The 72,089-nt window shown below is 37.4% G+C and overlaps 2 protein-coding genes across 3 annotated transcripts; both read right to left on the bottom strand.

Moving 5' to 3' along the window:
- Window positions 1–19,456: 19,456 nt before the first annotated feature.
- On the bottom strand, window positions 19,457–22,736 carry LOC149786887 (uncharacterized). Its single transcript, XM_089978283.1, has 2 exons — window positions 22,634–22,736; window positions 19,457–22,066 (listed from the first exon to the last, which is right to left on the bottom strand). Exon 2 carries the CDS (start codon window positions 22,058–22,060, stop codon window positions 20,126–20,128), a length of 1,935 nt encoding a protein of 644 aa, XP_089834409.1. The 5' UTR covers window positions 22,061–22,066; window positions 22,634–22,736; the 3' UTR covers window positions 19,457–20,125.
- Window positions 22,737–50,385: 27,649 nt separating this feature from the next.
- On the bottom strand, window positions 50,386–55,786 carry LOC149786886 (uncharacterized). Of its 2 annotated transcripts, none has more exons than XM_089977404.1 (2): window positions 55,251–55,786; window positions 50,386–53,056 (listed from the first exon to the last, which is right to left on the bottom strand). In XM_089977404.1, the coding sequence occupies exons 1-2, from the start codon at window positions 55,510–55,512 to the stop codon at window positions 50,529–50,531; spliced, it is 2,790 nt and encodes a 929-aa protein (XP_089833530.1). In that variant the 5' UTR covers window positions 55,513–55,786; the 3' UTR covers window positions 50,386–50,528. The 2 variants fall into 2 exon arrangements, with proteins under 2 accessions (XP_089833530.1, XP_089833531.1); XM_089977405.1 differs by having other exon boundaries at window positions 55,246–55,358.
- Between the last annotated feature and the right edge of the window lie 16,303 nt (window positions 55,787–72,089).

The following is a 72,089-nucleotide window of genomic DNA, read 5'->3' as shown; positions in this document are numbered from 1 at the left end:
ACACAATTCACCTTTGAAAATCTCATCGGGGTAAGATCATTTATGTTAGGTCTATCATTTAGCTGATAGATTCCATAAATGACCGCTGTGACAGGATACGCTCGAGCGTAATACGGTTTATCAATCACAGTTAACATTCCTGGTTTGGAATCTTTACTTAACAGAGCGGTTTTTCCATTAGCAAGGACAGGGTCACGTTTGTCACGGATAATCCACGTATCGGAATCCGCCTGTACAATAAACTTTATTCTAAAATGATATTTCTGATTCAGGTAATCGATGATTGTTTTCGCTCGTGCATCACTCATTGTAGCGTCCTTGACATCGTCGTCGTGTATAATTTTGAATGTAGACCACACGTGAGATGCTCCATCATTACGAAATTCTTCTTTGGCATCTGTGATAATATCAAACAGACCAGTCAGGGCTTGCCTCCGCGAATCAGGGGTTAGTTTGTCAAGATCAAATCTAGAAGCTTTCCGGGGCTTCATTGCAGATAATCTCTCAATCTCCTCCATATTATATTTAAGACAAACATTTAAATAAGAAATTATATATATATATATATATATATATATATATATATATATATATATATATATATATATATATATATATATATATATATATATATATATATATATATATATATATATATATATATATATATATATATATATATATATATATATATATATATATATATATATATATATATATAATGCCTCAAACCAATCAGTGCAGGTGGTTTAAAGTGGGATCTGTAACTCCTTGTAACAAATCCTGCAGAAAAGAATTCTGCGGGGAACATTACCAAAGCATTCGAAGGGAGAATTTGGGACCAATACCGTGTCTGCAACGTGGTATTGGAGTCAGGGGTAAAACACAGTTATGCGCAAGTTGCGGGTGGAAAAAATATCGTGAACTTAAGCGATATTATAACAACAACAAAAATAACAATGATGCGCTGAAATGTGAGCGCGATTATATAACTAGGTTTCAGACAAATTATACATTAGACAAATGACATTATTATTGTATAATGAATCAAGAATTTGTCCGACACCCTGTCATCAAGTATTATGAAGCGTCTCGTGATGGAATAGTTAGGCATTGTAGGCTGAAAAAAGTTGGTATTGTTAATAATACTGGTTATTCAATGTTTGGTGCCGGGAAGAAAAAATATCTCTGTCATCGTTTCGTGTACGAGTGTTTCTCTGGAGAAATCAAAGATGGTTTTGTGATCGATCATATTGACGGAAATAAACTCAATAATAAATTGTCTAACCTGCAAGCTATTACACAACGCCAAAATGTTGCACGTGGGTGTGCTGGGGGGGGGGGAAGAGAGAGCCTAGGGCAGTTAAATCTTTCAATAGAGAGGCCGGCGAAGAGATAGTTTTTCAGTCAATGGGCGCGGCTGGCAAACATTTCGATATTAACACCGATGCGGTACGATATGTTGCAGAAAATATAACCAAATCGACTTTTTCATGCTCGCATAATGCCTGGATTTCGTTCTCTTATATTCAATTGGTGTTAGATACAGATAACGGAGATAACTCCACAGCGATTGTGTAAAAGTCAATGATGGAATTACCTCCTCTTGATTTCATCAAGGTGATTTCATCATAGCTACTGTTTATCTTTTGGTTTTTTTCCTTTTAAATATATAATTATATAAATAATGAATTACGAAAATATCAATGATGTAATTGTTGCTATTACAAAATTAGAAGAAAACGAAATTAATATATCTGATGAATTAAATCCTAAAAATATCATGTCTGATTATGAAACACTATATGAGGCTAAATTGGAAGGTCGGTATATTTTACCTGCTCAGTATAAATTTATAAAGAAAATCCCTAGTTACAATAGAAGAACAGCAACTGGATGAATTTGTCCCTCTCTGCCGTGCAATCGAAAAAATTAGATCGGCATTATCTGAAGAATACGAAGCCAGGAAGGTAATTCATACTCGTGCAAGACAGTTGAAAAAAATTATATCAGATCGTGAAGCGATCGAGAGTTAGATCCCTTGATAAAATCAAAGATTCCATCAAGGTGATTACTGGGAAATGAAATTAAAAGTAGAATGTCAGTCTAGTTGCACTGACAGTAAAAAAAATTTTTTTACCTGCATCTATCTGATTTTTTTCTACCTACATCAATCAATCTGACCTGCATCAATCTGATTTTTTTCTACCTACATCAATCAATCTGACCTGCATCAATCTGATTTCTTTTACCTACATCAATCAATCTGACCTGCATCTGATGAGTTATTGTCATTTGTATCAATCTGACCTGCATCTGATGAGTTAAATAATATTTCCTTAAGTCGATCAAATTTAATGCAGGAATGCGCGTAATTTAAAATGTGATCTCTGTCACATGTGATCACACAAATACGTTTTTGCCGCAGTTCATCTAACTGTCCCTGCGTTAATAAAAAGTCTTCATTACCGAATACTTCAATAACCAAATCAACTGTGCTGACCGGGGACTGCATAAACACCTCTTTGATGTAGTTTTCAAGTGCTTGCTTGTCGTGTATAAAAACCTTCACGTGCTGGTACATTATATAATACTCGTTTGATTAATTAGAAATCAGGGTCTGTCAGGAAAAATAAATTTCTTATTCTGAGAAACAGTAAAAGAAATATCCACGCTGACTGTCAGGATTATTTTTGAATGAGATTTTTAGGATAGAAATCCTTAGGATTTCACAAGTAGATTAATATGTAGCGTTTTATGTCTTAAATCCAGAAGGTGGCCAGATTGGTCTGTTAGTTTGAAATTTATTCTGGATAACAGTGGATTATAACACCTTAAATAAACCGGATTGATCGGTTCTTGCACAATCAGATATCCAGGTGGTATATCTTTCGAGGTGAATGAATAAAGAACAAATCCTTGCTGGGCTTGATTTGATACTGTCGTGTCCGTGCTGTAGCTGCCATCGATTACATCACACACAAGACTGACCGCGACCACAGGGGTTATATTTACGATTTCCGGGGATACATGTCGACCTTTTCCTTCCGAGTCATTGTTGTGCCGGAGAATAGTTGCTGGTGGCAGTGTTTTTTTGTACTGTGCGAGTATGTCGGGAAAATATTCATCAATGACATCATTGACTGACTTATTGAGTTCGTTTGGTGGAATATACCCTGGAAATTTAAATGTTGAAATATCATCTACGTGTATTTTATACCTATTTGCAAACCCTACTCTGACAGAACCATCTTTGGCATTTAATACACTTTGAATAAGTCGTAGGTTAAACAATTCCATGTCATGTGCAATTTGATTTAATATTTCTATGCGTTTGATAACTGAGGTTTTTAACGATTAATCAAAAATATGTTCTTGAAAACTCTGCCGTAATTCATTTAACATGTCCTTATATCCTTTATTATCTGGTCGGTTATTTTTGGCAAACACAAACGAATTATTCGCTGGTAATCCGCCAAATGATTTTGATCTGATATTGGGCCAACTGTGATATACTCATAATTGTGCTAGTGCGATTTCTTTTACGGGAATTGCAGTTGGAAAATTAATGCTAAATTCAGGGTTAGTCGAAATTACGGTTATCATCGAAGTTCTTTGAGGGTTTGTATTTTCGACTATCTGTTGAAGTAATTCCGTCAGTATCTATCTTTGTTGTTTTAAAATGGCGGGTGCAGTCTTCGCATATCTTAACCATTAGCGCGAATTCGGAATCTGATATTGTTTCGTCGTCGATGCTTGATGATATTAGCGACGATAATTTTGAGTATGCGGCTGTTGCTGTGTTTAGTTGTTTGATATAATCGTGCAATTTTGTGCTCGTGCATGATGATATTTTTTTCGCGATTATATTAAAAATCCCTGCGATGGCAGTTGATGAAGAGACGCATATTGTTACTGCGATTGTTACTGGTGTTAGTGCTGATAATACTACTCCGGTGGATGCAACTAACGCAATACTGAATATACTAACGCATCCAGGATGACTGCTCGTCGTTTATATTTTTTTACTTTTAGGTTGTATTTGTCGATGAGGGTTTTTAACTCTGATTGCCATTCGCGCACTTGATCATATCTATATTGTTGCGCATCTAATGTTGTTGTTGATGCTGTCAGGGTCATTTATTATCTTACGCAGTAACCAATTGAGGTGTTACAGCTACAAATTCCAAACACCAATAAGATGTTGCGTTTAATGTCTTATCGGCTGCTTCCAGTATAAACTCTTCTTCGGTTCCGCTATTTATTATTACAGTCACAACCCCGGAAAACCTGTCGGTGGAATGTCGCCAGGGATCTGTTGTGAAAATCTCAAATTTTGCAGCACTGAACACAGAAAACCTGTACACGCCAGTGGCTGTTGCGGTGTATTTGATAGTATTATTTTGTTTAGACCATGTTGCGAACCCAGATGATACCGTGTACACTACGTTGGTAAAATGCCCGTGGGTAACTCCAAGTGGAATTTTAATCAAACTGGTTTTGTTATCGATCTCAGGAATCCCACTTACGATATCTTGTTGTGTTTGTTTGATCGTGTCAATGTTGGTTTTGATATCAGAAAGATTTATGTCAACGGTGTGCGGAGCGCCGAAGAATTCTTCTGCGGTTTCATTAATTTTTTGAAAGTTTCTACGAAGCCTTGAAAACGCGTTTACGTAAATGTGATACTCGGCCCGCAGCCTGGATAATTTACTGTTTACGGTGTCGACGTATAATTTGTTTGCGGGGTCGTTGTCAAATTTTGGAGTTGTTACACTACTATTTTGTTCCTGTTCATGTTGAGTTCACCTGTCATTGTGTCACCAGTGTTTTTTTTAAACGATTTGATAATAACGCTTCTAGGGTTGCGAAATGCGCGTCAACATATTATTTGTTTGAGGCATCTTCCAGAGATGTTGGATTTCTTAACACTGTTATCTTGTTTCCGTTCATGCTGAGTTCACCTGTCATTGTGTCACCGGTATTTTTTAAGCGATTCGCTACAACTTTTTTCATCTCGTCTCTGATGGTTGTAAACGATATACTTGAATCCCTGATTTTTCCGCTGTCAGTAAACACAGGAATGTTGTCCGGAACAGCTCCAAGAACCCTGAGAACTATGTCATTCAATTTGATATTGCTGGTTTTTAGCTTGCCATGTCGGTCTTGAAAAACAACAACCTCATCTGGGTCTATCCTGGATAACGATAAAAGATTGTAGATTTCATCTTTGGTCGCATATTTTGATAAATCTACATGACCGCGTTTTTTAATCTTTGCTTCGATGAGAGATCTTCCGTAAATATCTGCCATTATTCTTTAAGGATTGTTTAAAACGTTAAATCGGCCCGCGGTATACTCGTGCACGACTTTGTGAGGAGGTTTGGTTGATTTTGATATCGCGTCAAGAACATTAATTACTTCACGGCCACCTATTGGTGGATCAGTTAGCGTTTGTGTTGGTAGCGTTGAATACCAGACTGGAATGGGAATTGGAGTACTTCGTGCGTACTTGAGGAATTCAACTGGCGGTGCTAACCCATACGAATCGAAATAGATAGTTCCACGTGGATCGATCTCGTAAGCAACCCAATGAGTTCCAGGGCGTTCGCTGTTATCGAGATTAATAATTCCAGTTTCTGGATTATTCGGTTGTCTCGGTAACTGATCTCGCATAAAAACACCTCTGAAATTTTTTATTTTAAATTGTTTAGAAGCATCAAGCAAATCAAAATTTGACATCGGTGTTTAAACCGATGTCAGGTACCATGAAGGTGGAGTTCCTGGAAGTCTTAGACCCGCTCCTTTTTTATATCCTTTTCTAGTTGCTTTCTTTAATGCCATTCCAACAGCTGTCCCACCAGCTCCTAACGCGGCTGCTTTTGAGACCGCTGGGGCAGCAGCAGCTATCAGCGCTGGTATTGCTGCGAGGAGTGGAAATATTCAACCATATCCTTGATAGCTTTTGGAGCGAAATCAAGTTGAACTCCGGTTTTTGCTTGTTTTGCTTTATTGAAATGTTTTAGTTGGGGTTTAGTCAACGATAACTTATTTGGGCCACCATTAGCGATTTGATCATTTTTTAGTGTTATCGTTGCCCCACACACACCCGCGTTCTTTGATTGTAATTTCTTTACCTGACCAGAAGTCAAAGTAACATTAGCGTGACTATATGACATTTTATAATAATCGCGATTGATCTAATTGTCTACATGTTTTCTACTGGTGCATCAACGACTCTCATTCGGCCACCAACATCTTCAAGTAACATTGTCTTGTCGCTGAGTATAACAGCAATTGCTCTAGCGCCTCCAGGAACTTCCGGTGGACCAACTACTTTTACTAATACTCGAGCCCGAACGGTTATATCAACGACAGATTTTCTGAATAAATCCAAATGCTCCAACGAAAAGTAATAGATCGGACACAACGTTGTAAAATCACGCTGAGATATTTGCAACCCAGTGTCAACGTTTTGATCACGCCCATCATAAGACATCAATCGATAATATGCACGCACAACATCATTGTGTTCAAAATCCAGATTTATATCTTCAGCGGGCTCTTGATATCCGTTTACTCTTAAAGAAACCCCAGAAACCCCAAATTGGTCAAATGTCATTGGACTTTCATCTTGGTTATTTATTATATGATTTGCCTGAAACGCGATAAATATATGTCGTGGCGCTGACACCCCCTGTTGTGATCCTATTTGCCACGTAAACAACCCAGGAGCGTTAACAGAAGTGCTATCTGTTGTCATTGTAAGCCATGACAATATTGATTTTCCACCCTGATTCATAAAAGAAAGTAGCCGTTGTTCTTCAGTGACCGATGGAGTCATTGTAGCATCCACAGAGATAGTTTTCATAACACTACCTTACCAGGATCAACTCCATCAGCTCGCCATATTGCATCATTGTCAGAGTTTTTTTCTGACGAGTACTACTGTATGCTTAGCACCAAATATAACCTTTCGGACATCTCTACAAAATCCAAAAATATGAGATAGTGGAATCCCGCATGAAAATTCTTCATTGTCGTTTAACATCATTCGACGCACGGCAAAACCCAAGTTGAAATCTTCATTCATTGATGCAACTGCATCCACAGCCGCATTCATCCTTACATTTCTGTGTTCTGGATGATTAGATGTGTCTTTTGCAAACATCATCGTTGGACCAGCCGATTTTGTATAATCATCGGAATATCTTGCAAGACCAAGTATCGTCGTGACAACGTCGACGTTTTCCAAACACGATTCAATATCTTTTCCATCAATCGAGTATGTGGCTCTGCTAAATAGCGCCATTATGCCGTTATTAACAAAACCAATACGATCACCTAGTCCATATCCAGCATCATTCGCTTTTACGATTTTACCTACGACTTCAATATAAGCTTCACAGGGCAGAAAATATCTACTTGTATCATAAACTTGAAATTCAATTCTCCCCTGCGCGTTAGGTGTTTTTGCATCATAGGAATATTATTGATCATCGCGCTAGGATTCATCTTTTCTAACTGGTTTATCCATATCGAATGCTACGTTGGATACACGTTGAAACATCTTATTGTAATTGTGTTGATTTAAATCATCGTCTAAAAGAAGACCACTTCCTGCTATTAAACTCGAAGTTATATTTTTTTCTGTTTCTTTGGAGAAAGGCACACCAACCTGTTGATTTATCAGCGCTGCTAGTTTTTGATTTACAGCCTGATTTATTACTTTACTTACATCCGCAGGCATAGCCTCTGTGGTTTGTAATTTTACTGGTTGCTGCTGAACCATTTTTCGCCGTCGTAACAATTGCATTATTCTGTCTTTGATTCACGAAAACGCCTTACCAGCAACATCACTGATCGCGCCAGGAGCTTTTTCGCGAATAATATCAATATCTTTTGCCGATAACTGTTTTGCAATTGGCCCTGCCTTTGGAGCTATTCATGTAAACAATCCTTGAATAACATTTCCATGTCCATCTCCGTAATACGCACTGTAGACAGGATATCGCGAATTTACCACCCTAACTCGTTGGGGCATGTGATGAGAGTCATGTATGATCATCTTATCTAATTATTATCTATCTAATCGCTGTAATCGTCAACAAGCTTATCAATAAATTCTCGGTAAATATCAACCTCAATGATACCGCCTTGAAATAATCGTTGACAGATATCAACCGCTTCATTAATGATTTCCGGAGAATTATTTCCAGCTCGTTTACCTCCTATGAGAATCTCCAGTCGTTCTACGTCAGAAAGAACACTGTTAGGACAGGAAATAAAACCACTTACTGAAAACCCATCACCGGATTTTTCATCCGAGTCGGGCAATGCTTTTCGTCTCCGTGACCGAAGTTTCCCCGCTGGCAGTGTTTCAGCCCTCTTTAGTCGATTAACTTGACGAATAAAATCATCATATTCCTCCTTATATTCTTTACCGATCCGTGAAATACCTTTAGACTCACGAAATACTCTTGCGTTCCACTCGTGTTCTGGAGTATTACGAAATTGTGGTTTCAGTAACTGACTTTTTGGTTGATATCTCGTCGCCGCAAACCTAACAGGATCCTTTGATATTTCCTCGTAACCTTCCTGAGTAAAATATATTGTTTTTATTTCTGGTTTAGGTAGTTTATCGACAATATTTTTAACATCATCGATTTCGGCGCGTGTTTGATTAGCAGTCTCTACAGCTTCAGCAATTTGGGTCGGCAGGGTTTTTATAACATCTTGCGACGCCGCCGTAGCCTCTGCGGTCTTTTTTTGATAATTGAAGAATATTCTCTTTGCCAGCCTCGATATCCCCTACGATACCCCTCACAATTTTACTAGTATCTTTTGTAATGGGTTTAAATAAATGTTCTGCACCTTCTGCAAATTCAACTTGCGCTTCTTGTCTTGCTGGAAGTTTTTCTTTGACAGCATCTCTTAACGGTATATATTTTTTAATTGCTTCTAGCCGCTCTCGAGCTAATCCAATATTGGCCATTATTTGTTATAACAATAATTTTAATTCATAGCAGCAGAGAGAGCGACGCTCTCAACGCGTCACTGACAATCGCGCATTTTTTCTTAAGTTGCATCGAAGAAAAAAAAATACCAGCGATTCAGCGTAAGCCAATTTGTCATCGACGGAGTTGTTTTACGCCGAATATCGCATTTTTTTAACGATTTTTGCTATCCCCAGGAAGTCGTATTGTGGCGAAATATAGGTGAACCAATTAGAGCTTGTTCGCCCTACCTGCTGCTGTTGGATAATTTTCCTGTTGGGGTGGATTGTTTTGTGGATCGAAACTTGTGCGGCATATCTTAATATGCTTTCGTTTCTTCTTAGGTGCAGTAGTAGTTCTCCTGTCAGTATTTGGAGCTCTTCTAGGGAGGTTGAGTTTAGCGCTCCAGTGTAAATTATTAGTGCCTTGTGTTGTATGGAATCTAGTTTATTAAGTGCTGTTTGGTTAGCTGATGCATATACTTGGCATCCGTAATTATGTTTGCTCTTATAAGTGCTTTATATAGTGCTAAAATTGTTCTTTGGTTGGCCTCCCATGTAGTTCCTTTGAGGTTTCTTAATAGACTTAGATCAGCTTTACATTTTTGGGTGAGCTCTTTAATGTGGTGTTTCCATGTTAGCTTTTCGTCAAGGTACATTCCTAGGAGTTTGGCTATTTTGACAAATTTTATTATTTTCCATAGTATGTGCAGTTTAGGGTATTCTATGGTATTTCTATTGTGTGGCGAGAACATAATGGCTTCTGTTTTAGTATTGGATATTTTCAAACCCCATTTATCTGCCCACCGACCTATCTGGTTAAGACTATCTTGCATTTCCCTATGACTGTTTTGCTGTTTGGATTGCCTGGTTTCCAGATCCAACTGTCGTCAGCAAATGTGGATAGATCTGCCTTATTTTTTGTTATTTATAGTGTCAAGGTCGTTTACCATGATGTTGAATAAAGTGGGACTAAGCACGCTACCTTGTGGCGTTCCGTTTTCTCGGTTATATATATATATATATATATATATATATATATATATATATATATATATATATATATATATATATATATATATATATATATATATATATGAATATATATATGTGCATATATATATATATATATATATATATATATATATATATATATATATATATATATATATATATATATATATATATATATATATATATATATATGTATGTATGTATGTATGTATGTATGTATGTATATAGATACCCTACTTTTGTCAGTATCTTCCGATCTGTTAGGAAGCCTGCTATCCAGTTATGTATGCGGCAGGTTATTTCGTATAGATTAAGTTTCACAATAAGACCTTTTATCCAGACCAAATCGAATGCTTTTTCTAGATCGAGAAATACTGCGATTAGATGTCTATTGCATTTGCGTTTTGCATTAAATGCTAGCTTGATGCTTGCTTCGAGTCTGAACAATTGGTCCAGGGTGGATCTTTTGTTGCGAAAGCCGTTTTATGTTTCTGCAATGTACTGTTTGCTTTCTAGATAGTATTTTAGTCTGTATTTGATCATTGTTTCCATTATTTTGCTTATGTTATCAGTTAGTGATATGGGTCTATATGCACTGATGTCATTTGGGGTTTTGCCAGGTTTGGGCCTTGGAATGACGATAGCTTTTCTCCAACGTTTGTGTAGCTGGCCCTTCCGCCAGCTATTATTAAGTAGATCTAGTATGATTTCGGTTATGTTTTCCGGGATGTGTTTGTATATTTCATAGCCAAGTTGGTTTTCTCCGGGTGAGGTTTCCTTTTTCTTAGCAAGTGCAGCTATCCATTCTGCTATTGTGAAGTCCTCATTTAATTTAGATTGTTTGGGTCCTACGTCGGAAAAGAGGTTTGGATACTTTTGTTCTACATTTTGGCGGTGCTCTTGGAATTTTTAGGTATGGGTGGAGTTGCTGCTCATGCTTGCAAAGTGTTATGCCAAGCAGTTTGCCTTTTATTTGTTGGTTAGATTTCCAGTTGGTTGCTTGCTTTTCCCTTTTATTGCTTTTATCTTGTCCCATACCTGTTTTGCGTTGGTTTTGAAGTTTATGTTAAAGCAGAAGGCTTGCCAGGAATTTTTCTTTTGCATTTTGGATTATTGTTTTCATTTCTTTTTCCCTATTTTTGTAAATCCTAAAGTCATTGGACTTCTCTGTGTGTTTAAATCGATTAAGGGCTTTTTTTTAAAGTTTCTTTGAGCTACTTTACATTCTTCGTTCCACCATGGGACAGTGGGTTTAATTTGTTGTCATCCTGCTCTGGGTATACTTATTTTAGCTGCCTCAGTTCATTACATTTAGATTGTATTGATCGATGTTATCATTATACAGATCTGCTATAGTTATTGTAGAGAGGGCGATTTTAAATTTATCCCAATCGGCTTTGTCACGCCTTCACCTTGGTATGTTGTTAGTTGAGTGTGTTTGTGTCAATATATTGAGGGTGAGTAGGATAGGGAAGTGATCGCTTCCAATGCTGCTGCTTTTATCAACTTCCTATTCTGAGATTTGGGTCAATTTAGGAGTGGCTATGGTGATGTCGATTGCTGATAGTGCACCTTTGATGGGGTCTAATCTTGTTCCTGCTCCATTGTTAAGGATAACTAGATTGGATTCGGTTGTCCATTTTGCAAGTAGTTTTCCCCTTAGGTTTTGCGTTATTCCTCCCCATCTTACGTTATGGGCGTTAATAGCCCCGCATATGATAAGATTTTCCTCTTTGTCAGTGGACATTTTCGTATAGTGAATGATTGCTATTGGATTATCTCCCCCTGGGTCATATTTGTTTTGCAGTTTTATAGTTTGATGGCCAGTGTTAATCATGCTGGTTTGAATTTCTATTTGTTCAGGTGCGTCTTGGTTTTGATCTGGGATAACTTATGAAGTTATTGAAGTGAGTCAGTAATATAAGTTGATTGCCCCCTTTTAATTTACCGTTTGTTCTAGTTTAAGTGTATACAGTTGAGTATCCTGGAATTTTTTTTTATTTTTTTTTTTTGGGGGGGGGTCTTAAAGGCCTAAGTTAGATGGGTTTCTTGTAAGCAGACAATGTCAGGTTTAGCTTTGTTGGAGTTTATTTTTTGGATTAGCTCTGGGATATTCTTAATGATCCCGCGGCAGTTCCACTGCCACAGTATCAAGCATTTACGTTGAGTGGGATACATATTGATTATTGATATTTACTATTGTTATGATTTTTTTAATGGTTTACTATGATCTCGAATTTTGGTTGGGAAAGAATTTGATTAATTTGATTAGCACTTGATGAGTCATGTCGATTTGGACACGATCATTTTTTCTATTTTGTACAATGCTAATAGCAAATTCACTAATGAACCGGAGGACAACATTTGTAGAGTGCCTATTTGATTTGGTGGCGTGATTATTATTTTCTTCTGGTGTGCTAGTGGATTTGGGTAATTGGTTTGTTTGATATCTGGGTGCCTGGTTATTATTGTAATGCCTAATAGACTTTATTGTAGGGTGTGTGTTTGGTTTGGGTGGTGCTGTTTTGCTTAGGTTAGTTTTCCTGGTTTCTTTATCCTCATTTTGGCTAGTGATTTTTTGGGGGTTAGGTGGGGTGGGGGTCTGTTTTGTTCGATTGTTGGTAATGTTTATTTCTGAATTTGTGTTTTTTGGGGTGGGGTGGGATTTTCGGATCTTGAATGATGTTTAGTCTTGCTTCTTTATATGATGTGTTGTTCGAATCCATGTGCTGTACTATGACTTCATTTCTTGCGATATGCAGCTTATATACCTATCAAAGAACATGCAAATAAGTTGCATATAATTCAGAAAAGCCAAAGAAAGTAACGAGAGAACCTATAAAATGTAGACTTTAAGCCGTTAATATAATGGTACAATAAATAAATAAATACAATATAACACTGTTAAGACCACAATCCAGATGATATGACAGAACTACCACTTGAGAATGTCTTGTTTATTTTATACAGTAGCAAACCAAAAACAGGAAAAGAACCAAACAAAAGAAGCAGAAACCGAAATAAATGAACATACAATCTAGAGAAAATACACAAAAACAACATAAAACAAACATACAAAAAGCAAGAAAAAGCCCTTAAACGTTTCACCCCTATTACGATCAATCAATATTGTTCGTTTTTAATCACATCCCCTCATGAACATCTTGTCTTTATTCTTGTTCGAGGTGCCAGCCCTCGATTCATGCTTGCCTATTCAAATTGTTCAGCACCTCCGTATTATGCATGCTCCTTGTTGTAATACAAGGTACCGCACATTGTGATCTAACATACTTCAAGGCATAATTCAAATCTTATCAAATGCAGGGTGACACAGTCTGCGCTTCTTTCTGCGTCTCATTTAATTGTAAGTTATTTAAAGGAATATACGCGCGAAATATTGTAAATTAATTGTGTTTTTGAAACTGAACATGGTCCTCTACCTCTTCATCATCATGTTATTATTATTATTATTATTATTATGATCACTCTTCTTCTTCGATTATTAATATGACATAAAATTGGTCTAAACTACCATGGTCATGCATACTTTTAGAGTTTGTTGTTTTGCGTCTCATCGTGTATTCATCTTTACATGCTGATCTTCCAATGTGACTCCTGAAAGGCCGCATTTTATCTTCTTTTTTTGTGCAACGTGGTGGTAATGTTTGACAGTCACTGCAATACTGGGATACAGAATTTGAGCGGCAACCATTAGCAGCATTTGAACCTGTCTCTATGGATTTCGTACGTACAATCCTGATGAAGTGTGCACCAAAGTCATGTGAACTTGATCCAATTCCAACATCACTGCTGCTTGAGTGCTTAGATCCAGTATTGCCTTCACTAACTGATGTTATTAATACCTCTCTCTCATCTGGGAAATTCCCATCATTTTCAAAACTGCCATTGTAAAGCCTCTGCTGAAGAAACTAACACTAGACCATAACGATTTAAAGAACTACCGCCCAGTTTCTAATCTCTCATTCATATCAATAATCTACGAAAAGATTGTTCTATTCCAGCTTGTATTCATCTGAATTCAAACAGTCTTTTTAGCCATGTACAATCTGCAATTCGCCCTTGCCACAGTATTGAAAGTACTCTTTTAAAAGTAGTAAATGACATTCTCTCAGCTTTGGAAAGCGGAAAGATTACAGTCCTCACCCTCCTTGATTTGTCTGCAGCATTTGACACAATAGACCATGCTATATTACTTTACCGTCTCCAGTATGTATGTGGCATTCATGATACAGTCTTACTGTGGTTCAAGTCCTACTTGGTCAACAGGACACAAATAGTATCTGCAAATGGAATACACTCCAGCCCAGTGGTGTTCCAGAGGGGTTTGTTCTTGGACCTGTTCTCTTCATTCTGTACACTCAGTCGCTCTCAAGTGTCATAGATCATCATCCAATGTCTCATCAATTTTACGCTGATGACACCCAAATATACAAATCTAGCCACCCAGTTGAAGTTGATACTACCATCCAAGGTGTAGAGAGGTGCATTTCTGATGTGAAATCATGGATGACATGTAAAAAGCTGCAGATGAATGATGATAAAGCTGAGGCCATTCTGATCACAACACAAAGACTTTATCATTCACATTCTTTACCTCAAAAATAAATATCAGCAACGCCAACATTAAATTCACACAATCAATACGAAACCTAGGTGTTACTCTGGACAGTACTCTCACATTGCACCAACATGTCATGAACACATGCAAGGCTGCATATCTTGAGCTAAGACGCATCAACTCAATTCGCAAATATCTTTCAGTTGATGCCACTAAAACAATTGTGTGTTAATTAGTACTTTCAAGACTGGACTATTGTGACTCAATTCTGTCTGGTTCATTTCAATATCTACTCCAGAAACTTCAAAAAGTTCAAAACACAGCTGCTTGGATCATACTTAGAGTACCACGATCAGAGCACACCTCCCCGCTGCTCTGTACCCTACACTGGCATCCATTCGATCTAGAATCAAACACAAAATTTGTTCTCTGTGCTACCTTTCACTGTCGGACTTTAGTCCAACATACCTATCCGACCTCACCCATGCGTAGACACCAGCAAGATACTTACACTCCTCTTCTAAAAATCGTATACTCATTATTCCCACTATGAAAACCAAGTCATATGGACAGCGTTCTTTTGCATACCTGGGCCCAGCAACGTGGAATGAATTGCCCACTGAACTTAGACATAAAGACACAGTGATCACATTCAAGAGGGCTTTCAAAACTCACTTATTTCGACTGCAAGAACAAACTTAAAGACCTAATAATGTTTCCTACCTGAAATATTTTTTCATTTTTTAATGTTTTTCTAATTTCATGGTGTTTGTTTTTGTAATAATATTATTATATGTTTATTATGTTATAGGTGTTGTCTAATGTTGTAAAGCGCTTAGAGCTTCTAAAGATTAGGCGCTATACAAAGTCATCATTATTTTTATTTTTATTATTATTATTATTATTATTATTATTATTTATCTCGACCTGTGTTTCTGAGGTTGTAGCTTGTGTTTTTGATATTGCATGATTTGGTTTTCTAGTGACCTGGCCCTCTAGTGGACCCGGCACTGTTTTTAGTGCCTTTACGGTAGCAGTATCTAACGTTTGCACTGCTTCCGCATACATCTTATGGGCTGTCTGATGTTGACAATCCCTTGTTAAATGTCCCGTCGCCCCGCATCTACGACACTTCCCGTGATACTGGTGTGCTTTGTACCATGATTTAATCATAAATCCCATATAGTAAAAGAAAGGTGCACTTTTCTTTGCGTCCTCCTCTGTCACACTGAGGATTCTCACCCCAGTGTATACAGTGGGGAAAGCACAGTATGTTGCCATTTGATTCTTTACAATTTTTACTCCATATTTTCTCTCCACCTTGATAATTAATTCACTTGTCAGAACTTCTAGTGGAAGGTCGGAGAAGTGTATTTCCTTGAGTTTTTCTCCCAGCGCTTTGACATAAGGATGAGGAGGTCAGTTTTGATGCAGTCATCGCACCTCTGCTACATGAACCGATGGCAGATGTTCTTAAGTTTTGTTTGCATTAGCTACTGCTTTAATCTTGGAAATGAAATTGTTTCTAATAACCGGATGATTGGCTCTTACATGTAGATGAGTATGAAATATTACTAGTCAACAGGCACAATCACCTATTAAATTTATTTCAGCTGATATATATGTTATGTGCATGTCTCTGACCTGCGATTTTATCTCAAGCGAGTATAAACTTATGAGAGATCATAAGTGGAGTGGCGTAAAACGGACTAGGGAGAAGTTAAACCAGACGTATCCGCGTGCAATGGCTGTCTGTCATCTTCTTAATGCGATAAACCACTAAAAGGAGGAAACAACAATTTTAACTCATGCTGATGGAACCATTACTCAGTTCTAAGGAACAGTTTCATGAAACAGAACGATTGACCAAACGCTTGAAAAATTAAAGTATCAAGTTAAAAACAATCAGATGCTACATCATCTGTGTCAATATGGCAGACGGGTTTCACAAATCAGAAGATACCTTAGCGACTTAACCTATAGCATATAGCGAGACCGATAACAAATGTTGATAGATTTAAACCTTTCAGATTGGTAATAAGACCAACCAGTCAGACGCAGGACAAACTTGTACTACGATTTGATGTAACACATATTGAAAGTGGGTGTTTGTAATTTGGATTTTAACGTAGCTTTAACAATTTTTCAGTCATATCACTACGATGTCTGCAGTGTGGCAGTTTATAGTGACGTTAGCACTGAGGAATCACGCCGCAGACATGTAGCATGATGTCCCGCCCAGTCACGTTATCCTGACACCAGTCCAACCAGTCCTAACACTAAACTCTAAATAGTGTGTGCCTAACGAGGCAGCTGTTTGTACCAGATTAGATTCTGAGTGACCAAGGATATTAGAGTATTAGAGTCTAAGTGGCCAAGGAGATGAGAGTCTGAGTGGCTGAGCTGATTAGAATCTGAGTGGCCAAGCAGATTAGAGTCTGAATGGCGATGAAGATTAGAGTCTGGATGGCTTAATGTTTTGCGCCTAACGAGGCAGCTGTTTGTACTAGATTAGAGTCTGAGTGACAAAGGATATTAGAGTCTGAGTGGCTAAGGAGATTAGAGTCTGAGTGGTCAAGGAAATTAGAGTCTGAGTGGCCAAGGATATTAGAGTCTGGGTGGATAAGGAGATTAGAACCTTATTGGCCTAGGAGATTAGAGTCTGAGTGGCCAAGGAGATTTGTGTCTGAGTGGCCAAGGAAACTATAGTCAGAGTGGCCATAGAGATTTGAGTTTGAGTGGCTAAGGTGGCGCTCTACAGTTTCATATTTTGCATAGGTTAGGATTTTAAAGAAAAAGACTTTCCCCGGCTTTCCTCACTGGTTATACTGGCTATTTAAAAAAGACCTGCATATCTTAGGTATAATTCAAAGAATCTTTAATTCCCTTTATTTTGGTGTATGATTGATGGGTGTAATATGGGTTATAGAGTATACAGCTTGGCCTTAGTCCAGATGTGCACCTTTCAAAAAAGTGCTAGCTCCACTTCGTCATTTTCACCTCCTGAACTTCAGAGGTAAATTGTATAAGAAAGAGCCGATAACTTTTTTGACATTTTATATATTTGGTAATTCATTCATTGCACTATCAGAAGCTGGTATTGTCTAGTCTGGCAAAATTCTTTTTCCTTATTTTAATAGCTGCTATGGATAGTGTACTTTAGACTAATTCAGGCTTATTTTCAAACACAAGGAAGCATTCATTTTAGTTAACTGTGTGTTTAAATCATATACAATTTCCAAAAGTACAATATCCAAAGAAATATCATCCACATTACATTAATGTAGCATAGATGTATGCTACCATTCTCTCCATTGTGCATATTTGAAATTCAAACAACTTCACCTTACATACGTCACTCTCTCAAAAGTACATAATAACTGGTGAGCGCCCCCAAATGAGATCAGAGTCTGAGTGGCTAAGCAGATTAGAATCTGCGTGGCCAAGGCGATTAGAATCTGAGTGGCCAAGGAGATTAGAGTATGAGTGGCCAAGGAGATTATAGTCTGAGTGGCTAAGGAGATTAGAGTCTGAGTGGCCAATGAAATTAGAGTCTGATTGGCCAAGGAGATTAGAGTCTGAGTGGCCAAGGAGATCTCAGTTTGAGTGGCCGAGGTGATAAGAGTCTTAGTGGGCAAGGAAATTAGAGTCTAGGTGGCCAAGTAGATTATTACTGTATGTGAATTAAATTAAATTAAAGTAGTTCAAAAAGTACCCCTGTCAGTTCCTTCAGCTCTGAACACGCATGTAACAAATGGTAACAAACTGAATTTGTATAACTTATTGTCATATCCGACGATGCTACCAGTGCCATTAGTTAACTAAATGAGACCATCACCACCAAACGATTGTCCGATTTAAAGTTTGAGTCCATTATATATTGCTGTAAGTTTACCAAACTGGTTCACCTGTATCGGGGCTTTGTTATATTTGATTTTCTGACTCCGATAGCTGGTTGACACCGTCTGATCACATTGCAACAAATTAAAAAAAATTATGTTCTTTTTTCAACCTGTGTATCCTTATCGGGTGTTGATCTCGGTACCCCTTTCCAACATTATAATCACTCTACAGACTGAGCTGGTTGGAAATAACATCATAATATCATAATATATATTAAAATTGCATTTTGAAAAATGTTCAAAAGATATGAATTGTAATGTAAAGTTCAGTCGGGTACCCCGTGAACTATCTGTAAAATAAAGGAATTTGAAAGTTCGGAATAATGTTTCCAATTGGACAATCATAATTTGCACTGATTTCTGTAACTTGAATTTATGCCAGCTATTTTACAATTTGATGAAGTGTAATGAATTGGTAGCTGATTCGTGTGCAAATTATACAGAAACATATTAAGTCCTCTTCAAACAGCTGACTTCAGGGAACATGCGTTGAAAGTGACCTTGTAATTTCTTAATTTGAGTCCGAAATGACGTACAGTCCAATCGCTACGAATATACTTACCCACAAAGCCTTCTTCGGGAACGGATGACTCGCGACTGATGAAATTAGACAAGAGAGAGAGAGAGAGAGAGAGAGACAGACAGACAGACAGACAGAGATAGATAGCTTTTATTTTCTTAATTTGAGACTCTAGCTACCAAAGAAAAGGACCGCTCCGGTGGCCTAGTAGTTAGAGCGTCCGCCTCGAATGCGAAAGTTCGTGGGTTCGAACCCTAGCCGAGTCATAACAAAGACTTATAAAAATGGTACTAACAGCTGCCGCGCTTGGCGTTCAGCATTAATAGATTAGTGTGAGGACTGGAGATATGCTATTTGTATTGAGAAAAGTCATTCAATGGCGTTGCATGCATCTGAATATACGATGGTGCTATTAAAGTATAATATCGACACTTTTCTTTTCTTTTGCGTTAAATTTTATTTACAACTAGATATAGCGTCAAATCAAAGCATAGCGAAATAAAACTACTCTATAACGTATGGGTGTTGCTCCTGTGCTATCAAACTTTGTATATATATTTTTTTATTGGAGGTGCGTTACTTGCGTTAAGTACACTCACTTTACCTCTCGTTTATACATGTGCGTCTCAACTTGAGCACGTATTTATCTCAAACTTCGACTCATATTTTTATCAAGTCCATTGAATGTTCATTACATCAGTTTTAAGAACCAAATAATCAATTTTTTTAACTCAAAGACGTTTTAACGTTAGGCTATTAAGGCTTACACAAATTAGCATGCTAAAATTGAGTTGATTTGTATCGGTGCATTGAACATATCAGAAGCATTCGTTTGTAAACATGGCTTATTGCAGTGCATTGCAAAGTTGTTTTGTATTCTTCTGTTTAATACGAAAAATTATAGCATTCAACGCCGAGCTTCATACATTAGTGACTTTTTCGAAACGCGCATTCCAGTGCTACGATGTTATGGTTGTAATCTGGAAATGTTATACTTCCGATAATTAGGAAATATAATATTTGCAGATTTTAAAAAAGAAATACAAAATGGTCCTAACAATCTGAACAATTGCAAACACTTCATAATGAAAGGTATGGTAGCTTAGAAAGTGTCACTAGCCGCTCTGGTGTTTCAGAATATCTTCAATAAAGCCTGACTGCGTCCGAAGGTCGCTGGGTTTGTTTATCCTGTCAAGAGCCTTTTGTACTCGTTCTTCTCTGCTGACACAGCGAGCTGGATGATACTTGTGAACGACAAGGTTGTCCATATTTAGATCGATCTTGTGTGACACGCGCCTGCCATAAGGTTTGAAAAGCCCTTTATGCACGACCATGTCGATATAAAATAGTCGTCCTTCCCTCAAGTCCTCGAGAGCAACGACGATTCCTTTATCAGACCCATACTCGACTACATCCCCTAGGTTGATCTCATCAATAAGGTGCACATCAGCTTCTCCTATAGAAAGGGAACTTGGAATGAGAGAAGAAAAATTTCCAGTCTCTTCATCGGTTGACCACTCTCTGACTGTAGAACTGTGCTCCGACTGTATCATTGCCCAGTAGCACAAATGGTCTGAACTGTTGGAAGATATACACCACTTCCTCTCTCCTACTCGTTTTCTTGCTCGATCTATAACCAGTTCCGGGGAGAAGGTATTGAGCCCTTCCAGCTGTAAGATCATAACCTTCGATTTTGTAAGATCAACCTGGAAATCCTCTTCAGCAATGACCATTCGGCTGAACAATCCAGGTAGTGAGTAATGGATACCACGTAAGATGCCTTGCTTGGGATCAGTTTCAAAGTTAACTTCTGTAACAAGGATCAAATGCTTCAAACCATAATAAGTCAGTGAGACAGCGTCACCAGGTTTCAGTTCTGATAAAGTGATAATATCTTTTGTGTCACATTGAAATGGAGACTGCAGCGCTTTTCGGATCTTCGGGACAGCCAAAATCAGTGCCGTACTAAGCAAACCCATTACGACAGCAATAGGTATCCCAATCCCAGGTGCAAGCAGTGGAAGAGCAAAATAACCAATAACGAACGAAACAACAGATGTCACACCAAAAGCTCCAAACTGTAGCCAGAGATCGAGTAGGTTCCCTTTCAAGCAAGACTTGCAGATTTCTTTATCAGTATGGTACTGCTTGATAAGGTAAACAGTTCTGATAATGCAGTAGATAAGGTAGACGGCAGAAAATCCACCCAAAACTGCCAAAGGAACTGCGGTAGCAGCGGTAAGCACTGATGCTATTTCATCAGTAGAATTATACAGTACTTGTAAAATTAGTCTTGCTATTTTGCTCCCTGTTCCAAACAGGTTGGTCACAGCACTTATAGAATCGTTTAGAAAGTTACGAGCTTGGAAACTCTCCTCCTTTCCAACGACACACCATGTAGCAAAGTGCTCGCAATTTTTCATAAGGATGCTGTAATCTTTGAAACGTTTCGCATCCTTACTTTGTTGTAGTATTGATTCGGCCCTTTGAACGATGACATCAGGGGTATACCTCGGATGTTGATATTCAGTCACATAAAGTTCGTCTTTTTCTAAATCAAATGTAAGGTTTTCTTCTAATACTTTGACCTCTTCGTCCTGTTTGTCCTTAGAAAAATGAATGCAAACGACTTCTGCTGTATGTCTTGACCTTTTGGTAACTTCTTTTATAATAGCATGATGCTTATAAATCGAGACCTGCTTGTCCATAGGTTTAAAGTAAATCTTGAAAAGATCCCCATTAACAGCTATGTGCTGTCCTCTTTGCAAATAACTCATATCTTCTACTCTTTTCTCCTTCGAACAATTTGCACAGCTCCTTTTGTCGCAATCCTTTAATTCCTCAATCTTCTTCTTGAAATCTTCTACCACATTTTCCGCTTCATTTTTATGTGGATTTTCAGCATTCTGTAATTGTCGTGTATCCATTCCCTCAAAAAGTGATTTTATTTCATCACGAGAGAGGCCATGTATCAGTTCATCTTCATCAGTGTCGGATTCCTCAAATAGAGTTGATATGTGTTTCGCTCGAGGTACAAGCTTCGCTGCCATGCTTGCCTATGAAAAAAATGCAGTAACATATGAATAATAAATACTACAATGTTGATTGTTATTTTCATTATTGTACACATCGTCGGATCTTCATATTTTTCATGTTTTTCTAAGAAAGAAATAATCATATGCTTATTAACATAAAATTAAATATCATAGAAGTTATCGGTTATTAAATATATATTATGCTCACTGAGTTATCAAAACACCGTAATACAAGAGCCTTCTTGTCCCTAAATTAGAAAATATCTGCTGAAAGAGGGCCTCATCATTCACGCAGTTGAAACGTATGCTTCAAAATACCTTTTGCACAACGATTTGTTGAACTGTGTGAACGCTATCAAATCAAGATGTGGAAGGGGGATTAAAAAGTATGTTTATTTCATTTTGTCCGTCCACGACCTGTTATCCAATTATGAGACTTTTTAGCGGACGACATGGCGTAGATATAATCTAGCTTATAGGTTTACTAACGATTGACGGGCAGTTAATTTAAGTATGGAAGATTAATATCCGTGTTTTGAGTTGAAAATGAGGCAACTTAGAGATAGAAATCATTGAATATATACTTACTGTGTATTTATTAGAATATGAAGGTCTCCTGGTCACTACGTAACAAGAGAGTAGTTCCTCTCTCACGACAGTGAATTTGTCGGTATTTTCCTCTCGATTAAGTTGGCTGTACATGCGGATAGAGTACTTATTGCTACTTGAAAATGCTCCGCCTACTTTATGAATAACTAATCAATAATACGCCTGATATGTAGTTGAAATCGATACCATTTAAAAGTATGCCAAACAGTTTTCAAAAAAGTCAAGACAAAATGGTGAAAATTAGCTTTAATTTTGTATGTGTGCTAATTTTATGGGGAAATACAGACTCCAGTGTATTAATCGCTATCTAACCTCGCTTTTTCAATAAACTAGTGTCAAGAATATTAACTCACGAGTGTAAAAGTGATGAAAATACATAGACACTGGTAAAATGTAGAATTGTCCGCTATCAAGAAGTAGGACCCAGCATGTTGACCGAGAAATAGGTCACTAGATAACCTGGAAATAAGGATCTGATTAAGTGTGTAAGTCTCATACAGCGAGAAAGTGGGCCGGTCACAATGAATATAAATCTTGAAAAGAAGTGATAACGAGAACGGTCAGTCATGGCAGACCCCACCCCGATCTTGTTTCATAAACAGACACCCTGGCATGATATAATCTCATTTTCTTCCTCTGGTAAGTTATTTTCCTGTAAACAACACAGTTTGACAAAAACGTGGTAATCTCAACACTTGCGATTATGCTCAATTTTCAGTAGATAGCAAAGTTAGACCAACGAATCGTATCCAAAACAAATGCTTTCTTGGGTCTGTGCAACTTACATTTTTTGTTTTGTGGATAGTGATTTTTGAGACAAATTACCATGATGATGGGACGAATACCATGTTTTATACCAAATATCCTATGCGTTGTAACGCCCATAAAAGGCAGGCTTGTAATGGGGAAATACAGTCCGAGTCTGTACCTCACTGAATAATGATGTCGATAATTCTGATGAAGACTTCAGCAAGGTCGTTGACGTATTATATCCACGTGTGGTAGTGTGAACTATTCTCGGTGGTTTTTGCCAGTGTACATCATACATGTCCTAATGAGTCCTTGCTATCACTACTTGACTGCTGAGGGACATATATATATCGAGGACATCAAACATCAGTGTTAAGACTTACTGTACTCAACCCTCAAACTAAATAATGTGGTTTGATATCATCCAATATTAGTATCTGTATTATGGAAAGAACCCAAAAGAGGTCCACAAAGTGAATAAAATGTTTTAAGTCGAGTTATGGGCGCATTTTTTCCTTCGATCGCGTGGTTTCGTAACAAGACACCCAAGTAAGACATTTAATGAAACTGCATTCTTTAGTTATGACGATACCCCGATTTAGGCAATTATGTGTATCTAAATAATCTTCAAAGTACTTTGAGCAAATTCCAGAATGGCACAAGTGAAATTTTCCTACCTTCCTGGTAATATGGCAATAAAAGGTTTTAGACTCACTCGTACGCAAATTAAAAAAGGCACATAAGATCACCGTATTTTTGTGAACTGAAAAACAACTATGGATCATGGAACTGAACTCTCTCATACCTGCACACATACCACCTTTGTGTGCATTATAAGGGGCGATATCGAAAACAATGTTTAGTCATGTCACTAGAGAGGCTAACTCTGCATCTGGTACCATACGGAGGTTTGCTTACATATGTAAATCTCAAGCATGAGTAACCAGGGAGGCGTGTAGTTAATCGGGTACGAGTAATCATTTGGGAACCATATATAATCCTGTCCGACCTATGGGACCTGGGCGGACTGGTCCCTTTGCTACCAAAAGGAACTCTGGCATGTCTGGTTATCAGTTTGTCTCTGGATCTATTCAGCTTGTAAATGTATCTTGAGATGTAATCAGTTTACCCTACTATGTGCTTTGTGTTAAGGTATTATTTAAAATGATTGTATATTTGTTTCATCAGTGAATGTAATAGATTATGGATTGGTCTTATTGTAGAATCAATTTTAGTGTCATCGGCGACAGTGAAATTGGAACACTTTAATAATGTGTTGAAGTTGAAATGTTGCATGTAATCTCGTTGAAGGTAAACTGCGTTGGTTATTGTTATCATGACAAAATAATTCCGCGTTTTTATTTTCTATGGTAGTTTTAAGAGAGGGCATGTATGTGAAATATTCCTCAAATAATTGTTTTTCTATTTCTATTTTAAAATATTTTAATTGCACGTATCACACTCAGCTATGTTTTGTGTTTTGGTTCTTTTTATTGAATTGCAGTCCATTTCATACATCTTTTTCTATTAAATAACAATATCTTTACAAATCTACAAATAGATTTTTTGTCCATGCTGAAAAGGCCAGATTATTGAAACATGTCATAAAGTTCACAGATGTTTCTTATGGCAGTTTTAAATTGAAACAGAACACCAATTTCTGAACTATGAGTTAAAATGTAATTGGACTGACTGCCGCCAGATAAAACATCAAACGGTTCAATAGGAATGGTAACTACAGTATAATCTTTAAGAAAGTCTTCATAATTATAGTTAAAGTCATATAGTTATAAAAGCTGGGTTGTTCTTTTCAGCACAATTGAGAAAGTAAAATAATTGATGAACTCCATTACAAGTAGAAAAGTTTGCTTTCAAATGTACAGAATGATATAACTGTGTCTTAATATAAATTAAAAGATAATTGACATTGGCATTTTCCAAAAGGTTTTTATGATAAGCCCATGCCGAAACATCTGGTTTTACGTAAGGAATTAAAACCGTCGTAGAATGGTATTGCTAAAGACATTCCAAGTAAAGGAAAGTTAATACATTAAGGGATGTTTCCATTTTAAGATCTGTAGAAATAAATGAATAATCAATATTTTAAACGTCTTGTAACTGCTCCTTGAGTGCTAAAAATAAACTTGAATTTGCTTTAAGTTTTAAGACTCGAAGATTGTTATCACCAATAATTTTTTTAAACTGTATTTGTGTCGACCGCCAATTCAGTTTAAATCGATTTTAAATGTATTATCCACTCCATTAATGAGATGTCTTGTGATTTTAAACACATCTTTTTGGAAATAGTCTATTAAATATTTTTTATTAAAATTGTGTCAATTTTTATGTGTCATTTTAAATACAACACATTCTTTTACCACTAGGATCTTTATTCCGAGGATGGTCATCACGTTCTTTACTAAAGTTTACGTGAAAAATTGTCTATAGTAGCTAATAAAAGTTTCTAATCATCATTATATTCTGTTAAATTACTCACATGTGTTAAATCACATTCCCACACAGAGTTTTAAGTACTGAATAACTAGGTTGTTGTTTTTACTATATTTTAATTTCATCTGAATTCACTTCATGTCATTTGACTTAAATAATTGCTGTATTTTGTAAAGGCCCTAGGTTATTTAACATTATAGAAAATATTGTTTTGCAACTCTGTTTCTGTTAATGGTCCGTTTCTATGAACATTCCTTCATTCATTGTTAATAACGTAAAAGAGGAACAAAAAACACAACATATAATATAAAACTGTATCCTGCAGTAGAATAAAAAAAAGAAAAACAAAACAGTTCACAATTCCTTATTTAGTCACCATTCTCTGATAAATGAATTGTTTTAAAATTATTTTCTTCTGTAGTAGAAACAGATGAAAAATAACATATTTTAAACTCTTTCTGTATATACATTTCAAAACTTTTGTTCAAATCTGGAAACCTTTTAAGATGGTCTCACGCAAAACTTTACTCACCATGATAAATATTCTAATCATCTGCTGTTATTACATTGACTTTTTTAGTAAGCCACATCTCAGTAGGATTTGTAGGATAGGATACCTATAGCGACAAATATCCACAGCACTGTAACAACATTTTTGTAAGCAGCTCTAGCAGGATAGAATACCTATAGCGACAAATATCCACAGCACTGTAACAACATTTTTGTAAGCAGCTCTAGCAGGATAGAATACCTATAGCGACAAATATCCACAGCACTGTAACAACATTTTTGTAAGCAACTCTAGCAGGATAGAATACCTATAAGCGACAAATATCCACAGCACTGTAACAACATTTTTGTAAGCAACTCTAGCAGGATAGAATACCTATAGCGACAAATATCCACAGCACTGTAACAACATTTTTGTAAGCAACTCTAATTCATCGACTAAAAATTCTCTAAACATAACATGTTCTCCTTTATTGGCTTTTTAAAAAATTAAATATATAAATGTGTCTTAAAATTTCATCAATTTCAGAAATACAGTTACATTTCTTTAATAAACATCAGTTTTTGTTCAAAATAAAAAATGTGAAAATAGAATCCTCCGTGAGTGTTATGCACGTTTAATTTATTTTGTTTTTTTTAACTTTTTTTTTATTTATTTGCATTAGAAGCTATTGTAATGTAACATTGTATGTTGGACTTGACCTTGTCCAAAATCGAGTTCATTTCTGCTTGACATTTTTATTTTATTCATTGCAAACAACTAATACAAAGCTAAATTATTCTTTTTATATATGGGTTTAAAGTCAGTATTACTATTAACCGAAACAAAAATGGTACTAACAGCTGGCTCGTTTGGCGCTCAGTATTAAGAGGTTAGTGTTAGGACTGGTCGGCCTGGTATCAGGATAATGTGACTGGGTGGGACATCATGCTACATGACTGCGGCATGATGCCCCAGTGCTAGACATCGCTATAAACTGCCGCATTGCAGCGATATGACTGAAAAACGGAGTGGAGGAGAGAGAGAGAGAGAGAGAGAGAGTTGTTGTTGTTGTTGTTGTTGTGTTTAACGTCATTTTTCAGCACATGATAGGCTATACATGGCGGCCAGTATTAATGGTGGAGGAAGAACCTGGGAAAACCCCGGAAACAACCACCGACCCACGAGAAGCTACTGGCAAGCTTTCTCACATACCCACATTGGCTGAATCCGAGACTCGAACCGGCGCAGACAGAGGTGAGATGGCTGTGATCCGTAACGGAGAGCGCTTTAGACCACTCGGCCACTCGGGGCCCCAGAGAGAGAGAGAGAGAGAGAGAGAGAGAGATTTGGTTTTTTAACGTAGCTTTAACAATTTTTCAGTCATATCGCTGCAGTGTGGCAGTTAATAGTGATGTCTAGCACAGTGGCACCATGCCATAGACATGTAGTATGATGTCCCACCCAGTCACATTATCCTGACACCAGGCCGATCTGTTCTAACACTAACCTCTTAATGCTGAGCGCCAAGCGAGGCAGCTGTTAGTACCATTTTTGTAAGTCTTTGGTATGACTCAGTCGGGGAACGAATCCATGACCTCCCTCATCCGAGGCGGTCGCTCTAACCACAAGGCCACCGGAGCGGTCAGAGAGAGAGAGAGAGAGAGAGAGAGAGAGAGAGAGTGTGTGCTTTTGTGTGTGTGATTTGGTTTCTTAACGTAGCTTTAACAATTTTTCAGTCATATCGCTGAGCAGCAGAGAGGGCGAATCCCACAAACTATTTCGCTTAACAGAGCCTTCTATCGAGAACATTTTAGATAGAGTGATTCTTTTCACAAAATAAACCCTCCATTCAGTAAACATGACAAAATAGGCTTTCTCTGCTGACTTGAAGGGTTATCTCATGAAAATATCTACCTATACAACTATTTCTGCTAATACAAGGGTCTATCTTGCGAAAACACTCCGTGTTGTTCCGCTCTCTCTGCTGCTCTGTGTTACATAAATCACGTCTGTGTTACCCCTGGAAAATATCCGGGCATGGTTTGCCTGTCGTCGCCCTCTCTGCTGCTGTGAATTAAAACTTTAAGTTAACAATAATGGCCAACATTGGAGAAGCACATTCCGCTAGATTAGCTCGAGAGCGACTAGAAGCAATACAAAAATTTCTTCCTGTGAGAGATTCTGTAAGACAAAATCTTCAAGAACGTCAGCATGCACAAGTTGAATTTGCAACAGGTGCAGAAGAATTATTTAAACCCGTTACAACAGCTACTGAGAAAGCTGAGGAGATCACAGAAAGAGCTTTATTGGGAGATGAAAAGGGTACTCTTTCAGTGCTAAAACAAACCTTCAAGCAGACTGAAAAAATTGCTAGAAGAACCAAACAAACAAAAAACTTTTACAAGATCTTCCAACTGATATAGCTGCAGCTCAACCTCCACCCACCGCTGAAGAAGGTACTGAAGTCGCCGAAGCTGCTGCACCCAAAGCAGCAAAAGAAAGTGTTGAACTGACTGCAAAATTTAATCCGGTTTTTATTAAACTCCTTAAAAACACACCAGAAGAAAAATTACCTGAATTGATATTAGAAGGTTTATATAACAAAGATAAAGTTTTAAACGAGAAATATAAGTCCACGACTGATGACAGTTTTGTTAGATGGGCATATCGTGTATACTACAACAAAAAAGTGGTCAAACCTAACGATCTAAAATTTGCAAAACTTATAAAGGCAATGCAGGAGATTGACAAAGGTAAACAACCACAAGGATCTCCACCTCCCTATTCACCGCCTGAGCAAACTTCATCGATGCGGCAACGGCCCACACCTGTAGGATTTTTTTGCCAGTAAAGCTCTTAGTGTTTTTACTAACCGGGATAAAGTACTCGATATTGCTGCACATGGTTATGATTCTAGAAAAAATTATCTAAAACCTCAATACGTTAAAATAATAAAGCCCGAAGACTGGGTCCCTTTATTATATTTTACTTCTAAAAATTTGCCTGTTGATCCAAAAGATCCCGGGTATAAAGAATTTGCAAAAGATGTAGAAACCAAAAAACGACCACAATCTCCAGAAGAATTTTACGATGCACCCGACATCGGCGCAACTGGCAGTGGTCTGGGGGGTGATTTTATTCCCTGCCCTGATAATATCATCAATGATGTATCACGGTTAGAAGTTCTCATAGGAGGAGCGCGGGCTGGAAACAACTCACCAGAAATAATTAATGAAGCGGCTGATATCTGTCAGCGATTATTTCGCGGCGGAATCATGGATGCTCACATTTATCGAGAACTTATTGATGAACTCACAGACAGCGATTAGAGAAATAACTAATTAAATAAAATTATCGTACACAGTTCCCATCGTAGACCAATTATGGTCAGGGTTGTAAACTCACGAGTACCCGTATACAGGATGACATATGGAAACGGACTTGGTGATGTTGTTCGGGGTTTATTCGCGAGGATGGCGCCTAAAGCAATACCGATCGCAAAACAATTATCAATGAAAGCTATTGATGTTATCAAAGATGAAGCTACCGGCGCTGTTGGTAGTGCTGCCAGTAAAGTATTGTTGACAATCAAGGATAGACTAGCGCGATTAATACGCAGAAAACCATAACCAGTAAAATTACCAGCCACCGCAGACATGCCTGCAAATGTTAGTAAAGTAATAAATGAAGCGCAAATCAAAAACTAGCAGCGCTGATAAATCCTGAACAAATAAACACAAGTTTGGTGGCGGGGAGTGGTCTTCGTTTTAGACGATAACTTCTATAATAAAATGTTTAAACGGGAATCTGACCCAGCATTCGACATGGACGAATCGGTCATTAAAAATGAATCAGTGCGTGATTATCAGTATTATTCTTATGACGCACGAGAACCAAATAAACGAGGACTAATTGAATTGCAAGTTCAAGATACAAGTAGATATTTCCTGCCCGCTGAAGCATTTATTGAAGTAGAAGGTGAAATTATAAAAACAGATGATACAGAATACGGACCCATTGTTAAAACTGGTTTTGTCAATAACGGAATTATGGCTTTGTTTGATAGTGCTATCTACATGATTGATGGAAAAAATATTGATCAGTTCAGAAGGATGTCGATGTTGCTACAACAATAATTGGTCTAGCAAGATATTCTGATGATTATACAAGATCAGCTGGTCCATCAATGATGTTTGCCAAGGACACTTCTGATCATCCTAACAAGGATCAGTACAATATTAGACGACCAAGAAACTTTGCCAACGCAGCTGACGCTGATGTGTGGCCGGTGGTTCATGGTGCTAATGAAGAATTTAATTTAGGTTTCGCTGCACGTAGACAAATGTTGAAAGGTAATCGTAGAAATTTTTCATGTGCCATTCCGCTGTCACACATCTTTGGATTTTGCAGAGATGTCAGAAAGGTAATTTTTGGAGCAAAACATACTGTCGTGCTTGTTAGAAAAGCCAACGACAATGATGCTATATGGCGACCTCTAGGTGACGCTGGTAAGGTAAACATAACAAAACTATCACTGTGGATGCTGGTAATGACTCCTGCAATTACTGAAGAACAGCGACTGCTTTCTTTTATGGATCAGGGTGGTAAAGTGTTGTTATCATGACTCACAACAACCACAGATAGTATTCAAAATACCAATAACGGCTTATTTACATGGCATATAGCATCACAGCAGGGAGTTGCCGCGCCGCGACATATTTTTATTGCTCTTCAGGATGTTGCACGGGTGGATAATGAAACACGTTCGCATATGATATTTGATCAACTTGGTATCACTGACGTTTCTCTGAGAATAAACGGACATCAAGAACCGTCTGAGAACATACTGTTAAATTTTGGTAATAATCATGTTGTACGTGCATATCAACGATTGACGAAATATCTAGCGCGTGATCTAAATATCGATACTGGTTTGCAAATATCACAATTGGATTTTATATCTCACTATCCAATCTATTACTTCTTGTTAGAGCATCTTGATTTAACCAGACAGTCTGTCGTTGATATACACTTTCGGGCTACCGTGAATAGTCCCCTAGTAGGAGCAGGCGTTATAGATAATTACAGAGCAATCGCGGTTATACTTTCCGACAAAGCAATGTTACTTGAAGGTGCTGGCGGCCGAATGAGATTCGTTGATGCACCAGTGGAAAACATGTAGTTTTCCGACATTGTTAAAAGAATGTGTAGACAATTAGATCAATCGCAAAGTTATAAGAAATGTCATACAGTTACGTTAATGTCACTCTGACTCCTGGTCAGGCCAAGAAATTACAATCAAAAAACGCGAGCACATGTGGGACAACGATAACACTAAAAAATGATCAGCTAATGGGCGGTCCAAACAAACTGTCATTAACTAAAACCCAACTAAAACATTTCAATAAAGCAAAGCAGGCGAAAACTGGAACTCAACTTGATTTCTCTCCAGCCGCGGTCAAAGATATGGTTAAAACCGGCGGTATATTTCCTCCTCTCGCAGCAATACCAGCGCTGATAGCTGCTGCTGCCCCCGCAGTCGCTAAAGCCGCCGCGTTAGGAGCTGTTGGAACCGTTGCTGGAATGGCACTAAAGAAAGCCACAGGGAAAGGATACAAAAAAAGGGACGATCCGCTCGCGGATCAGGGCTAAGACTTCCAGGAACTCCGGTGTCATGGTACCCAAAAAGGTTTTAAAAACACAAAGTGTTTTCAAAGCTAGCATTTTCACACCAATGTCAAATTTTGATTTGCTCGATGCTGTTAAACAATTAAATATAAAAAATTTCAGAGGTGTCTTTATGCGAGATCAACTACCACAACAACCGAATAATCCAGAAACAGGAATTATTAATCTTGATAACAGCGAACGCCCTGGAACTCATTGGGTTGCTTACGCAATCGATCCACGTGGAATTATCTATTTTTGATTCGTATGGGTTAGCACCGCCAGTTGAATTTCTCCGATATACAAAAGACGTACCCGTGAAAGTTTGGTATTCAACTCTACCAACACAAATACTGACCGATCCTCCGATATGTGGCCAGCAAGTATTGAATGTTCTTGATGCGATATCAGCGTCAACCAAACCACCTCACAAAGTCGTGCACGAGTATACCATGGGTCGATTTAAACAGTTTCCTATCAAATAATGGTTGATATTTATGGAAGATCTCTTCTCGACAGAAAAGTGAAGCGCACCGACGTGGATTTATCAAAATATGCGACCAAAGATGAAATCGATAATCTTTTAAGTCTGACCGGGATAGACCCAGATGAGGTTCTTATTTTTCCGGACCGACACGGAAAACTAAAAACCAACGATATCAAATGGCATGAAATAATTCGTAGGGTTATTGGAGCTACTCCGGGTAACATCCCTGTGTTCACTGATTGCGGAAAAATCAGAGATTCGCTGATATCAATCGCAGGGGAACGTGTAAAAAAGACCGGTGATACAATGACAGGTGAACTCAATCTCAGCGGTAACAAAATAACTATGTTAGCGGATCCAACATCGTCGGAGGATGCCGCAAATAAACAATATGTTGAAGCAAGCGCTAGCGCCATTGACGATAAACTAACCACGTTGCGGGCTGAGTATGATGTTCACGTGGGCGCGTTTACAAGATTTCGCAGAAATTATCAAAAAACTGATGATACCACGGATAAGTTCTTTGGAACTCCTCCCGTCATCGACATAAAACTTTCTGATATCAAGACCAACATTGACACGATCAAATAAACACAGCAAAACATCGTAGCGGAGATTCCTGAGATCGTTAACAAAACCAGTTTGATTAAAGTCCCCACTGGAGTTACTCCCGGGCATATCACCAATATAGTATACACGGTATCATCTGGATTTGCAACATGGTCCAAGCAAAATAATACTATCAAATATACAGCAACAGCCACTGGAGTGTATAGACTGTCTGTGTTCAGTGCCGCTAAATTTGAAATCTTCACAACATATCCCTGGAGACATTCCACCGACAAGTATTCCGGGGTTGTGACTATCATATTAAGTAGCGGAACCGAAGAAACATTTATACTGGAATCCGCCGACAAGAAATTAACCGCAACATCTTACTGGTGGTGTTTGGAATTCGTAGCTGAAACGCCTCAATTGGTTACTGCGTAAAATAATAAAATGGCATCAACGACGAAGTCAACGACGAAGTCAACGACAGTGACGCAGTCACCGACAACAGCGCAACAATACATATATAATCAGGTACGCGAATGGCAGTCAGAGTTAAAAAATACCATCAACAAATACACAGCAAAGGTAAAAAAATACAAGCGGCGTGTAACCATGTTAGACACAATAGTATATTCGGTGTCTGCGGTAGTTGCATCTACGGGAGTATTATTATCAGCGCTGACACCAGTGACAGCGGTGGCAACGGCCACTGTCGTGGTCACAATTACAGTTTCAACATCAGCGACAATTGCAGGAGTTGCTAATATTATCGCGAAAAAAATATCCTCGTGTGCGCTAACAAAATTGCACGAGTATGAAAAGTTAAACAGCGCGGCCACGAGCACCTACTCGAAATTGTCGTCGCTGATATCATCCAGTCTTGACGATACAACAATATCAGATTCCGAATTCGCGCAAATGGCAAAGATATACAAAGATTATGCTCAGAGTATAAAGTACTTCGATTTGAAACGACAGCAGATAAATAATGTCAACGGAATTACTTCAGCAGATAGTCGCAAATACAAGCCCGGCGCGAACATCTTTGTTAACAGTAACCTCAACTAAGCCAAAATTTAGTATCAATTTTCCAACTGCGATTCCAGTAAGCGAAATCGCGTTAGCACAATTACGAGTATATCACAGTTGGCCCAATATCAGATCAGCTTCGTTTGGTGGATTACCAGCAAATAATTCGTTTGTGTTTGCATATAAAAATGAACCGGATGGCACGCCAGACTGGAACGTCATTGGGTTACCAACCGGGTCTTATCAAATCGAAGAAATCAATGAGGAATTACAACGTCGAATAAAAAACATCACCGGGAAGGAATCCAAAATACAAATAACTGTTCATGAGCCAACGCTGTCGTCCGCGATCGAACTAACTCCCCAGACTACGCCGTGGATATATACAATAGTTCAATCAGAACAGTGTTAGGATGGCCTGAAGTCGCTCCACCGACTCCATCAATACCACCAACGCCTAAAAAGTCTGACTATGTCACTGACGCGCAGTCATATCATGAAATTACCCCGTCATATAAACAACATCTGGATGCTGTAAAAAGAGCAAACGTTAGTAGCAGATTTGTCTTCTTCAGCAAGGACAATATTATGTGCTGGTTTAATTACCGAGATCCCAGAGGAGTTACTACCTCCCATCCTCTTGCCCTAGACGGTATTATTGAATTTTTTTAGAGAAATTAAGGAGTTACATAAAACACAACTAAAGCGGCTACGGCAGAGCTTCCAAAGGCATCTTTTTTATATAACAAGTTCACGCAGCGAAATTATTACGCGGATTGAAATATTAAATCAGCTTGCCGCCGACATGGAATATTTTAATCAACAATTAATTCAGGGAGTAATTGATGCCCCTGATGATCTATATTATGGTAAGCAAAAATTTCTAGACCATTGTTCACTGATAGAAGCCACGTTGCCGAATTTTAGATTTCCTGGGTATAATGTTCCCGATTTGAAAAAATCCGTCATCGACTTCATCAGTGAGTCCTTCGACGACATACTCGCACAACACAGAAAAACGCTACCGGAGCCAACTATCCTCAGACACAATAATAGCCCAACCGGGCAAGGACGGCATGTCACCCAGGGCATCGTAAATATAACTGAAGTGGTCGCGGTCAATCTTGTGTGTGATGTCATTGATAACAGCTACAGCACAGACACGACAGTATCAAATCAAGCCCAGCAAGGATTTATTCTTTATTCATTTACTCCGAAAGAACCTCCTGGATTTCTGATTGTGCAAGAGCCGATCAATCCGGTCTATCTACGATGTCATAATCCGTGGCTGACCAGAATAAATTTCGCGCTGACAGACCAGCGTGTGAATCCTCTTGATTTACGGAATGAAACACTACATATTAGTTTCTTGGTGAAATCCTAAAAATCTTCGATTTTCGGGATTTTCAAGTTTAAGACTTCCAATCGTAAAAATCTTCGATTTTCGGGATTTTCAATCATAAAAATCTTCGATTTTCGAGACTTTCCAGTAAAAATATTTTATTTTATATATATTTTGTGCACACTGACAAATTCACTGAAATTTATAGGGTATTTACTAGTAAAAATCACAGAAATCGTCCGATTTGCTAAAATTTATAGGGTATTTTACTAGTAAAAATCACAGAAATCGTCCGATTTGCTAATTTTGATAGGGTGTTTACTAGTAAAAATCACAGAAATCGTCTGAAATTCACAAGGAAGTATTTTTTGTGCAAGCAACAGTAAAAATATTTTATTTTATATATATTTTGTGCACACTGACAAATTCACTGAAATTTATAGGGTGTTTACTAGTAAAAATCACAGAAATCGTCCAATTTCTCAATTTGGAAAGGTAATTTACTAGTAAAAATCACAGAAATCGTCCAATTTGCTAATTTTGATAGGGTATTTACTAGTAAAAATCACAGAAATTAGTAAAAAAGTAAAAAAAAATATTGAAATTTGCAGAAAAATATATTTCACAATTAATCAAGCAAGTATTATATAATGTACCACCGCGTGAAATGTTTCATACATAATAAAGAACTTATTGATGAAGCTGTCAAAACCGGAAAAGTTACCCCGGAAAAAATAATTGTTGATATATACGGTAATGACGATTTTATACTGACTGATGTGCAACTACAGCGACTAACAAAAGATAATGTTGTGATCGCGCATAGCGGTATACATCAAATCCTCGAATATATACGTGTATTTAGATTAGATTTATAAATCTCAAATATGTACCACCACACAGATGTTTTCGTGTATGACAAACAAGCGCTCGAGCAAGCAATTAGGGCTGCATTTGCACAAGAAGAAATTAACGTTAAATTCATTATTGACGAATACGGAGACGAAGATTTCTTACTAACACAGCAACAGTTAGATAGTCTCAGACGAGAGCATATGATTTCAATTGTATGTGACAGAGATCAAATTCTCAATTATGCACATTCCTGCATTAAACCCAACCGACTAATAAAAAAACTATCTCGCTGATAAAATTACCTTGATTTCATCAAGGAAGTAAAAAAAAAGTGATATATTTTTTACTTTCGATTTCACTTCCAAGTACTTGACGAAGTCAATGACGAAATCAAGGCGATTTCCAGGTAAATCAAGGTGAGATATTTACTTCCTCGATTTCATTCTTGATGAAATCAGCGCTGACTTTGTCATCCTTGACTTCGTCATTGACTTTGTCAACGGACATACAATTTTTCAATTTTCTAACCCGCGTATTTATTATCTTTTTCATTTCATACTCTTGAGCCAATGCCAACCTAATCTTTTCAATTGCACGAGATAATGAAACAAATTCATTTATTTGTGCTTCTTCTACTGTAGCCAGCGATTTATACAAATTATTTTGAATTTTTTTTATAAATCGATATTGAGCAGGAAGAATATAACGCCCTGCGCATTAAGCTTCATGTAGTGATTCAAAATCAGACATAATTGTTTCAGAATTTAGTGATATATTAAATCCGCGCTCTTCTAATTTTTTAATAGCAACAATCACATTATTGATATTTTCGTAATTCATGTAAATAAATATTATATATTTAAAAGAAAAAAAAATGTGGGTCGTTTGACCCTGAAGCATTGTATTTACACTATTTACAATAGGACGGCACAGACATATAATATTTACACTATTTACAATTCCATATATAACTTAATTCTAACTTATCCTAGGACGGTACAGACATATAGTATTTACAACTGCATATATAACTTAATTCTAACTTATCCTAGGACGGTACAGTACATATAGAAGCATATTTACAGCATTGTATTTACACTATTTACAATCCCATATATAACTTAATTCTAACTTATCCTAGGACGATACAGTACATATAGAAGCATATTTACAGCATTGTATTTACACTATTTACAATCCCATATATAACTTATCCTAGGACGGTACAGACACTTATTATTTATAGTATTTACAGTAGGACGGTACAGTATTTACAGAAAGACGACTTATCCTAACGGAGTTATTTTCTACATTCAACAGCGGGTATACCATCCCCCCAAAATCAGCACTGGATGACGCAAAAAGCATCCGCCATGAGCGGATATGACGAGATGGTATTGATTGCTGTTGAACTTCGAAGACTCCGTCTTCTAATAAGATCGTATCGTATAAAAACCGACTGATACTTGAAAGTTCAAAAATAGCTCACGCGATGGGCGTGACTTGTTTAAAATGTTTTATTTGTTTTTTTCTTAAATATGATCGTGTGGAAAATACAGATGAACCATAAAACGGAACAAGTGTAATAAAATAAAGATTTTATCCACGAAAAAAAAATATTATACACCCGCCCGTGTTTGACAAAGTCACATTGACGAAGTCACTTTGACAAAGTCACTTTGACGAAGTCAAAGGGAAGTAATTGGAGATCGTGTTACCTGTACACGGGGAACCATTTATCCGTCTGTAGTGTATATCGTTAATTTAAATTCTGATTTGAAAAGTACCTGTATTTGTGAACGCGGAAGTGTTATAGACCAGCTGTAAATAATAATGTTATACCGCTAAGTCGCGCTGGATAAATTTACCCACAATGACATCTCAAGGAGTATTGCACAAAGGGAGGGAACTAATTGCATGAGATATACTTAACGGAGTTATCTCCATTTGGAAGTCCGAGGATTTTAGTGATAATGAAAAACAATTTTCTGTTTATTATATTTTTTGACAGAGCGGATTTGTATATTTTTTCTGCGACTTTTTGTACCGAGGGTACGCAAATATCAAAATACTTGCCAGCTGAGTTCATAGATGGGAATATTATTTCTTCATTCGTATCTAAATTTATGGATACAACTCTCTTGGCGCTCTTATTACCACGGCCAGTATTACCAGCCCTACAATTTTGGCTTTGTGTCACAATTCTCAGATTGGATAAAGAATTATCGGTTTTTACACCATTGATGTGATCAATCACAAGACCGTCTTTGATCTCTCCAAAGAAACACTCGAACACGACCCTGTGATTAAGATACCTCTTTTTCCCAACAGCAAATCTAAGATAACCAGATTTTTCAACAACACCAACTGGTTTTTTCAATCTACAGTTCCTAACTATTCCCTCACGATTCGCTTCATAATTTTTAATGGTTGGATGTGGGACAAATTCTTGGCTCATTTATATAATAATATATTTGTCTAATTTATAATTTGTCTGAAAACTATTTAAATAATCGAGCTCGGATTTCAACGCAACGTCGTTATTTTTTTTATTGTAATATCGTTTGAGTTCACGGTATCGTTTTCCTCCGCAATTTGCACATAACTGTGTTTTATCCCTGACCCCAACACCACATCGCAGGCATGGCATTGGTCCTAAACTCCCCCTTCGAACGCTTTGGGAATGCCCCCCGCAGAATTCACCTCTGCAGGATTTATTACAAGGATTTGATGATTTTGTACCAAGCCACTTGCATTTATTCATTCTATATATAGTATTTTCTTATTTCAATATTTGTCTTAAATATAATATGGAGGAATTTGAAAGATTATCTACCATTGGCACCGGGAGATTTGATCTTGACAGACTAACCCCTGACTCGCGACGACGAGACCTGACTGATCTGTTTGATATTATCAGGAATGCCAATAAAGAATTCCGCGACGACGGCGCATTTCACGTATGGTCATCATTTAAAATTATCCGCGACACCGAAGGTGTCATCGATGCTACAATGAATGATGCACGGGCGAAAACAATTATTGATTATCTCTCCCTTGATGAACATCAAGGCAGTCGGAAATATTTTTTCCGAATAAAATTTATTGTGCAAGCAGATTCCGATACGTGGATTATCCGTGACAAACTCGACCCTGTCCTTGCTAGCGGAAAGACCATTCTGTTAAGTAAAGATTCCAAACCAGGAATGCTGACTGGGATTGATAAACCATATTACGCTCGAGCATATCCTGTGACCGCGGTCATTTATGGAATCTGTCCGATAAAAAAACCAAAAATTGATAAACTCACCCCGATGAGGACGACTTCGTCGTTGACGACTACGTCATTGACGACTACGTCATTGACGACTTCGTCGTTGGGGCTGAATTGTGTAGCCGAGCGAGTAATGGAACATTTTAAAAATGCGATGCGGAGAAACGGTCTGACTGCGTTAAGACAGTCCAAAATAACAGCGTGGGCTGAGCGGGTCAAACACACAGGAGCATCAATAAACGATGTCGCCGAGCTAGAAAAAGCATTAAGATTTCACATAACCGTAACAACCATAACAGAGGAGGTATTTTACAAATCGAAATATAATCGATACGGAGCTGCAATAAATATCATTGGTCATAACGCTCACGCTTGGACTAACGCAGTTACGATATTTCCACGGGATCGTGTTGTGAAATATTATCGCGGGAATATATTTCATTTTATTAAACAGATAAGTAAAACCGACCCTGTGTCGATGTGGTTGTTTAAAAGTTCCGAAGATGGCGAGTATGATCAATTTGTAAAACCCAACGGCGAATTATACCGGACGGAGTCTCTGCAACAACAAATGAAAAACTCACAGAGAAATATGCGAAAATCGAAGAAAATACCGAGCAGTTATTAACTAATTGTTTTACAGTTCCGAGTGTTGTCGCCCACGCTGCAAGAGAAAGAAATTCGTGGAGACCAACACGAAGTGAGTTTCTCTCGGATATACAATTGAGTTGTATCGAGTATGGACATGGCGGGCTGTGGAATACCCGGTATGACTACCGGGATATGATTTCCGTGGATATGACTGCATGCTATCCGGGAAGTTTTCTCGGGATGGGCGAGTGTAACGAATATTTTAAGCGATTTGGACATCCCACGAACTCGATGACACGAGTTGCTATAAACGGTCCTTTACCCGATTTTCCCCTGACAGGATTTGCTCGTGTGACTTCGTTTGAATTTGCTGAAAAGCTTCATCCGTGCTGTTATGTTTGGTTTGGCAGACACTTTATTGAAAAGCGTTGGGCGCCAATAGTGCTATTCCGATATATGCCTGACAGCCGAATACTGGTATCGTTGACGGTCAGTGAAGCAATCATATCATATCGACCGCAGACTTCAGTTTGGTTACCAACACCGGAGCGTATCAGTCTCGATGAAGTCATTGAAGAGTATGCACGAGAGAGTCCAAATACTCCCATGAATGTCATTGTCGGTGAAGCTCCTAAAGTTCTTAAGATTAAACTCTGCAATAGTGAAAAAACAGCAAAAGATCTCGGACGAAGAATAATCCGTAAATTTACTCAAGGTGGTGCATATGATTATAAACTATATCACTCACGATTGATTATCGATGACGCTGAATTAAATTTTATAATTGCTGATGCCACTGCGAGAAATATATTTTGTAATCGGGAGGACGCGCGCTTGTCCGACGCGGAAAAGTTGGGCACAATTGTAAGTTATATGAGCGCAGAATCGCCTCAGTACACACATTTAAGATCTTCGATGCTGGTTTATGTTTCTATAAATTTGCTATCAATGATAAATAGATTTCCTGACACGGCAGTTAGAATCGCAACGGATTCATTTTATATCAATAAAAGATATTTAGAATCACTGGCTCGTTTTACAAGCAACGATGAATCATGGAGTTCGTGGAGAATAAAAGCGGAAATGTTACATGGATATTGTGAATCCGCTGATGTTACGATTAAGGATGATTATTGTAAATCAGATATATCAGAAATGTCGAACGCACCATCTGTGTATGATCCAATCACTAGACACAAAACTGTTTATTTGAACGGACCGGGCGGGTCTGGTAAGACAACTCAAGCGATTGAATTATTTCGAAATTCAGATATGATTGTGCTAACACCTACACACAGGCTGGCCAGGGAGATGAAACAACGAGAAGTTAATTCTTGTACTTATCACAGCTTTTTCAAATACAGCGGTGGTGTATGGACTCCAGATCGAATGGGAACAAAATATATTCCCGGGAAAATAATTTGGGATGAGATATGTACGGTACCGTTAGATATATTAAAATTATTCCTGGGTTGGCTGCTAACAGCGAATACTGCAGTGATAATGTGCAGCGATCACGGTCAGCCACCACCTTTTGTTGGTCCATCTCCACATGATTGGTTAAAAGATTTTGTTGATTATTATGAAGAAGTGTCTGATGATCATACAGCACTTGATGCAACGTTGAAGGAATTTAAAACATTAATCAGATTACAACCGAATAAAATTCAATGCGAAATTATGCGCGAGATGATTCCTGAAACTTCAATGAGCGACTTTTGGAAAACATGGAAACCAGACGATTTGATAGTGGCAAGTAGAAAGATAGTTAGAGACACACTTCAACAGCAGCTATTTCAATTACAACAAGAAAAGTTTCCAATGCTGCCAGTGCCGTTATGTTATAGACCAGCTGATACGCGGTTACAGAATATAGATGTTGATATTCCTGGGACAGAGTCAAGGAAACAGAATTTAGTATTAAATGATATTGTGCTAGCTGATATTAATGCTGTCAAAGACGCATTAAAAATGAACAAATCCCCGTGGACGCTAGGATACGCAATGACAATTCATTCATCTCAAGGACTGACTATCAGTGATACAGCTGTCTGGATCGTTGATGATCAAATCGAACGGTCAAACTTAGTTTACTTAGCTGTGTCCAGAGTCAGAAGAATATCTCAACTGCGAAGAATTGTCTTGGAAGAGTCAAACGCTGATAGCGATGAAAACAACAGCGACATAATAAAAAGAAAACTAGCCGGTTACAAACAGAGTGACAAAAAAAAATAAATAATCGCGATTTCGACCTCGACAATGACTTCGTCATTGCCCTGAAACAAAAGCAGAATAATCACTGTGCAAGCTGTAATTGTATAATGTTATGGCAGTATTCGAATAAAAATTCAAGACAATTTACCGTAGATAGAAAAGATAACAGTCGCGGTCATACACGAGAAAATACGATGTTGACCTGTCTTGAGTGTAATCGAAGTAGAGGCGCCAGCGCTAGTTAAGTGATCGGGGTGGTAATTGTGTGTCCTCGGGAATTACTTGTAATTGCTCACGTGTGAATCCACGTTGAGGAGCAGTTGAATCCAACCTGTATATTGCGGGTCTACCTGAGGATCTTGTTACGTTAGATATCTTATGTGTCGTGATACTCCAGATAGGATCAGTCGCTCTCGTTTTACCACCTTTAAGTTCACCTGGTTCATATAAATATCTCACAGTGACATCACCCAGTATCGGCTGTGTTGAAATACCAAGTCGTTGCACAGGTATATATTTTTTTGTGATCGCGATGGCAGGTTTCATGTTGGTTGTTCGAATCATTTCATTATTTAGCGCAGCTATCACACTTGGTAATCTTGCAACCCATTCACGAGATCTCGTATCCTGAATGAATTCTTTCGCGTACTGATATCCAAATAACCGCTCTGCAAGTGTTCGATTAAATCGCTCAACAATTGCCTGATCACGATGAATTTCAGTATGCCCTCGTCAGATGGTGACATTATGTTGTTTCATCAGCGATGATACTGCACCCTGAAATTCTTTGCCAGGATCAACTTGTAATAGATTTGGCCATCGTAGACCACTTTGTGGTCCACCACTTCGTTGATAAATTCGTTCAAAAGCATTGGCTACTTCAGATGCTGTTTTAGTCGCTAACGGCTCCGCATCTTTGTATCTACTTGCAACATCAACTACAGTTAACGCGTACTTGTATGTGTTTTGACGTCTTTGGATTTTAATAGTATCGTGTGGCAGAAATAATATATCGGCTTGGTGAACTTCATTTGGTACACTAACATTAAAATGTGCAAAGTGAATTTGTTTAGGACGCGGTAGACAAATTTGCCATATTGCTTGTTTGGATAACCAATTTTTAGCAGTAACTCGCGTAACTTTTGCTGCTTCAGCGAGTTTACTAATTGCTGCGCTACCTCTCCAATATCCTTTTGGGGAATAATAAATCGACTCCATTATAATTAATTACCAGCACCTAATATAAGTTTAGATCTCATTGCAGATTTTATTAACCAGCTAGCTAACCTCTCCTTGAAAGTTTTATCGGTAATGGAATTTAACGCGTCAATTAATTTCACATCCGCGAGATGGCGCTGTTGCAAATCCTTACTTCGGTTAGCTACATCATGCGCATGACACGCCTTATCAATAGTGTTTATCGGATACTCACCTAGATTGGGCTAATCTAAGGCATCAAGTCTGATATCAAGTCGGGTTCCAGGACCACAGTAATTATATCCTGGAAGATGTTTTTCTCCTGGGTATTTAGCCCACGGAGCTTCTGGTAATTTTCTTAACTTGGCTGCAATATCACCTCCTTTTTTTTTTACCTGACGAAATAAATTTAAACTTTTTTGTACTGCAACGTTCACACTTGCCTGTAAGCGCTTGTCGATTATTTTTTGTTGTAGTGGTTGTTACGTCCGCAGTTGGGGTACGTGTTCTACATTTCACACAATATAAATCCATATTATTTTATAATATATATAATGGAGATCACTGACTTTTCTGCTACAAAACGACGAGAGCCAATCAAACATAACTCGGTGCTACCAAATTCAATTCGAATGATAATTATAGGCCCATCTGGGAGTGGTAAGACGCAGTTGTTACTTAATTTAATAATGAAGTGGATGAAGTGGGATAAGTTGTATTTGGTAGCTCCATCTGTGGACGATCAGCGATGCTACAGCGTATTAAAAGATTTTAATGAAAGTGTAAAGTCGCTAAACGACGGTGATGATGTTGTTGAATTTATTACTAGTATTGATGAATCACCAAGTATCGATGATATTGATGGGAGAATTAACAATGTAGTCGTGTACGATGATGTGATGTTGGACAAACAATCAAACCCTGCCAGGATATTTTCACGCGGCAGACATAAAAACGTGGATGTGATTTATGTAACTCAACGATATACACAAATCCCGAAAGTGATCAGGGACAACTGTAACATTCTTGCGTTGTTTAACGGCGTTGACACACACACGTTACGAAATATACATCAGACTTGGTGCAGCGGCGATATGGATATAAATAAGTTTAAACATTTCTTTAGTCGTGCTCAGGCAAAACCACACGGATTTGTAACGATAAATTTACATGATCCTCGAACACGATATCGAGTTGGGTTAGATACAATTTTTAACTAGTGAGCAGCAGAGAAGGGCGAAGACAGGAAAACCCTACCAGGATATTTTCCAGAGGCAGACACAGATGTGATTTATGTAACACACAAATACCAAAAACGATCAGAGACGACAATAACAGCTAATAATTTTTAATTCAGAGCAGCAGAGAGGGCGGAACAACACGGAGTGTTTTCGCAAGATAGACCCTTGTATTAGCAGAAATAGTTGTATAGGTAGATATTTTCATGAGATAACCCTTCAAGTCAGCAGAGAAAGCCTATTTTGTCATGTTTACTGAATGGAGGGTTTATTTTGTGAAAAGAATCACCCTATCTAAAATGTTCTCGATAGAAGGCTCTGTTAAGCGAAATAGTTTGTGGGATTCGCCCTCTCTGCTGCTCGCTGCGATGTCTGCAGTGTGGCAGTTAATAGTGATGTCTAGCACAGGGGCACCATGCCACAGACATGTAGCATGATGTCCCACCCAGTCACATTATCCTGACACCAGGCCGACCTGTTCTAACACTAACCTCTTAATGCTGAGCGCCAAGCGAGGCAGCTATTAGTACCATTTTTGTAAGTCTTTGGTATGACTCAGTCGGGGAACGAATCCATGACCTCCCGCATCCGAGGCAGTCGCTCTAACCACAAGGCCACCGGAGCGGTCCGAGAGAGAGAGACGCACCCTTAAGTTTTTGAAAATATACTATAAAATGATATGGAAATTGTTGTTTTTTTGAAGAAAGCAATAAAATTGCACGTTTAAAATACATGGAAATTTGTAATGCTTTATATTATATATGTCAAAACATGTTGATTATCTATGTAAGAGAGATAATAAGGTACTAAGTTAACATTGTTGCACATTTTAATCTTTTATGTCTTCTGTTGTTAAGTCCCCTTGTATTCTAACCTGATGGAACCTAGAAGATTTTTTCGATTTTGTTGTTGTTGTTTTTGTAGGGTTTAACGCCATTTTTCAGCACAAGATAGGCTATACATGGCGGCCAGTATAAATGGTGGAGGAAGAACCCGGGAAACCCCCGGAAAGAACCACCGACCCACGAGAAGCTACTGGCAAGCTTTCTCACATAACCACATTAGCCGAATCCGAGACTCGAACTCACGCAGACAGATATGAGATGGCAGTGATCCGTAACGGAGAGCGCTTTAGACCACTCGGCCACTAGGGGGCCCCTTCTCGATTTTGTATCAAGGACTTGCTTCGTCTGTGTAAGATGTTTATTCTCCTGACGAACATTTTGTTTAGGTTGAAACCGTTTTGAATTTGTGACATTATCAATCTGTCTGTCTCTGTCTCTCTCTCTCTCTCTCTCTATATATATATATATATATATATGTGTGTGTGTGTGTGTGTGTGTGTGTGTGTGTGTGTTAAATTTTGACACATATTCCAATTTCCCTCTCTCCCTTTTATTGGTGGTACGAGAGCATTAGAAATGGATTTCTATTTTTCCCTTTCATGGGGGTGGTGGTGGTGGTCTTGTCCTCTTCTATTCTTTAAATGAACAAACTATGAACAAAAACATGAAAATTAATAAACACAAGCTAATTTTTTAAAAAATTATTTTATTGACGTCAGATATACAACAGGAAAAAAAGATCCCCAAAATATATTTAAGAATACCTTGAATAGACTGATGTTCTACTGGATGAAAAGAATTTCCAGGAATTTATGATAAGACCATTCCAACTTTGCACCAATTTAATTTAAGCCCAACACGGTAGCATAATAAGTATTCTGGTGTAAACATGTTCTTGATATGACTTTCTGTTTGGAGGAGTAACAGTAACAAAACATTCAAGATGGATGCTATGCAATATTCGATATCAGACTGGCTCAATTTCTATTTAGAACCAAACAGATATCATAAGAAATCTGTTTGTGAAAGCTCCATGTAGACATAACTAGCCATCTAAGAGAAGCCATGATAAGAATATTTTCAAGATGACCATTGTGGCAGTCATATTAGAAGTCCAAACTGCACCATTTTGAAGTGTGACCAACTAGATATCATAAAATGTCTTTCATTGTCACCCAATGCTGATATGACTATTCATACAGGAGAAATAGTGATAACAAAGGATTCAAGATGACAACTATGACAGGCATATTGAATGTCTAAATGGCACCATTAGGACCAACTAGACATCATATTAAATTGTTAAAAGCCCCATGTCGATACAACACATCCAGGAATAGTAATAGCAATATTTTTTAAGATAGCTGTATCATTTTCATTCTGGACTAAGTTATACATCATAAGAAGTGTTCTGGTGAAAACCCCATGACAATACGAATTTCGTTCAGATGCATTAGCAATAAAAAAATATTCAAGGTTGCCACTGCAGCAGCCATACTGGACATCACATTGGCACCATTTTCATTTAGGACCAACTAGACATCAAAAATAGTCTTCTGGTGACAACCTCCTCATGCCAATATTACATTTTGTTGAGGAGAAGCCATGATAACAAGATTTTCAAGTTGGCTACTGTTGTGGCCAAATCAGACATAAAATTGGCACAATTTTCATGTAAGACCATCTACCGGTAAACATCATATGAAGTCTTTCAGTGAAACCACATGTCAATATGACTTTCTATTCATGAGGAGTAACGAAAAATAAAGTTTCAATACAGCCATTGTGGCAGACGTACTGAATATCAGATCAGTACCATTTTCGTTTAGGATCAACTGTATGTTATAAGAATTCTTCTTATGAAACCCCCATATCGATATGACCATACATGCTGGAGTAGTGATACGACAACTTTTAATATGTCCAGTAAGGAAGCCATATGAATTGTCCGAGCAGCACCATTTATATTTTGGACCAAGCAGACCATGTGTGTGTAACGTTTCAGGGCAATCCTTCAAGTAGTTTAGGAGGAGCAGCAATAAAAACTTGTGCAACAGAACCAATGGGTGACAGACAATGGACTTCAGACTACCCCATACGCTCTTCTTTTGGTCTATAACAAATAAACCTAACCCCCACCCCACCCCTCTCCGTACTATTGGTTTTCAGATGCATCTGAGAAAGGAAAATATTTTTAAGGACATAAAAATTTATGTTTCCATATGACATTATCTTAACAAACATTCCTGTCATGATGCCAATTTTTCTTTTTTTTTTCTTTACATGTTCCCCTTCATCGCCACCTGACCTAGTGTATGGGGCATTATCTTAAAATTGTTTTGCATCCTGATCTTTACACATCTTCCCTTACTGAGATATCACCTACACTCATGCACAATCATAGCTACATATACTCACAAATAGTGTACACAAATATACTCACATACAAATCCCAGCATTTTTAAATTGCCTGGTATCTGTGTTGGTATATTATTTTCCAAGTAATAAAAATAATAGTCATGAACATATAATACAGCTTAAAAAAATCATGTGCCAAAAGTTGATAACAGTGTCCACCTTTAATTAAACTCATCAATTCATTTATTCACTTTGGCTACAGATATTTGCAACATTTTTATTATCTGTGATATTTGGGAATGTTTATGTACATTATGTGCATATAACATATTTCACAAGCAAACTTATTAACTTCCTAAGATCACCGAAGTTGTTATTGCTTATGAAGAAGACATCGTTTTGTGTAATTTTAAAATTCAAATTACAAGGTTGGATCCATTCCACATGTAACTGTTCAGTAATTAAACAGTCATATAATAAGTACTCACTTTGAGTCCCTCCTGACAGAAGTTAAATGTATTATTATCACTTAAACCATTTTCAAACACTGGCTTGGTACAACATTTATATGAAGAAATCTACAATTAAAAAGTGTATTTTCCAAAGATAGAATAATTCAGAGCATTTTACAAAAAGTCCCATTCAAAATCTTTTTCAATTCTATCAATAGAAGACCAGATTCATTTTTCTCCTCAAGATAATGCATCTGGACATGCAAAATTCTTGTATTTTCACCAATAAAACCCTATAACAATATTAGCATTTGTAACTATACATTACATTACACAACCGGTCACATGAAAAGTACTTTTATACACTTCGGGATAAATTCTCACACATATAAGCACAAGCCATTTAAAAAATTGACAAATGTAGAAGTGTACCACTGAGTACATACTGATGTTGCCCAGCATAGAGATACATGAAATTTGTTTTGGTAGAGTTATTAAATTTTAACATCAATACATTGTGGCTAAAAAGCACTTTTTGTTCATCCATTGTCTTTCTTCTCTCTCTCTCTCTCTCTCTCTCTCTCTCTCTCTCTCTCTCTCTCTCACACACACACACAACTTGTCAACATCCACACTAAATGACACTGGAAACTCTGTATCTAAGAACCCAGCACCAAAAATTCAGAAAACAATATATGACCAACATGCAAATTGTATACTAAATTTTTCAAAATCCTAACACAATTATTCATAATTAGCTGCAAGATTATGTGAAGTTTCTCACTAATTAAGTCACTTTCTAAGAATAATGTTATGCCTCTATGTCTTAAATGATGTAAATGAAAAAAGTGAAACCAACAAGTTTAGTAAAATCAACTCTTTCCCTTGAATACAATTATTAAAATACGAAACACACAGTACTGTGAATTAATTTCGAAATAATTTTAAATGTTCTATCACAAATCCAATAATCTTGACTATCCTGATGTACCTGTGATGCAAAGGATTGTACTGGAATTTCCTAGGTGTGAGTAATTCATAATTGAACACATCAATCAAATTGGAAAGCAGTTCAATTCCATAACATTCTAATTCTGTAAGCATGGTTAGTCCTTGAACTAAAATTTTAATAAGCATCTTAAAAAACATGACAAAATTCTGGTAAGTAAAAATTCTACCCTCAATCATGGACAAAAATCAAGCACATAATACAAATCAAATATACATAACAATACATAGCTGAAATTGAAACAACAGAATTATCATTTGGTACAAGATTTTATACCTCCAAGTATATCGAGAATTAATTCAGAAAATTATTTCACTTCTGGGATGGGTCTGGTTGTTTCACTATACTGTTAAAAGGGTCAAACTTGTACATTTTTACAGGTTTCTGCTGTTACTTCAAGTTCACCTACTTCTGTGTAGATGATGCTTCATAAAAAATGAAAAATGTGAATATACACTTAATATTACAGCCCCCATCTTGGTATTTTGGGCATTAGAATATTTAACAAAAACAAAGTCCACATACTGGTCTGTAAAGAATTGAAAATTGTCACTAGTTTTTTCTAGGTCTCAAAATAATGTCCTTAATGAAACCTTCCTGCGTCCAACATGGAATTGTTGTGCCTATCATGTTGAGAGCTTTTTCTATACGCTCATTCCTGCGAACACAGTGGACTGGATGGTACCTATGAACCTTAAGATAATCCTTATTTAGATCAATTCTGTCCAATACCTTCCTGCCACGGTTATCAAAGCAATTTTTCCGAATGACCATGTGCATATCAAATACTCGTCCGGCTTTCACATCTTTTAGCTTGACAACGATTCCCTTATCATGTCCATACTCCACTACATCACCACGTTGGAGTTCGTTCATAAGATGAACATCAGCTTTTCCCATGTAAAGGGAACTAAGACTACCTGAATGCATGTCTCTGGTTTCCCGATCATCCAAGCATTCCGTTTCTTCAAAATTATAATCCAATTTTACCTTTGCCCACTTACACAAATGATCAGATCTGTTAGAGAACATATTCCACTTTTGCTCACCGACTCGTTTTCTTGCTCGATCTATGACCTCTTCTGAAGAAAAGGTAAAAAAAAAGTATTAAAGTGTACAAGATTCACCTCTGACCTTTCAAGGTCCACTTGGAAAGTTTCCTCCACAATTTCTCTTATGCCAAAAAGTGCAGGTAGGGAATAATGAATCCCGCGAACCATGCCTTTCTTTGGATCATTAACCCATTTAACATCTGAAACAACGATGAGATGTCTTATACCATAGTAAGTCAGAGATGCAACTTCACCAACTGTCATATCTAACAATGTCGTGATTTCTTCTTCACTGTATTGGACTGGGGACCACAATGCTTTTCTGATCCTTGGGACAGCCAAAGTCAGCATGGTACCACTTAAAACAAGCAAAACTGTCAGTGGTATCTGCAATGGCAAGACAAAATTTACACTGGCAAACAAGATGGAATATGTGAGACCAAATATTCCTAATTGTAGCCACAAATCTAATAGCTTCTCTGTCAAACAACGGCAGCATACATTTTGGTCATATCTGTACCGCTTCATTAAATATGCTGTCTTGATGAAACAGTATATGATGTTAGTTGCGAAGCATGTTCGAAGTACAGCTAGCTGAACACCTGGCAAGGCAAAATGTACAATAGCAAATGAGATGACAGCCATCAGACTAAATGCTCCAAATTGTTGTGACAGATTCAGTAACTTCTCCTTCAAACAATGTAAACTTATTTTTGAACAATTTATGTACTGCTTGATTAGATACACTGTCATGAAGATATAGTAGATAATGCTAGCTGCTGAGAATGTTCCCAGTACAACTAGAGGAACATGTGTTGCTTCATTAACTAATAAAGCTATTACATCAATGCCTCCAAAAAGGACCCAAAATATTTGGACTATATCGTTAAAGAATGTATCAGCCTGTAAACTTTTCTCCTCCCCAAGGACGCACCATGTTGCAAAATCCTCACAGTTTTTTATTAAGAAATCATACATTTTAAAGAGTTCCCAATTTTCACTTTGTTTTAAAAGGGATTCAGCTCTTTGCACAATGGCATCAGGTGTGTATCTTGGATACTGATAGTCAATTATAAACACATCATCGAACTGCAGCTTGAATTTCCTTTGCTGTTCACAAACCTTGATCACCTTATCCTCCTTATAAAAATGAATCAAAATCACTTCGGCCGTTTGATGTGATCTCTGAACAATTTCTTTGACGATTGCATGATGTCGGTATGCTGATACCTGCTTGCACAGAGACTTGAAAAAATATCTGGAATGTTCCCCTCGAATAGATATATGTTGTCCTCTCTGCAAACTATGCAGGTCTTCTACTCTTCTTGCTTTTGAGCAATCAGCACAACTCCTGCCATTGCCATCCTTAAACGATAGTCCACTTGATCTCTGTTCCAATCCTGACTTTTCAGTTTTCAGGACATGATCACTATTTGAATGATCCAATTTAGTCAACAGGCCTTGTTTTTCATCTTTATCGCACTTCTCAAATTCCTCCTTTTCTGGGGCAAGTTTCTCACAGGACTCTTTATTCTCCTTGAGATTCTGAAATTCACGGCCTAAATGCTGTTTGTTTGAGCACTCTACATCTCCTTGTAAACTAATTTCTCTAGAATTAGTTGAAGCCTCAGTTGTGTTCTTCAGCTTTCCATTTGAATTTCCTAAATTGCATTCCAAATGTTTCTGACTGTGGGTACTTTTCAAGTCAATGATCGGGGCCCTTAAAATATCTGCCTTTTCAGCACCATCCTCGTTCCTGCATAAACCTACTGAAGATGACTGTGGATTTGTCTCACTTGATGCACCTGGTGACTCTTCCTGTGCTAACAGAGAACCGGCTATTTGGTTGGGCTCTTCACTAGAAGCCACTACTGTTGCTACATGACCACTGAAACTAATGTTTGTCTCAGTTTCTATGCTGCCTGCCTGCTCTGCTGAGCTCCTAATCTGATTACTAATTACTGACGGTAATAACGGTGCAGGCAGATTACAAGTTCCTCTTGATGACTGATTTTGTGTGATTTTTAAGTCATTGTGCCATGTGTCTTGCCAATCAGATGCCTGGACTAGTGGTGATGGAATATTCAAATGACTACATGGGCTAAAACCACCATGTCTAAATCTCTCTCTTGATCCACTGGGCACTTTATGATCCACATCACAGTCAATTGATTCTGTTGTACTCCTTAATACAGCCCCAAGGATTCTCTGTTTAAACAGAACATCTATTTTTGAATGATCAGTCATATAACCAACTGGCTTAGCAGCATCAGTCCCTGATCCGCTAGTTGTCTGTTGATTTATGCATCCATCTTCATCACAGAGACCAGCTGTTGGGACAGGGTCTGAAGCATTTCTTGCTGCAATTATTGTGACTGATGGTTGTACAGTCTTGATGCCTTCTACATAACTGGGTTGTAAGCTAGTTGTCTCTGATGTTGCTGGAGACGCCGATGGAACACTTCCATCATTGGTTGGTCTGGTACTTTTTCTACCCATCCCACCAATTATTTCATTCTTCTTTAAGTCAGGGATTGCACTGAGACCTAAATAAGAATAAAACAATATTAAATGCATTGGCTTGGTTTTCATTTTAACCAAACTTGCAATGGAAAGATTCTGAGTCCTCATAGTGCAGAACCAAAAGCTAAACACTTAGAAAGCAAACGTGTCATATCAAGAACATTTTATTTTTATTAAACAAATTGTAAAGACTCAAAATCATTTTAGCAGGAAACAGCAGTATAAGGGCTCAAAATTTGGGGAAAACTATAACCTTTTATTAACTATTTGCTTCTGAAGTGAAGTTCCCTTGCTAAAACATATGATAAATTGTAAAATGCTTTCACATCAGATATGCCCCCTGTTGTTTAACAGCACCTTTTTTGTTAACATTTAACACTTACCGTCTCTGCCAACTATCTGTATGGTATTGGTCAAATTCTGTTATAAAAAAGTCTTTAGTACTTTACTGATAAACTGAAGCTATCTCCATGACCTTTAAGTCAAAGATATGGATTTTTTTTGTTCTTTTGTAATTAGAGGAATGATTTATGAATATAAATGTAACAATTAGTGGCCATGAATAGTGTGTTATAGGATTTAATGCCATTTTTAAGCACAAGATAGGCTTTAGATGGCAGTCAGTACAAATGGTGGAGGAAGAACCAGGGAAAATGCGGAAAGAACCACCGACCCATGAGAAGCTCCTGGCAAGCTTTCTCATGTATCCACATTAGCTGAGCCCAAGACTTGCACCCACGCAGACAGAGGTGAGATGGCAGTGATCTGTAACGGTAGGCGCTTTTGACCCCTTGGCCACTCAGGGCACTGTGAATAGTGTGTAAGCCAATTTAACTAAAGAAAATGGATTTGTACATGATATCAAACACATGAAAACAGGCCATATTTTTTTAAAATTTATTTCCAGGGCAATGTTAGAGATTAAGTGTCCTGATACGACGACTGGTCTGTGAATAATTTAATTTGCACTGACACTGTATTTTTGGAAAGAAAATTTGTCACCAAGTCTTGGGAAGTATTCCTTTATTTAGACTGAAAAAATGTCAAACATACAGAATGTTTTCTTGCACTGAATATACTGTACTTTTTTTGTAACAACTTTTGTCTTTTATGAATCTACATGTCCTACTTCTCAATATATGAATTTCAGTTTTTGTTTATGATTTTTGTGAATCTCTGCCATCAATTTACCAAACTGATCCCACATAAATTTGTCTTGTATAGTGCTAGATAGATTTTTTTTCTCTGAAATCTGATCTAAATCCAGCCCTGTTCATTTGGATCGGAAATTCTTCTCTAATGTATGGCTATGCAGCCAGCTGAGCTAAATATGTAAAAGGTCTTCTGTCAGGAGGAAACTAATGGTTTTGTACTTTTAGTACCATGTTGGCAGCCATATTTGATACATCATAATTTGTACAGAACTAAATAGCCAGGAAGTTTTAGTTTTCATTTTTCAAAGGTCAAATTCTGTTAAGCAGTTTCTAAGGAAAGGCAATTTGTATTTTAGTAATGGGAGTCATATTTGATGGAAAGATTGGCGTCATATGTGCAAACTTCAAAAGTTTCCATTATAGAACTCTATTCATTAAACTGAAATTTGTCTAGTGGTTTTAGCAAAGATGTAGAAATATCAAAGATGGAGGAACAATGCATGATGAAAACAAGGTCACATAATAAGATCACATGACCTTATGGCCACATGAGCTAAAAATTTTAAAATGAGGCCAATTTCAAGTGATATCCAGGAAAATGATGGCTGTGGCATGGCAGGTGAGGAAAAGAACAGTAAAGAAAATGAAATAGTTGGAATAGGTGTTGTTTAAAAATGTTTGATGAGAGGTGGAGTTAGAATTTTTGTCTAGTTATTGTTCATCAAGGAAAAACTTTGAGGACCGGAACAAGATCAAGCCTAGTGTAGTATGCATGTATATATAGGGTTTAATGGTATGTCAGCACAAGTCTGGCTATATAGTGCCCATTAGAAGTAAAGTTAAAAAATACAGATATAAAGTACACAAAACTATAGAAAGATGAATCTTGAAAAAATTTAACAAAAACACTGCAAGATCAATGACAATAGTGAAACTTTAAATTTTAATTAAAAAATGGGATATTAAATAAATGATACATGTAAAAAAATATAAAATCCCTAAAGTAAAGGATCAGATTTTTAAATATAAAATGCATAAACTCTACAAAATCTCTTTACCTCACCTGCCATGCCACAGCCATCATTTTCCTGGATATCATTTGAAACTGAATCAGCATTTGATCCCGGGCCTGGATTTTGTTCGATCCCCGCAATGAAAAGCAACATCAGCAGAATGCCTAAAACAATTTGTCCACTCATAGTAGGTGCAAACATCTTCTTCATGATCCCATTTCTACACCACTTTGAGATTCGATTTAGCAAAACAGAATGAGCAAAAGCGAATGCACCTATCGATGCTCTGTACTGATCTACACTCACACCCATGAGACTTATATTGATCTTCACTGCCAAAGACTTAACTTATTGCAGAACAGTATACTGGTACTCTTTAATTGCACAGATGTTCAATGTGTCTATCTTTTCACTCAAATATTCATAACAAACTACTGATATGTCATAAAGAACACTTTAACTGGGACAGTCTTATGGCTATCACTGTCTGTTAGGACTTATTTTGACTGAATCTCTTTTATTTACACACTGTTGCTTTGTTGAGCCTTTTGGTGTCTATTTCAGAACTCTAGGTCAGATGGCCATGCCAAACTTCATGTCATCCCATGTGACTGAAAAAGAGATACAAGACATATGAAAGACATGGGATTGGAAGCCTGCTGCAAACCAAAATGCATCAATCATAAGAACATTGTCTCAAAATATTCTTCTTCTCTCTCTTATACAACCAAAATTGGCTTGTCAGGAAAGTTTAAGTTTACAAGATCCAGAAACAGACCTGAATCTTGCACACTCAATGGATAGGCGCATAAATTATTAATGTATGTGACAATTCATAGAGTGGTTTGCATATAATTCACTTAAAGTCATGTAGCTTGGCTATACTGATCTTCAAATAAGAACTAAGAATATTTACCTAGACCAATTTTCCTTTTTGTTAGGTTACTAATTCTGCCTAGAGAACCAAGTGCACACATTTAGTCAGTGTTTGATGTTGCAATTATTATGCCAGTATACTTGACTGCTATGGTATTACAGGTCTTAAAGTTAGTGATTGGTGAATAAATAAATAAAGACAATGACCTCAAAGATATCATACGTCTTTTTGTTTTTTTGCTCTGTATTAAAATGCAGTTAATTTCAAGTTTGAATCCATGAACCCGAGTTGTCATAGGAAGCTACTATAAAGGTATTATGGATCATGTGATGACACTTGTAACGGCATGCTGACAGTTTGCTATTTTGTAATAATAAATGTTATTGAATATTCTTATCAATATAAATATCAAACTTGATATACTTTATCTAACCAGGATAAACACAGTATCATGAAGCTACGATATTGAGGTCTCAAAGTGGTTGAGCTACCCAGTCCACAAAGTATGGATAATACTGTATTCTCACACCATCCTATTTGTACCCGACTACCAATTTTTAAAACAAAATGCATCAAGGATATACAAAATGCATAAAACTTAGTCATTTCAGTCACTGATTTATAATTTCTAATCTGATTGTCGCCATGGAGTCCCAACCAGTCAACTTGTTGGCTTTCAAATCAAATGGGATTTTTTTACGCAACATAGTCACATTATTTGTTTGGGCCAGACTATGTTTTCAAGTAAAATATGTGATGTAGTTCACCATCATTGAAATTCTCAGTAATTCCATAAATTATGGTTTTACATCTCTTCGAACAAATGTTTACAAGAGTTCCTCCCATTTATTTGTTCAATTTAGTTCAGAAATATTAAAAATAGACATAGCAAATACTGGACACAGACAACACAAATTTTGTACTTAGACAATCCTAGAAACCAGAAATAGACAGGGAGCAGTCTGACTTCTTTACATTGTGAGCTTCTGTGTTTATTGCATAGCCAATAATTTGACAATGTTAGTGACCCCTTGATCAGGTTAGAAATTATAAATCATTGGATGAAATTACTAAGTTTTGTGCATTTTTTATCTTCATGATGCTTTTTTTTTTTAATATCAGTGTATGTTTTATCATCAAAGGATATCATGCAGGAAATTGATAGTTGCTACCTTACTCGGAAAAGGGTTAATGGTCAATCAGCTATCAAAACATATGCTTGTGAATGGGCAAGAGTTTGTTAACGTAATTGATATCAAAATTAGGCCTAGCTACTGATGTCTTGACGAGTACATTTCGCTACAACACTGGAACTAACCGGGCTAAGGCGATGGGCATTAAAAATAAGTATGGTCAGTCAATGTACCTCTTAAATAGCTCTTGTTCGTCCATCAGAGTGACACTGAATTTTGTCAATCCAAGTAAGGACTTATTCCAAACACTAAGCTAGGCATCACACACTTTCTTACAATTTGCTCCTGTCCTATCCGAACTATCAATTCTAGCAGTTTTAGCACTCTTCTGAATCTTGTTACAATCTTCATAAGTTTGCCGCTTAACCCAAAAATACTTATCCAAATTTACGAATGGCATTTTGTTTAAGTCTCAAAATGTCTTGATTCTGAGGTCACGTGCACTACTTATTCCGATACATTTGGAAATGAACACAATAACGAAAGCTGAAGTTGTTTATTTGATGTACTTTTATAAATGACAGCATTTACATCTATGGGTCTTTCTGACTCTGAATTCAATCACTGTAAAAATAAGTACATTTTTGCATCCAGCCGCCAGTTAAAGCCTTTGAACTTGCCGCCCAGCTATTGCATCATGTTCTTTTTGATGTACAGTGCTCCCCCTCTTGAATGGCCCCCCTGACCAGTGGCCACCTGCTCCTTATGGCCAGAATCCGTTGGCACCGACGAGTTTGTTTTCAAAAGTACCCCTTGCGAATGGCCACCTGGCTAACGCGACTAGCATATTAGTGCAATAATATAAAATTTACCCCTCACTAGCAGCCGCATTTGATTTGAATATGTATCCAGAACCAGTATTTTATTCATAACGTGTGTTAAGTAATCCGATTTCTGTTTCCCGATGTCAGGTTTTCGTTACTGAAAGAAGTGTTGAGTAAAGTACACGTACCACTAAGGTTAGTATTATATCATTTACACCTCACAAGAAGCCAAATTTATTCCATAAAAACCGAGAAAGACTCAGATTTTAATCCATACAAACGGGTAAGTACATGTAATCCAATCAGCCTTACTTCTGTGTTATCATAAGATGTCCGGTTTAGTCACTCTGCTAATTGTTAAGATTACAATTATTGAACAGTAGTAACAGATGAGAAGTGGCAGTATCGATGTACAATACCCAATTCAGCAGGAAAATGGTTTGATAGCCTTTATGGCTTCCCTTTGTAAGATTTTGAGCTTGTTCACTTTGATAATTTGTGGCTATTACTACTGACAATAATTGTCAAAATTACGAATCCTAACGGCTGCAAGGTCAAATCTGCGTGATGTTAATGGTACATATCGAAGCTGTTTTGGCCTCTCTCACTTAGTGTAAAGAAATGCATAAAAACAACAGGGTATCAGACTGCGACTAACAAATCACGTGACAAGATCACTTCCTTTAAAAACACAGGGCAATTTGTTTAGATGCATACCAAATTGTTTTATCAGTACTGCAGTTGGCAACATGAATAACTTACTGCAAAAAGATCAACGTGTCATCGAGGAAAAGAAAAATTCTCAGTTTAGAAGTGAAAGTGAAATTAATTCACCTGACTGAAGGCGGGGGGGGGGGGGGAGGGGGGGGTTCGAGGATCCTTGCAGAAAACTGATGTCGGAAACACTCAGATAAACAATATCGTGAAAGATAACGAAACAATTCTGCAGAAGTGGGAAGGTGAAATGGACGGAGAAAGGAAGATTGTTTGAGACAGAGGACGTTTGTATCCTGATTTGAATGACAAGAAAAAGCAACAATTTTGTCAGTTAATTGGGATATGATGACTTTACCGTAAGTAACAGATGGTTGCACAGATTTCAAGTGCGGCACAGTAAGCAGGGATCGTCCTGGGCTTCGCCAATGTCGCAAATTGCGATTTTTTTTTCTTATTGGCGACAAAAATATCCCATCTGGCAATTTTTTTGGCGACATACTTTTTGGTTATTTAATTTGTACATACAATCATGGATTTGGACTGAATAAATTTAAAGCCAGAACGAAAGGAAGCCATAAACTTGACTAAGCAACGCATTGGAATCAATCTGTTACACAAACGATCCTTTGTTCTTATTGACAACCCTATCTTTACAGTGCATTGTTACATCATAATCTGCTTATGCTGACATCTGGGCTGAGTACTGTATGCTGCGATACAGTCAATCATGCTACCGCACTATACCTACAACTGACCGACTTCTGAAGACGCGAATAGAACAGATACAATTAATTGTATGGCTAATACTTCTGTTTTTTTTTTATACATATACCAATACAATAATTTTGCTGAACCTTCATAGAAAACTGATAACCTTTGAAGTACCGACTACTGTGTATAAATACAAAGCAGCAGCAGAGAGGGTGAACAGACCATAGAATTCCGACAAAACAAATAAAACAAACAAATAAATCATCTCGTAGAAAGGTCAAGATTTTACAAATGAACTTTTCCTTGAGATGTTTATTTTTGCAATGACCGATTGTGCTAATAAAACCTCAGTTCGAAATAGTAGCTGAAAAAATAAAGTACTCTACGTGTTTATTTATTTCTTGTTTATTTGTTTGACGACCAACGTTGGTAGGTACCCTCTCTGCTGCTCCTCTTCTGCTGATATTAATTAAATTATTATGTTATAATAAAATGATACATCCAGAATCTCATACTGCAAGAACAGCACGAGAACGATTAGAAACAATTAAAAAATTTCTTCCTGTCAGAGACTCATTTAGAAAAAATCTGCAAGCGCAGCAAGAATCAAAAGTTGAGTACGAAGAAGACACTAAAAAACTATTTAAACCCGTCACTGCAGCTACTAAGAAAGCTGCATCGGCTGTTGAAAAAACTATATGGGGAGATATTGCGGAGGAAGATGAGAAGAGGAAAAAGGGTATTTTTCCGGTATTAGAACAAACTGCAGTGCAGGCTGAAAAAACAGCAAGAAGAACCAAACAAACAAAAAAGATTTTACGAGACCTTCCAACTGACATAGCCGCAGCTCAGCCTCCACCTGTTGATGAGGAAATACTTGAAGGCATTGAAAAACTTCGTACCGAAGTCGCCGATGTGAGAAAAAAACTTGCATCTGAACCCAAAACAGCAGAAGAAAGCTTAAGATTAATTGCAAGATTTAACGAAGGAGTTGTTGAGGAAATTAGAAATATTGAAAGAGAGAGATTACCTGAGATGATATCAAAAAATATATCTAATAAATCTAATTTTTTAAAACCCTTTTATGAAAAAACAAATGATGATAATTTCATTAAATGGATATATCGCGTATATTACAACAGAAAACAAGCTAGAGGTCAAGAATTTAAAAGACTTAAAGAAGAAGTAGAAAGACTTAGAGGGAGACGGGAACAACCAGAACAAGGAGAGTCCTTCCAGTATCAGCTTCCTCCACCTCTGCAACAAATAGAACAACAACAACAATCTTCTTCGCCACAGCAAAGGTTGCTGTCGAAAATTAAAAAGGCTAAAGAGTCACTTAAATCACCCTTCTCGAAGAAAATTTCTGCACCGAAAATGACATTTACACCGACAGGTTCACCACATGGATTTCGAGAAGGTGACTCACCCCCGGACACCACTGAAGTACCTACTCCGGTAATGCAACCACCACCTCAAGATGAACCTAAAACAGGATCTGGTTTATGTCCTGATAATATCATCAATGACGTGTCACGGTTAGAAGTTCTCATAGGAGGAAAACGTGCCGGAAATAATTCACCAGAAATAACCAATGAAGCAGCTGATATTTGTCGGCGACTATTTCAAGGTGGTATCATGGATATCGGCGTTTACCGAGAACTTATTGATGAGCTCGTTGATGACTAGTTGTTAGATAAATGGTAAATAAAATAAGATGATTGTGCATGATAATCATCGTAAACCCACACAGGTTCGAGCGGTAAACTCACGATTACCAATCTATGAAGCAATTTACGGAAATGGACTTGGTGATGTCATTCGAGGATTATTCACGAGGATAGCTCCAAAAGTAGCACCCGTCGCAAAACAATTATCGATGAAGGCTATTGATATTGTTCGTGATAAAGCTCCTGGAGCAATTGTCAATGTTGCTGGTAAGGCGTTCTCGGCGATCAAAGAAAGACTAGCACGATTATTGCGACGAAAACAACAACCACCGGTGAAACTGGCAAGTACTGACGTGATGCCCTCAGACGTAAGTAAAATAATAAATCAGGCTGCAAATCAAAAACTAGCGGCGATATCTGAAGAAGCAGAAAAAAATATAACAGCAAATTTAATAGCAGGGAGCGGTCTTCGTCGACGATGATCATCATTTGGAAAAATGATAATTATAATAAAAATGTTCAGGCGCGAATCAGACCCAGCATTTGATATGGAGGCACCTGTCCTTAAGTACGAGTCAGTACGTGATTATCAATTTTATTCTTATGACGCAAGACAACCAAATCATCCGGGGAGAATCGAATTACAGGTTCATGATACAAGTAGATATTTCTTGCCCGCTGAAGCGTTTATTGAAGTAGAAGGTAGACTTGTAACGAATGTTGTAGCTAATACGCCATATGCTGCTAATTTGCGTGTTGGTTTTGTCAACAACGGAATTATGGCACTGTTTGATAGCGCCACATACATGATTGATGGAAAAAATATTGAATCAATTCAGAAGGATGTTGATGTTGCTACAACAATAATTGGTCTGGCGAGATATTCTGACGACTTCACAAGATCAGCTGGTCCAACAATGATGTTCGCTAAAGATATCACCGACAACGCTAACCATAATCAGTATACCAAGGTATTCACTCCAAGGGCTACTGCAGTTGATCCACAGGCAGAAGCTGCCAACCCCGATCGTGAAGCTAGACCAGGTGCTGATTTTGAAATCATAAAAGATACTGCCCTGACTTTCAACTTAGGGTTTGCAACACGCCGATCAGCGCTGTCAGGAGATAATAGAAATTTTTCGTGTGCAATTCCATTATCTCACATCTTTGGATTTTGCAGAAATGTTAGAAAAGTCATCTTTGGAGCTAAACACACAATTGTGCTCGTAAGAAAAGGTAATGATAATGATGCAATCTGGCGAGGTGCTGGTGCTGTTGCTGAGGGTAAAGTAAATATATCAAAACTTTCATTGTGGATGCCAGTAATGACTCCATCTATTACTGAGGAACAAAAATTACTATCTTTTATGGATCAAGGCGGTAAATCATTGCTATCATGGTTAACAGTAACCACAGATGCTGCTCAAAGCAATATTAATGGTTTATTTACATGGAATATAGCATCACAACAGGGTGTTTCTGCACCACGACATATTTTTATTGCACTACAAAATAATGACCGGATAAATAATCAAGAACGTTCACATATGATATTTGACAACCTTGGAGTTAGTGAAGTTTCTTTACGGATAAATGGACATCAAGAACCATCCGAGGATGTATTGTTAAATTATGCACAAAATCATGTAGCGCGCGCATATCATCGTTTAATGTCATTCATGGGACGTGATCAAAATATAGATACTGGTTTGCAAATATCACAACTAGATTTTACAGGTCTATATCCGATTTATTATTTTTCATTAGAACATCTTGATTTATCCAAACAATCTGTTGTTGATATACACTTTCGAGCTCATGTTACTAACCCACCAGCTGGTGGTGCCTTTTACAGAGCGATCGCGGTCATACTTAGCGACAAGGCCATGTTACTTGAAGGTGGCAGTGGTCGAATGAGAGTTGTTGATGCACCGGTGGAAAATCTTTAATCGTGTTATTTAGAAAAATATATTTTATATAAAAATGTCGTATCGTCATGTTAATGTTACTCTGACCCCGGGTCAGGTAAAAAAGCTTCAATCAAAAACCGCCAACAAATGCGGAACTAAAATATCACTAAAACGAGATCATATTAGTGGTGGTCCAAACAAATTATCGTTGACAAATAATCAGATTAAACATTTCAATAAAGCCCTAGAATCAAAAACTGGAGTTCAATTCCATCTCTCCCCGAGCGCCATCAAAGACATGTTAAAACGGGTGGTATATTTCCACTATTTGCGGCCATTCCGGCATTACTAGCTGCGGCTGCTCCAGCCTTAGCAAAAGCGGCCGCGTTAGGTGTTGCTGGAGGTGTTGCTGGCGCGGCGGGTAAAAAAATTTTCGAAAAAGCTACTGGTGGACGATATAACAAAAAAAAGGGACGCGGTCTAAGATTACCGGGATCTCGTTGGGGGAGAGGCCTAAGGCTTCCGGGATCATTTCGTTAAACGTTCCATCATCAAATTTTGATTTACTTGATGCTGCTAAAAAATTAAAAATATCCGCCTTTAGAGGTGTTTTTATGCGAGATCAATTACCGAAACAACCAAACAAACTAGAAACAGGTATTATTAATCTTGACAAACGTTCCGGACCTGGTACTCATTGGGTATCATACGCGGTTGATCCGCGTGGAATTGTTTATTTTGATTCGTACGGGTTAGCTCCACCTGTTGAATTTATCAAGTATGTCGCACCACTCCATGCAACAACCAGAGGTTCCAAAGTTTGGTATTCAACGCTACCCACACAAACAATGACAGATCCGCCAATATGCGGCCGTGAAGTAATTAATGTACTCGACGCTATATCAAAATCATCCAGGCCGCCACATAAAGTCGTGCACGATTATACAAGCAACCGATATGTTGCGCGTAAAGCATTTTAAACAACGGATCTTATTATAATGGTTGATATTTACGGAAGATCTTCTACTAGTAAGAAAATAAAATCCGACGTTGATCTGTCAAAGTATGCGACTAAAGATGACCTCGCTGATATTATGAACCTTGCTGGAGTTGATCCAGATGAGGTTGTTATTTTTCAAGATCGATATGGTAAACTAAAAACCAGCAATATCAAATGGAATGATATAGTCCGGCGAGTACTTGGTGCAGTTACGGATAATATTCCCGTGTTTACTGACGGTGGTAGAATCAGAGATTCAAGTATGTCACTTAAAACCATCAGAGATGAAATTGCAAAAAGTGTTGCTAATCGCGTGAGAAACACCGGTGACACGATGACAGGTGAACTCAACATGAGCGGGAACAAAATAGTAGCTGTAACAGCTCCAAAAACTGACAACGATGTCGCAAACAAACTATACGTCGACGACGTGGGTGGAAAACTATCCACGCTACGGGCCGAATATGATGTTCACGTAACCGGTTTTACAAGGCTTCGAAGAAATTTTCAGAAAACCGATGATGCCATAAATAAGTTCTTTGGAAATCCTTCCGTCATTGACATGAAACTCGTTGATATCAAAACTGACCTAGACACGATCAAACGAACACAGCTAGACATCATAGCGGGAATTCCTGAGATTATCAATAAAATCAATCTGATTAAAATTTCAGCTGAAATAACTCCCGGGCATATCACAAACATCGTATGCACGGTATCATCGGGATTTGCAACATGGTCAAAACAAAATAATACCATCAAAAATACCGCAACAAGTACTGGCGTGTACAGGCTAACTGTGTTTAGTGCTGCAAAATTTGAAATATTTACAACGTTTCCATGGCGTCATTCCACAGACAGGTTTTCCGGGGTTGTATCTGTTATATTAAATATCGGAGCCGAGGAAATATTTATTCTGGAAACAGCTGATAGGACATTAACCGCAACATCTTACTGGTGGTGTTTGGAATTTGTAGCTGAAGCACATCAATTGTTTACTGCATAAAAATATATATGGACGGTGCACAATACAGATACAATCAAGCGCGTGAATGGCAGGCTGCGCTAAAAGATCAAGTTGATCAATATACAGTAAAAGTAAAAAAATATCGACGACGATTGGTTATCGTTGATGTGATTGTTTATTCAGTATCCGCTGTTGTTGCTGGAACCGGTGTAATATTATCAGCGTTGACAACGATGGCACCAGTAGCTGTAACTATTTGTATTTCAGCAGCAACAACTATTGCAGGTGTGCTTGGTATCATCACAAAAAAAATATGTACTTGTACGAACGAAAAATTATCCGATTACAAAATAAAATTACATACAGCGACGGTAGCATACTCGAAATTATCCTCGTTGTTATCAGCGAGTCTCAGTGATGGAATTATATCTGATTTCGAATTTTCAATGATGACCAAAATATACGATGAAGGTATTAAAGATACAAGTATCAATAATGACAGAATTACTCCAGCAGATCGTGACCAACACAACTCCGCCAAAGATAACGATGATCTCGGTAAGTTCAACTAATCCTGAATTTAGTGTTAATTTTCCTATTGCAATTCCAGTAAAAGAAATAGCACTAGCACAATTACGAGTATATTACAGCTGGCCAAATATCAGATCAAAATCATTTAATGGTACACCAGCAAATAATTCGCTCGTATTTACTAACAAGAACAAATCCGATGGAACACCTGACTGGGTTGTTGTTGGAATACCAACCGGCAGTTACCAGATTGAAGAGATCGGTGAGGAATTTGCGCGTAGAATAAAATCAATAACAGGAAAGGAATCAAAAATATCAACAAACGTTCATGAGCCGACGTTGTCCTCGACGGTTGAAATAAACTCGCCTGATTATGCCGTTGATATTTATCAATCTTCAATCAGATCAGTGCTAGGATGGCCGGATGTTCCCCCGGTGCATAAAGGACCACCAGAACCAACTCGGGATGATTTTACGTCAAAGACCAGTCTTCGTCATGATATTAAAATGAATTCAGAATGGCTAGATTACATAGAAGTAAAACCAGGATGGAGGGGGGGAACACCTGTATATGATCCTAGAGCTCTTTTGTATAATCTTAATGAACGTGTTATTGCTTTGAATATTGATTCTATATTTGCTTCAATAAACTTAGACCATGAAATACAAGTAAATAATTTACGTGATAGTTTTCAAGAGTATTTATTTGATTCAACATCTGCGCGCGATAATATTATTAGGTACATAGAAGTTTTAAATTATATAGTTAATTCTTCTGAAGTTATCTATAACAGAATTAGAGATATGGTTCTTAAGTCATCAAGCGATTATAAAAAATCCTTCGCAGCCAAGTACAAAATACCCGAAGCTGACATTGTAACGTTTAAGTTTCCTGATTATAATCCGGATAAATTAAGAAAATCTGTCAATGATGTCATTGATGAGTTTTTTCCTAAAATACTCGATGCGTGGAAAAAACTAGCACCACCTCCAACTGTTCTTAGACATGATAATGATCCACACGGCGGCGGAAGACACGTATCCCCGCGGATCGTTAATATAACACCGACGGTCGCGGTCAATCTGGTTTGTGACGTAATCGATGGCAGCTATCAAATAGATCTCGGAAGATCAAATCAGGCTCAACAAGGATACATCCTGTACACGTTCACACCACAAGTTCCCCCTGGAAATTTAATCGTGCAAGAACCAACTAATCCCGTGTATTTGCGGTGTCACAATAATATGTTAACACGAATCAATTTTAAACTCACAGACCACCTTAATCGCTTGATTGACATACGTGAAGAAGAGCTTGTAATAAATCTGTATGTGAAATCTTAAGGATTTTTGTCGTAAGACTTCCGTCTTAAGGACTTCCGCCGTAAGGATTTCTGTCTAAGGACTTCCGTCGTAAGGATTTCTAAGGACTTTTGTCGTAGATCTTCAGAATCAAATTCGATCAACTTAAAAAAATATTTTATTATTACTGGCACAAATTTGTGTTTGGTACAAATTAATCGGCCCAGGCAACTAAAAAAGCTAGTCGATGAAAGTAAAATTAAAATTTCTATCACAAAAAAAAATAATATTTATTAATTTTCCTGATTTTTACTGAAATTGTACAAATTACTTGATTTTGACTACCAACTACCCCCTCAGAAACATAAAAATGCACGAACTACTTGATTTTGACTACCAACTACCCCGTCAGAAACATAAAAATGCACGAACTACTTGATTTTGACTACCAACTACCCCGTCAAAATCAAGAAAGTTCTAACCTTGTCAAATTGTTCCTAACAAATTTTATTTATTATAAATTAATTTTATTTATTAATAATATTATTTTTACTGAGATTTTTATTTTTTTTTTACTAAAATACAACGAAATTGCTCAATTTTCCTGATTTTGACTACCAACTACCCCGTCAGAAATCAAGTAGTTCGTGCATTTTTCTTTGATTTTGACTACCAACTACCCCGTCAGAATCAAGTAATTTGTGCATTTTTCTTGATTTTAGTAAAAAAAAATAAATCCTCAGTAAAAATAAAATTTATAATAAATAAAATTTATAATAAATAAAATTTATTAGGAACAAATTTGACAAGGTTAGAACTTTCTTGATTTTGACTACCAATACACGTGGTCAGCGTTGACTTGGACCCCAGTTACCAAAACTTTCATTTTCATTATCATCAGTAACGAGGTTACCTTGGATCGGTTCATCAGTAACGAAGTTACCTTGGATCGTTTCATCAGTAACGAAGTTACCTTGGATCGTTTCACCAGTAACGAGGTTACTCTCTGACATTATTTTTCTTAATTGTCTTATGCGAGTACTAATCGTTTTCTTTGCCTCATACTCGTGGGATAATAACGACTTAATTCTTTCTACGGCGGTAGAAAGAGGAACGAACTCCTTCACATGATCATCTTCTACGGTAGCTAGCGACTGAAACATTGCCGATTGAATCCGTTTCATGAGCCTGTATTCAGATGATAGTGTGTGTGTCCCCATGGTTTTACGTTCTTGTAAAATCTCAAAATCAGAAACTATTTTTTCAGGATTAAGTTCATCAGATATATTAATTCCATCTTGTTTTAATTTTTTAATAGCGACAATTACATCATTGATATTTTCATGGTTCATTATATAATATATAAATCTTCAAAATAAAAAAAAATATCCCTAGAACACCTATCGAGTGTATTAGCGAGTTCGTCGGGATGTTTCAGGGACAGCACAGCCAAGAACTCGTAGCTTGCCACCGCAATCTACCAAGTTCATTAGGCAAATATTCCCTCTACGAGAGCCCCTAACCCGCCAAACAACGGTCTAGAGGCCCAAGAGGGAGGACGGCACAACCCTCATTAAACTCGTAGCTTGCCACCGCAATCTACCAAGTTTATAGGATATACATATAACATATAACTAACTAAGGACAGCACAGTCCTCATTAAACTCGTAGCTTGCCACCGCAATCTACCAAGTTTATCGGACATACATATAACATATATACAATGAATGGTTATATACAATGAATGAAGAGCCCCTATCGAGTGTATTAGCGAGCTCAGATTATGAATGAAACGGCACTAACTAAGGACAGCACAAGGAGAGCACAGTCCTCATTAAACTCGTAGCTTGCCACCGCAATCTACCAAGTTTATCGGACATACATATAACATATATACAATGAAATGGTTATATACAATGAAATGGTTATATACAATGAATGAAGAGCCCCTATCGAGTGTATTAGCGAGCTCAGATTATGAATGAAACGGTACTAACTAAGGACAGTACAAACATGTACGCTCAGCAAAATCACACCCACAATAATTAATCCAGTGGGTGATACGAAAATATGTATCAACCACAAGTCAATATTGTGGTTATGAATTTGCTGAGCGGAGGGGTTCTTGCGGCTCCCCCCACTATTATAAAAATCGCAATTATGCGCACCACCGACAAATTGTCAGCCATGGGGTTTGATCCTGGACCGCGAGCGCCACAGTCCAATACCATACTGATCGAGCTATCAAACATTGTTACGAACATATGTTTCGGAAGTTAATATATAGCTAAGGAACCAATATTTACAGTAAACAGCGGTTTCTGAATAATAACGGTTTCTGTATTTAACAGTTTCTGTATTTGTAGCGGTTTCTGTATTTATAACAGTTTCTGAATAATAACAGTTTCTGTATTTATAACAGTTTCTGTATTTATATCAGTTTCTGAATAATAGTTTCTGTATTTGTAGCTAGTTTCCTAAGCAGACCGAAAATCAATAATAACAGTGGCATTAATGCACCAGTCAAAGAACTTTCCAGAATTGTAAGTTCAGTGAACACACAACTGCAGGTCAATTACAATGAGTAACGGTTTCTGTTTACACACAGCTTCCTACGGATCAATAATATTATCATGTGTTGTATGATGGGAAAATATTTAAAAACCATAAATAATACTTATGAGTCTAATGAGTTAGGTTCGTCGGCACTATACGATGTAATTAGTTAAACTGACTAATTACGATCATAAAAAAACCAACCATCTACGAAGAAAACTATATATTACAAAGTAATCTCCCTTATGTAATCAAAAATTCAGTAGTGTATGGAGGACCTACTGTGACATAAATTAAAAATATTAATTCAATGTGGTGATGATAGTTAATAATGTGGTGATGATAGTTAATAATGTGGTGATGATAGTTATTGATACTTAAAGATAATTTTCTGCTTATATTTTTTCGATAAAGCTGTTTTATATATATTTTCTGCGACTTTTTGTACTGATTGCGGGTGAATATCAAAATATTTCGCAGCAGAAGATATTGAACGAAACATAATTTCTTTGCCAGTTTCTATGTTTGAGGAAATTACCGCCCTCTTTCCGATTGTCTTACATCTTCCTGTATTACCGCGTGTATTATTCTCGCTGTGAGAGATAGCTTGTAAATTGGATAAATTATTGTTTTGAGTGTCCCCGTCAATATGATCAATAACAAGACCATCATTGATCAAACCCTTGTGACACTCGTATGTAAATCTATGACACAGATAATGTTTCTTTTCCCCCCCGCATGTGAACATTAGATAACCAGCATTAGTAATATAACCAACTTGTTTCTTCAACTTGCGGTGTCTGATGATACCATTAATATTTGATTCATAGTTTGTTATGACAGGATGTGGGACAAATATATTTTGCTCCATTATAATAATATTATATGTTTAAATCATTGTTTGTCTGAAATCTTGATATATAATCCCTCACGGATTTTATAGCGTTTTCACCGCTATTATTTTTTTTGTCATAATATCTTCTGAGCTCTCTGAACCGTTTCCCGCCACACTTTCCACATAATTCTGTCTTTCCTCGCACTCCAATACCACACCGTAGACATGGTATTGGTCCTAGACTTCCTCGTCGTATGTTTTGTGAGTGCATCCAACAAAATTCCTTTCTACAGGATTTGTTGCATCGATTTACTGAGCCGATCATCAACCATCTACATTGGGACATTGTATATATATATATATAATTTTCTTTATTTAAATATTTGTTTTAATTATATGAACGAGTTTGAGAGATTATCCCAAACTAGGCCTGTTAAGTATAAATTCAACCTTGACAGATTATCTTCTGACTTGCCAGTACGAGATCTGGTTGATCCGAAAAATAAAAGTTTGATCTCGAAAATTCATGACGCTAAGAAAGAATTTTACACGGATGGTGCATCTCATACATGGTCAACGTTCAAGATTATACGAAACACTGTCACGGACGCCACAATGAACGACAAGCGAGCGGCAACTATCATTAACTACATCGCTGAATACGAGGGCAATCAAAAATATTTCTTCAGAGTAAAATTTATTGTATTAACAGAAACAGATAGTTGGATTATCCGTGACAAATATGATCCTGTCCTTGGTAATAATAAAACTATCATATTAAGTAAAAATTCCAGACCGGGTCTATTGACTGGTATTGATAAACCGTATTATGAGCGAGCGTATCCTGTAACAGCAGTTATTTATGGAATTTATGAGATAAATAAAAAACCCAACGTTGATAAACTAGCGCCGATGAAATTTTCAAGGTTAAATTGTGTGGCTGAACGAGTAATAGAACACTTTACAAACGCGATGCGTGGAAATGGATTAACTGATTTAAGGCGTGAAAAAATAAACTCGTGGGCTGATTCAGTTAAGAACACCGGTGCTACAATAAAAGATGTTGCTGAGTTAGGAAAAATATTAAAATTTCCAATAACTGTGGCGACAATAACGGGAGAAGTACTGTACCAGTCGAAATATAAATCGAAGGGAGCTCCAATAAATATTATCGATCATAACGCGCACGCATGGACTAACGCAGTAACAATATTTCCACGTGATCGAACTGTTAGATTTTACCCCACAGATATGTTTGATTTTATTAACGAAATAAGTAAAACCGATCCTGTATCGGTATGGTTATTCAAAAGTAATGAGGAGGGTGAATTTGATCAGTTTGTCAAACCGAACGGTGAAATATATCGCACAGAATCCCTCCATGACGAGATGAAAAATCTTGCGACGTTTTTACAGTGCAAGCACGTGGAAAATACTGACAAATTACTAACTAATTGTTTTACCGTTCCATCTGTTGCGGCTCATTTCGCCAGAGAACGAAATTCATGGAAACCAACACGATTTGATTTACTCGAGGACGTACGCGCAAGTTGCGTCGAATATGGACATGGCGGATTATGGAATACCAAATACAATTACAATGATGTTATTTCGGTTGATATGGTTGCATGTTATCCAGGAAGTTTTCTGGGATACGGAGATTGTTCTACGTACTTTGAAAGATTTGGTCACCCTACAAACGAGATGACGCGAGTGGCAATTAATGGACCATTACCTGATTTTGATCTGACTGGATTCGCCTGTATTGAGTCGTTCGAGTTTAACGAAAATCTTCACAAGATTTGTTATGTTTGGTTTGGTAGACATTTTTGTGAAAAACGTTGGGCACCTATAGT

The sequence above is a fragment of the Sinohyriopsis cumingii genome, chromosome 12, assembly GCF_028554795.1.
Source record: "Sinohyriopsis cumingii isolate HCF-2022 chromosome 12, ASM2855479v2, whole genome shotgun sequence".
NCBI lineage: Eukaryota > Metazoa > Mollusca > Bivalvia > Unionida > Unionidae > Sinohyriopsis > Sinohyriopsis cumingii.
Note: the sequence above shows the minus strand (reverse complement) of the source record. Positions and strands in the feature narration are given on the sequence as shown.

What these genes read in the sequence shown, in the direction of transcription:
- LOC149786887 (XM_089978283.1), bottom strand. Translation starts at nt 22,060, where the DNA reads ATGGCAGCGAAGCTTGTACCTCGAGCGAAACACATATCAACTCTATTT.
- LOC149786886 (XM_089977404.1), bottom strand. Translation starts at nt 55,512, where the DNA reads ATGGGTGTGAGTGTAGATCAGTACAGAGCATCGATAGGTGCATTCGCT. An exon ending in TGATGGCTGTGGCATGGCAG is followed by an intron (nt 53,057 to 55,250) that starts GTGAGGTAAAGA and finishes ATTCTTATTTAG; the next exon opens with GTCTCAGTGCAATCCCTGAC.